Source organism: Stenella coeruleoalba (genome assembly GCF_951394435.1).
Source record: "Stenella coeruleoalba genome assembly, chromosome: 8".
Taxonomy (NCBI): Eukaryota; Metazoa; Chordata; class Mammalia; order Artiodactyla; family Delphinidae; genus Stenella; species Stenella coeruleoalba.
Window position 1 is genome coordinate 14,767,954 of NC_137154.1, and position 60,948 is coordinate 14,828,901.

At 48.2% G+C, this 60,948-nt stretch overlaps 1 protein-coding gene across 1 annotated transcript; it reads left to right on the forward strand.

Annotated features, from left to right (window-relative positions):
• Positions 1–16,497: 16,497 nt before the first annotated feature.
• On the forward strand, positions 16,498–54,715 carry SYT13 (synaptotagmin 13; the record flags this gene model as incomplete). The annotated part of the gene is made up of 6 exons (XM_079929531.1): positions 16,498–16,677; positions 43,315–43,540; positions 46,156–46,290; positions 47,758–48,059; positions 52,258–52,387; positions 54,411–54,715. The coding sequence occupies 6 exons, from the start codon at positions 16,498–16,500 to the stop codon at positions 54,713–54,715; spliced, it is 1,278 nt and encodes a 425-aa protein (XP_079785657.1).
• Positions 54,716–60,948: the final 6,233 nt, after the last annotated feature.

A 60,948-nucleotide genomic window follows, 5' to 3' on the forward strand; every position in this document is an offset into this window, starting at 1 on the left:
CATTATTCTTAACAGTCATAAATCCCAGTAGAAAGAGCTTCTTTTTCCTTTGGTCTCAGTAGAATTCCTGGAGTTGTGTCTCATTGGACCAAGCGCCTACTTCGAAGCAATCACTGTAGCTACGGGGATGGGATATGCTGGCTGCCCAGACCTGTGCTGTGGCCACTCATGAAGTCCGTGGGCTCTGCAACCTGTCATTTCAGAGTCTCCTGGTGGAAAAACTAGCTCCTTGCCCTTTGACAGTGAGATCAGGTTCACCAGTCAATGAGTTAGGTATATAGCTCTCTATCACCTTTTTATTGCTTTATCCTAAAAACAAGTGGGCCCCCAGGGAGAAAAGAGAGAAAAACTTGCAACATGGAAGAGAAAGTGTTGGAGGACAGAGAGAAGGAAAAGTGCTCACCGAACTGAGAAGGCGTACTGAGACCGAACAACGGGACGGGCAGCTCCAGAGAGCAATGGGTCCGTTTATTGTAGGGTAACTTACTCACAGGGTGGGATCTGGATTAGGCAGACAGGGATCCAGGAGCATTCCCAGCTGCACTCCGCACGGCCAAGGGGCCACTGGGACAATTTTCTGGTTAACCTAGGGTATGGGGGTAGGTGCTTGGAAACAGGACATGCATTCCTAAGTCAAGATTTACAAACGGGTAACTAGTCTCGTGGGTGCCGGGAATATGTCAGGGAAGGTTTTCTTCATTGTCTGGGGACTAACAGAGCGTAGAGGCCACCTGGTCCTAATGATTATTAAACAAAATCTATTAACTAGAAAGCTCTTGGTGACAGAGAAGTGATTTACTGCACAGTACAGTCCTGGGTAGGGTCAGTGAAAGGACAGGAGAAACAGTAAGGGCCCAAGATGGCATCAGTTATGCTACCAGCCATTCAGAAAGCATGTGATAAATAAATGGTAAAGTTGACTCTAAAGGAAATGGAACTGGTGCAGGTAATAGACAGTAGTTGTCAAAATTTCTGAAGAAAGCTTTGAGAAGATGTGGCAACCAAGCAAAGCAAAGTTGCTACAATGATCAAACAAAATTAAAAGTTAATTAAAAGGTTGATTTATAAAGTCAAGGGAATCCCTAGAAGGTAGAACAAAAAGACAAAAGGATGGAAAGTATGAGGAAAAATAAGTGACAGGAAAGACTCATTCAGAAAACACAACATCTGACTAATTGGAGTTCCAGAGAAAGACTTTGGAAAACGAAAAGAACAAAAGTATTCCCCAGGGCAACAGACCAAGTATTTAGACTGAAGGGCCCCCAGAATGCCCAGCACAATGAATGGAAAGGGACCCACATACACTGTGGCGAAGCTTCCAAACCCCAAGTGTAAAGAGTAGATCATGTAAAGATTAGAACTTCCAAAGAGAAACAAACAAAAAGGTTGCTATCAAAGGAATTAAACTCAGATTGGCATAAGAAACTGGAGAGTAGAAAAGAAAATGGAGCATACCTTTAAAATTGTGAGAGAGAACAATCTCCAATCTAGAATTCTATGTTCAAGTGGTCAGTAGCACTTATTAGAGTCTTAAGTTCAGAAAAAAGACATTTTCAGATTTACCAGGACCCAGAACATTTGTCTCTCATAGTCACTTTTCTGAGGAAGTTACTTGAGGATGTGCTCCAGCAAATGAAGTCTTCTTCCTTGGACTAAAGAAAGAGAAAAATGTGGCACACAACCTAGGAGGTTGATTGAAGGAAGTTTCAGAATTCCAGCTAAAAGAGTTGGCCTGGAGAGCAATTAATACAGTTGGAAAGAAAGAGTGGGACGATTCTAAGAGGAAGATACCTAGAAAAATAGGGAGTTGAGATTTTATATATTTATAGAATTTGGTACCACATAAAAGGGTATTACAAGCAATTACAAAGAAAAAAAAAGTAAGACAATGAACCAAACAAGAAGTTAAGGAATATAACTCCCTGAAAGGTTTAATACAGAGGGGAAGACAATGAACTCAGAGCCAGACTGCCTGAACTGGCGAAATCCAGCTCTGGAACTTATCAGCTGTGTTATCTTACATAACCTCTCTGTGCCTCAGTTTACTCACCTGTATAATGGGGATGGCATTCATACAAAATAGGACTGTTGAAAAAATTACAGGAATCAATACATGTAAGTAATTAGCACAGTGTCTGTCACATAGTAAGAGCTCAGAACATTTTAGCCATTATTATTATGGGTTTTCCTGAAAGAATCTATTGGTGAATAAAACCAACCAATCAAAATAAAACACTCAGAACTGGAAAAACTGTAGTGATTATTGTGTCCATTTAATTGTAGAACAAGAGTACTGGTTAAGATCATGTAAATTATCTTAACAAACACACCCAAAATATATATGGGCTCAAACATGATAGAAGTTTCTGTCTGGATCACACACATTCCAAAAGAGTTGTTTCCTCCTCGACAGCAGCTCTTCCTTAATTGGTGATTCAGGGCTCCAGGTGTCTGCCCCATGGTAGTCAGCATGGGCATCCAGGTGCCCTGGGTCTGCATACATCCAGCCAATGGGACGAGAAGGAGCATGGAGGATCACCCACTGCCGTTTTCACGGGCCAGGGAGTTGGCACACGGCACTCCTGCTCACAGGCCATCATCTAAAGCGCAAAGGACACTGGGGAGTGTAGTCCAGTTGTGAGGGAAGAAAGAAAGGGTGAATGATTTGGTGAACAACATCTGTCACAAGAGGCTTGTGGTGTCAGACAGAATGTCGATGCTATAAACTTGGACAAAGTGAATAATAATAGTATTCAGAGGTGGGGAAGGAAAGTGTGAACATTATTAAGGGTGTTAATTTCCTCCTCTTTCTTAGCAGGGTATCAATCTCTTCTGCTTCAAAATGAAACATGGAGTTTTAAAAAAACACTATAATGACTGTAATCTCCTAATTTTTCCATGCTCTGTTTTATCACCTTAAAAGAATCTCTTCAATTAATATCTTGTAGAGAAGAGCAATTTATCTGAAGTTCAGCAATTCATTTAGCATAACCTCAATTTCCTTTTCTTCTGTTAAATTCAAGTCAAATTAAATTCAGTTCTTGAAAATTTTTTTGACGCATACACATCTTGATCTCAGAGCTTACTTCACACTTCTCAGAGCCTGAAAGTAAATCAGTTCAGACCTGCACCCCCGGAAAAGCTCAAGGAGGCAAGTGGGATCCCACTACGAGCATGAAGAGCCCTCAATCACTACTTGGCTGAACGATGCTCTGGGTCCACTTCCAAGGCCTGTCTGTCAGCCGATGTCATGTGATCTGGAGAGGAGGCTCCTGAAGGTGCGGTTTCTAAGGACAGCACCCCTAGTCTCCGCCTTGCACCTTCACGGTACGTTGGGTTTCACGGCTCTGCGGGAAGGAGCAGAGGAAGTGGAAGGGAGAGGTTGGGGCTGGGAGGACCCAGGCCTCTGCCTGCTGGTTTCCATGAAAAGGATTCTGGGCCAGAGTTTAGGGGGTTGCTGGAACTCGCTGGTGTGGATTCTCTTCTCAAATTTGCAGAAATGTTGGCAGGTAGCACTTTCCAGGGCAGGAAGTGATCACCAAAGGGAAAAAAAAAAAAAAACAACCAGGGAGATGGCTGGAATCAGCAGATTCTAGAGGATTTGTCCTAAGTGCTTTGCAATCAACCTTAGCACCCCGTCCAGCCCCCATCAAGACCACTCAACATTGCTGATGGAAAAATAACCCAACTGATGTCTCCCAGGGGCCTGCACACCAGAGACGTGGAGGTGACTCTCCGCTCTTGAGGGCTGCTGTGTGAGAGTTTTCTGACTGGTTTCCTGGAATTGTATGGTTGGTGTAGACTGCATGAACCCTCGATCCACCAGCCAGCCCCCTGAGAGGCCTGCATCCCGGGGCTCACCCTAGCCCAGCCCTCTACCCCGACTCAGGCTTGGGACCCTTTGTCCCAGGATTGATGAATCCTCCATCAGGGGAAAAGGTCTGCAGTCAAACCGTGCGCGGCTCACCCCGCCCCACAGAGGTCTCTACCCACTGAGAGCCTTGGCTGTCATTCATTCACGTCAATCATCCATTCAGCAGGGATTTATTGAGGACGAAGCACTTTGCTACCGTCTGGGGATACATCGGTGGGCAGAGAAGCAGCCTCTGTCCTCGTGGAGCTTATATTCTAATCAGAACGGGGATTTTTAACCTCAGCACTATTGACATTTTAGACTGGATAATTTTTTCGTGGAATGTAGGGGCGGTCCTGTGCCTTGTAGGATGTTTGCAGCATCTCCACCCTTTACCCAGTACCTGCTCCCCCTCTCCAACAGTGACCACCAAAAATGTCTCCAGACATTGCCAAATGTGCCCGGAAAGGCAAAATTGCCCCCAACTGGGAGCCACTGGATTGGAGAGACACACACACACTCACGCGTGCATGCGCACACACACGCACCCCTGACAATACATCTAACACAAGGCTCACCATACAGAGGGTCTTAGACAAATGCTGGGTCCCAGGGTTTGCCATCAGGACTCTTACTAACCAGAGCTAACACTATTTTGTTGCCAGGCACTGTGCATAGATTACCTGATTTATTCCTTACAACGTGACAACCCCAATGTTAACCACCTCACCCCATATGGCAGATGAGGAAACTGAGGCTTAAAAGAAGTTAAGCAACTCACCACAGCTGGTAAGTAGAGTAGCTGAGATTTGAACCCAGGCAGTCTGACTCCGGACCTGGCCCTGTAAACAGCAGTGTGTTTGCCTAAACCGCACCCTCAGGATGTCAAGAAGTTGTGGTGAGATTGTGACAGGAAAGCACAGGGCAAACTAGCGAGAGAGGTGAGCAATTTAAAGGTGAGCGTTTCCAGTTCGGGTGCTGGGCTGGCAATGACAGAAGCCATAGAAGAAACCTGGGACCCATTTTTGTTTCTCCTCCTGGTCTAACTTAAAACACGTTATTTCAGGGCCAGTAAAAATCTATGCTGGATGAAAGTGCAAAATCACATTACTTCTTTAGGATAAAACTATTGAGACTTCCAAGAAAGCGTACGTTTACTGCAATCCTTAGAGAAACTCTGATTAATAATAACGACAACAATAACTAACAACTAGTATTCGTGAGCCCCTTCACATGCAATGATTGCTGTTCCAAGCCCTTTGCTTGTGTCAACTCATTTAATCCTTACAAAAGCCCATTAAATATATGCAGTTTTAAAATATCAATTATACCCTAAAATCTATTTTGAAAAAAAAAGAAGAAAATGAGGATTAAGAAATTGGGCAGTGTGTACAGATGCACATTTCTCATTACTGAGTAATCCTAGTTATTTAACTATAAAATAAATATTATTTTTCTTTTTTTAAAAAGCCCTATGAGGTTGATTAAGGCAATCAGGGGCTGGGAGAGGGAAGTGACTTTGCTATCATTTCCTGCAGTGAGACCCACAGAGAGGGTGCAAGCTCAGGCCCGTGCTGGGTATCTCTTAGCCTCTGAGGTCAGCGGATGGAGCTCCCAAGGAGCGGGTGGCTATGGATGGAGGCCACAGTGAGATGCCCAGAACTGAGGCAAAGGCAATAGCAGCAGAAGGCAGCGGAGGGAGGGTGAAGCTTTCTGGACAGAGTGTGAGGTGGGGGCCCCAGGAGAGCAGAGAGGATCTGGTCCTTGATTCTATCCTGAATCCAGGTGACTTTCCTTCGGGGCAGCTAGAAAAAGCCTGGAGACAAGACACAGGCAGGGATACGGGTAGTGTGCAAAGATGGAGCTAGGAAGTTGGTGGAGTGTAGGGAGACAATGACAAGAAAGAAGCCAGGGCTCTGCTCTGCCCCCTTCCCCAGGCACAGACAACGTACTGACGTTTCACAAATCATGGTCCATGGACCGCCCACATCAGCACCACCTGAGCAGTTCACTGGAAAACATATATTTCCCATGTGAATTTAAATGACAAAAGACTTATTTATTAAAATAAGAAATCTTACAGAGTCATGGGCTTGTATATTTGTCCCATTATGTAAGTGGGAGAAGAAAGTCTAGCGGTCCTGTCCTGATCTGACAGAGCATCTTACAAGCGTTTATGCTCTTTACAAATACAGAGATGTCCATTACAGCATTATCGTCAGGGAAATGGTTGGTCCAAATTGCAGGTTTCTCTTTAAAGATTTATTTTCACAGGACATGGCAAAAAAATCTCCGAAGTCTCAGGAGTTTTACAAAATCCTTTTGTTCAAATTATATTTCTGCAGAAAGATTTATATCAACAGGAAACAGAATACATGGGCAATAGGGTCACAAATATTGACGTGCTCTGGTTATCTATTGTGATGTAACGAATAGCCCCAGATCTCAGTGGCTTAAAACAATACTTTGCAATTACGTCTCACGTCTCTGTGTTGATTGGACTCAGGTCTCACTTGGACTCTCTCAGACAGTTGCACGCAGATAGCGGCTGGGGCTGCCGTCATCTGAAGGCTCGACTGAGCTGGACATCCCACGTGGCTCACTCACAAAGCAGCCTCTATGGGCTGTCGGCTGGGAGCTCGGCTGGGCTGTTGACTGGAGCTTCTATACAAGGCTTCTCCATGTACGTGGCTTTCCCAGAATTTAGAAGCTGGGCTCCTGGAGGGAGTATCCCCAGTGAGCATTCCAAGAGGCCCAGGCAGAAGCTGGGAGGTTTCCTATCATTTAGTCTTGGAAGTCTCAGAACATCACTACCATGCATTGTGTTGTCCAGCAAATCACCAAGGCCAGCCCACATCACAGGTGAGGGAAATAGACGCCACCTCTCGATATGGGGCAGCTAGCAATGGTGGGGAGGGAAGGAATTGATGGTCATCTTTGGAGATTATCAGTCACATCCACCAGTCTCCACAAAGCATGGAACCAAGATTGGTATCTTCATAAATGATCTCAGTTTTACACTGTATCAAATGAGATGATTTGCAGAAGAAAGACCTCACTCTTGCTATAATTATAGAAAAGAGGGGACGTCACCTTCATTCATTTCTGAGATACTTTTGTTAATTATGAACACTTCAAACTTTGAAGGTAACACCTAGAATGTAATTAGTGTTACAAGCGATCAATAAATAACTCTCAATTCTCTGACAGAACCAGAGCAAAAGATGGTAAGGAATTTTCCTTATGAGCAGCAAAGTAAGGGAGAGATCTCATTCATCTTTAACACTGGGTGCACCAGTGACCCGAAAGCAGCCTCCAGAGTAGAGATGGGGCCCAGAAATTGGCACTCTGTCATCTTTATTCACGGTTTTTATTCATAGCATTAATTCTCCTAATTAGAATCCCTTCCAGGCCTGTTGATTAATAGAAAGTGTCAAGATGATATTGATGACAATAAACGTCTTGTTATTTATTTAGCACTTAGCTACCTTCAAAGTACTTTTCACCGATTATTCAATTTTGTTTCACAATAATTCCCAAACCTCCTTTGGTGTTTTCGCTCTGTGACGTCAGATTGACCCTGGCTTTGTCTACAGAGGTCCTCGAATTCACCAACTTGACTTTGCCTCTGAGATTTCTTCTCCAACATGGCATTAAGTCTCCTCCGAAACACCTCCCCACTTCCTCCTGCTCTACCTCCACCTGGAAGCTCACGGTGATTTGAATGAGGGGAAAGGACATTATTCTTCATGAGGACCCCTTAGGCCCTTCACTAAACAGCCAAAAAGTAAATTTGTGAAAGGTCTGGGGGGCAGCAGAGAGCCTGGGGGGAACCCTGGGTGTGAAGTCAGAAGGTCTGGAAGCTCGGCCCAGCTCAGCTACAACGTCCTGTGACCCGGACAAGGCCCTTCTCCTCTCTGGACCTTGGTGTCCCCAACTGTGAAATGAGGGTATCAACCACCATCAGTGGCTTCATGGGCGCTTAGGAGCGGCTCTGAAGCTCCTCGGAGGTGCTGCTGTGTAATGTAGGGCCCCACGTGATTCTCCTCCCTGCTCCCCCTTCTACCAGAGCAGCTTGTCTTTGGTTCACAAGTTGAATTTCCACATAAAACTGTGTGTGTGGAAATGTTTTTTAATAACAACAATAAACAATGCTTCTGGACCATATGACCTCTAGTTTTCCTTTCAGCCCTAGCATTTCAATAGAAAGGTAATAATTTCTAACAGTCCAGTGCTAACCATGGGGTCAAGCACTTCCCATCCGTTATATTACTTAATTCTCTCCGTTTACAGATGTCAAAAACTGAGCCTCATTAAGATAAAGTGCTTTGCCAGCTGGTTCCCAAATGGGGCCTGGATTCCCTCTGGGGTAGCTGGTACCACCCTCTGGCTTGACCACTCATGGTACTACTTACCAGCCTGACCACTGGCCCAGACTGCCGCACACCAGGTGTCCAGGGGTTCCAGGCCCTCCCAAGGGTGGGAATAGGGCCTGGGGTGGAGGGAGTGCAGTGGTGAAGGGGACTTGCCTAGGGCTGTGCATGAGGGCGCAGCAAAGCCTCAGGGCTTGGGTCAAGGCCCACAGGCACGGCTGTGGGGAAGATCAGGGTCCTCTTTGCCCACTCGCCATATTTACTGAGGTGCTATTATTTGCCAAGTACTGTTACAGGGCTGGGATACATCGGAGGATAACAGACCCATATCCCTAACTTCCTAAGGCCTATATTCCAAAGTGGAGACTCAGGCCATCAAGACAGATAAGAAAGGTAAGGAAAATTATGTGGACTATTAAATAATGTTAAAAGTAAGGCAGGAAAGGGGAGTAGGGAGTGATGGGGCAAAGGGCAGAGGGCTGGTCATTTTAGAACAGAGAGGCCTCAGAAAGAAAGAGGGTGATGCAGGGAGTGAAGCCCTGGAAGGGAGAGTCCATTCCCCCTGTGTCCTCCAGGTGGCAGCATCCTCCCATCCGTGGACAGCACTGGCGGGTCGTCTTCACAGCCCCAGCTTACCATCGGGGAAGCTTGTTTAAGTCTGACACTTTGGGAACCAGGGCTGCTGGGCCCATCTAAAAATGCTGGTTAAAACGGGGAATCCTAGAAAACAATACACAAAGAGCTCCTGGGGTGTGAGTTTTCTTCTGTGCTTTGTTCTGGGTGCTGGATAGAACGGGTGTGTTCATTTTGTAAAATGAACTAAGTTATACTCATGATCTGAGCTCTTATGGCCCATGGGTCATACTTCAATAAAAAGTTAAAAATGAAACACACAACTCAAGGATTTTATTTTAATGTAAATCATAGTTTTTATTATTTATCCCATCTCTTGTTAATTAGCGCTCCGTGCCATCTTTCTTAAAGTTTGTGAAACGTATTAGTACAGATAAAATGCTCAGAGCCCTGCATGACATGTAGGACGCACTTCATAAACGTTAACACCGTTTCCTTTTGTACACACCATGATGGGTCACCTGTGATGTCCAGTCTCACTTTCTTTACAGTGGAGGAAGAGCTTAGATACTCTTGCCTGACAATTTGACGGCAGAATCCTAGAATTTTACAATTCCCCCCAACCCTTTGCAGATAACTTGCTGGTACTTATTACAATAGAAGTTCTGAAGGCAACTCACCTTTATAGGTCTTTCCAAAGTATTTCTCTTCACGCTTCTATCTCATTAGTTGACATATAAAGTAATTAAAGTATGTAATTCAATAATGAGATCAACTGGCATAAAAAGATTTGGAGATGAACACAACGGGACTGGAGGGCTTGGACTAATCTGGAAAGTTGGTTCTGTGGAGGTTGGATCAGAGAGCTATTACTTACCATTTTAAGTATTAGGGTCCCCAGGATTGATCCTTACACGCTTATTAACGGGTTAGTGCACCCATCAGGCATTGCTGAAAGTGCTTGGCAAGGTTGCCTTTGGGAGCCAGGAATAATGATCAGTCATTCATTACACCCCTTCTGTGCACCAGGCCCTGTGCTAGGTGTCTTCTACACCCTCCCAGTAATTCTGTGAGGGCTAAAATATCATCTACCACTTGAAGTTCTTGATGTGGAACAAACACTCCAAAAGTCAGTGGCTTAAAATGACTCATAATCTTCATTTAGCTCCTAATTCTGTGGATTGGCACGTTGGCTGGGCTCAGCTGAGTGGCTCTTCTAGTGTTGGCTGGGCTCAGTCCTCTGTCTGTGGCAAGTTGCCAGGCAGCTGCACAGCTCTGCTTCTGTGTGGGCTGGGGTCATGCAGACAACTGGGCCACTTGATCGCTCATCCTCCAAAAGGCCAGCCTGGGCTTCTTCACATGCTGGCTGGACAGGATTCCATGACAGAGAGTGGAAGCATCTAAGGTCTCCTTAGCCCTAGACTTAGAATTGGCACAATGTCATTTCCACCAGTCTATCAGCCAAATTAAGTCACAAGGCCAGCCCAGATGAAAGCGTGAAGCAAGAGGCCCTCACTTTTTTGGAAAGTCATAATATTGCAAAGAATTATGGGCATAGGAAGGGGAATAATTGCAGCCACCTCTGCAAATATACCACACTAACTTTATAAATGAAAAAACTAAAGCTCAGGCAGGTTAAGCTGACTAATCTATCCAGGGTCTCCCAGCTCCTAAGAAACCTAGAATAAAACATGCCTGTGGGACTTCAATAACTACTCTTTCCACTAAGCTAAGCTGTTTTATTGAGAAATTAAAGGGTCTGGAGCAAATGGGATCATTTTACTATTCATTGAGTATCCTCTATTATTTACACAGCTTTAGATTATCCTCACAACATCTTCGTGAAGTGAAGATGATTGTCCCCATTTTACAGATAAGGAAATCAAGGCTAAGAAAACTTAAGCTTATCTGCCAATGGATCATATAGTCTAGTGAACACAAAGACAAGGGAATTGAATCTATTTCTTCTAATTTCAAGTCCACTATTCTTTCAGTCATGCCAAAGATTTCTCTGGGGCTCTGGGGTCCATGAACTTCTAGAAGGTGTCACATGGTCCTTGAACAATTTAGAGTTACACAAAAAATTTCATATATATTGCATACAAACACTTTTCTGAAGAAGGAAATAGCTTTTGTTCAACTCTTCCTCCCAACCAGGCAGGAAAAATCCTCCAGAAAAAGCCCCATCATCTTCATATATTCCAGAAATCTAGAGAGAAAGGGAGCCTTTAGGTCAGCTCCATGAGATATTGGATGTAGTTGAGGAACTCTACCCCTGAGAATAGGAATATGTTGCTTCATCGTGTGCTGATATGGAATCGGGGGCTTTGAAAGAACACTGGGTTGTTGAAGGTGACCTGCCAGGGCACGTGGCATCAGCAGTGGTCAATAAGCGAGGCTGTGATTTGCTCAACTCCAGAATGTTTTTCTACCTTTTGCCGACTTGGATTTCTGTATCAGGGGCCCACAGATCCAACCCCTTCCTCCTTTCTGCCTTACGATGTGGCCCCAGAATTGCTCGAAGCTGGCCGCCGTCGTCCTGGGAGTGGGTCTCACTCCTGGACCTCGATGGAGTCCCTCACCTCCTTGCCCCTCTGCCAGCGTCTAGCCCTCCGGGGGCTGCATCACTCAGCTGGGGGCCCAGGATACCCACCCCCTTATCCCAGGCAGCTTCCTGCTGCACATCTTGCCTTTAGCGGGGCCCAGGGCTTGGGGAACCCCCGGTTAGCAGTGGTCCAGCTTGGAGAACCACAAGGTCATCAAATGAGCGAGCTAACAATGCAGCGCTGAAAAGTGGGCTCCGGCAGAGAGGGAAAGTGACGGGCCCCCCATACGTCCCTCTGCTCATGCCACAGACAGTGCCGGCCCGTCGTATGGCTGTACGTGTCGTGGAGGAAGCTTGGCAGCCCTCTCCTGGATGCCCGCTGTGGCCTCCTCTCCAGGGCACCAGCATCCACATGGTCCCTCTTCCATCTGTGTTCAATACTGCAGCCAGAAGAGTCTTTTCAAAACACGAATCTGATCGCATCATGCTCCCCCGCCTGAAAACACGGAGTGCCCCTCCCTCACGGCCCACAGGCCCTGTAGCCCGGCCCGCACCTCTCCCTCCAGGCTCATCTCACGCGGAGCTTCTGCCAGTTGTGTGCTGGAGCCGCTCCTATTGGTGAATACTCAGGAACCTTTTGACAGCTGGAAATTGACCATGATGGAAGTATTTACACCAGAGTAATCAACAAATGCTAAAAATCAATCCCTGCCCCCCAGCTGGTTGGCCAGCACACTGCTGCCCCCTGCCCGCTGTGCAGCTCCATCACAGGGTCCCTGCATGTACTGTTTCTCTGCCTAGAACACTTCCTTCTTAGCTGCATTAACTTAACTCTTTTAGACCGAAGTCCAAGTGCTACTTCCTCCGGGAAGCCTTCATTGGTGTCTCAGAGTCAAATCTCAACCTTGAACCTCTCCTTCTTAGCTTGTATCACAGTTGTCATTTCACACGTATTTGTGTGATGAATGACTATTGTCTGTCTTTCCCATGGGAATGTAAACTCCATGGCAAGAGAGACCATGCTTGGTTTTGTCCCCTAGCTTTGTTCTATCACTGAGCACGGTGCCTGGTACATGGTAGAAACTCAAAAATGTTGTTGAGTGAGTGCATGAGTTAGAGAAATATGCACTGGACAGGAAGTCCTAAGCTCTGGCTTCTGTGGCAAAGACAACTTCTGCTTGTTTCTCCTCTGTATTTCCCAGTCTCCTCTGTTATGTTATGGGATGTCATGTTATCAAATTCTGACTCATCAATGGGGTGAAAGCCATGTACTGTTTCCAGCTATGGCCTCTGAAATGTCACAGGTGGTCTTCCATTCCCTCTCTTTTCTCTGTCTGCATGGCTGGAAGCAAAGGAGTCACAAGACAGAAAAAGCCCAAATTCCTGAGTCACTGATTAGAGATGAACTGCTCACACAGGTCCCCTGACCCTCCTTAAACTGTGATAGGAGCAAGATATACTTTTATTGAATGAATCCCTGAGGTTTGGAGTTATTTTTTATTGTGGCACAACCTAATCTACCCTAACGTAAAACACCTTCCCAGCTCTGCCATTAACTCCTTCTACCCTGCGGCCAGCCACCATCTCTCTGGGCGCCAGGTTTCCTCTTGGTACAATGAAAGGATTCCACACAGTGATCTCTGAAATCCTTCTGACGTTAAAATTCAGTTGTTCTGTTTGTATATTTCCTCCCTCCTGCCTAACGCTATAGGCAGACACCATACATGTTTGCTAAATAAGAGTACCTCTTACATTTGAACTCCTTCCCCACAGATAAAAGCATTTTAATATCTTAGAAATTCAAAGCAGTCGCTTGGAATATTTAAACAACAACATCCAGCATCCAGCAAGTAAACTAGCCATCAAAATCACACGGTGCTGTCCTCATCAAGAAGCTGCGGGGGCTTCCCTGGTGGCGCAGTGGTTGGGAGTCCGCCTGCCGATGCAGGGGACACGGGTTCGTGCCCCGGTCCGGGAGGGTCCCACATGCTGCGGAGCGGCTGGGCCTGTGAGCCGTGGCTGCTGAGCCTGCACGTCCGGAGCCTGTGCTCCGCAGCGGGAGAGGCCACAGCAGTGAGAGCCCTGTGTACCGCAAAAAAAAAAAAAAAAAAAAAAGAGGCTGCGGCACTGCCAGAGATGTACTCCTCAGCCTTCCAGAAGCCCCCCAAGCATCCTGCTCTGTCTCCCCTTGGCGTTCTGGTGGCCCCAGCGTTCCAATTATCTGCAAGCCTCATCCTCGGACTCTGTGTTTAGCCAACCCTCTCAATGGCCTTTCTCGATAGAGACGATCCCATTTTTCAAAGGATCCCACTAATGTCTTTTCTTAGAGAGCTGTCTTTAAGGGCTGCTGCCTGGATATCAGTAACCAAGAAGCAAAAGTCACATCTTTGATGAGATGCAGCCAAGGTGACCCAGAGTCCTAATGACTTAACTGTGTTTCAGATCTCCTGAGGTCCAGCCTAGCTCTGCCATGGGTTCCCTGCGTGTGAAAGAGGCCAAAGCCCAGCTGCTCCCCTTGGGCTGGGGTCCCTCTTCCTGTTAAAATGAAGGTCATTGCAGCTGCTAACATCTCGGTAACCATAGTAACACAGGACCACATGACAGATGTCTGATCTCCATCAGAAAATGTCTGGTATTAAGTGTTCTTCATCCTTTCCTTCACAGCCCCCCCCCCCCCACATCTTGTTAGGTGGCATTGAAGTTCTCCCAGGGGACCAGCTCAGGCATGGGAAATCCGGACTGAGAGCATTAATTAAACCTCTTATTTCCCCAGAACATTTTGCATTGCCAGGCCCGGGAGCCAAGAAAACCTCCCAGGGAAGTTCTTATGAGAGAGGATGCTAACTCTACCTCCAGGGAAAGAGGCACTCCGGCTCCACAACTGGCAGCAAATGAAGCTCAGTAGGAAACTATGCCTGGCATACAGCAAGCACAAAATGAATACTTGCGACAGAGTCAGTTTAATCCAGCGGAGCTCATTTAGCAAACGGGATTCCTCTTGAGCCACTGGAAGTCCTGCATGAGATCATGTGAGCCATTCACCCTTTTCAACAGTTCCTGAGTGCCTGCTGCCTGCACCCATGGGTGACAGTACGGAGGCTCTAAAGGTATTCATTTGCTGAATGAATCCCATGTCCCCGGGACTGTCTGGGGCTCGAGGACAGGTTGGGAAGTATGTAGAGGGCAGGGATCACATCACAAAGGGGCTCTGGATTCAACTGGAGTCTCTCGGGTTTATTGCTGCAGAAACTTTGAAAACTTTTATGCATGTGAGTGACAGGATCAGCTCTGCATTTCAGAAACATCCTTCTTTTTTTTTTTTTTTAATAAATTTATTTATTTATTTTTGGCTGTGTTGGGTCTTCATTTCTGTGCGAGGGCTTTCTCTAGTTGCGGCGAGCAGGGGCCACCCCTCATCGCGGTGCGCGGGCCTCTCACTATGGCGGCCTCTCTTGTTGTGGAGCACAGGCTCCAGATGCGCAGGCTCAGTCGTCGTGGCTCACGGGCCCAGTTGCTGTGCGGCATGTGGGATCCCCCCAGACCAGGGATCGAACCCGTGTCCCCTGCACCGGCAGGCAGACCCCCAACCACTGCACAACCAGGGAAGCCCCAGAAACATCCTTTTTGATGCCCTGTAGGGAAAGGATTAGAGGGAGACTATTGTTTTGACCAAAGAAACAGTGTTCTAGGACTGCTGAACCCAGACCTTAAGGGAACTGGCAGCTTCTGCTTCCTTCCTCTTAGAACCTGGCTGCCATGCTGGGAGAAGCTCCAGCCACGTGGAGGAGAACCCAAGTGCTCAATACACAGCCCAGTTGTGCTCTGGGCAGCAGCCAGCACCTGCTGCTTGCCATGTTGGATGTCCCAGAAGATGTCAAGTTGAGTAGCAAAACCGCCCAGCTGAGCCCAGTCAACATGAGAAGTCACAAAAGAATCGTTCTTGGGTTTATTTGCCACGTCATGGGTTTATTCTGCAGAAGTAGATAAACGCTGGGAGGTACCAGATGGTGGTCATGTCTTGGGCTCAGCAGAAAAGGTTTGGTTGGAATGATCATAGATTTGGGAGTCATCAGCTTCACGGGAAGTTGAGAGCCCTGTTTCAAATGAAATCACCTCCACTGCTCCTCACGCATGTCCGGCATGCTTAGAGCACAGCCGACTCACAGCAAATGCTTGCTGAATTAAATGAAACCCTGCACAATGAAAAACACTGGAAATCCCTGTTTTGTGATTTTAGACAGTCCTCCTCATGCCTGGAATTCTAATTTCCCCTCACTCTAAGCACACTTATGTTCCCCCTCTCTGAATCAACGTGTGTACTCCGAGCTGCTGCATGCGATACTCTTTTATCATTCTAAGAGAAGTCCTTTCCTTGAGGGTGGCATGTGGACTTGGAATCTGCACACCTGAGTTTGGGTTCAGGATGACTGGATTTTTCTAGCTGCCCCACATCCCCTCTGAGCCTCTGGCTTCCTCATCTGTAAATGGAGATGAGAATATCTGCAAATCTGATTAGGTAATAATGGCAGAGTACCGGGTCACGGCTAAAGGAAGTGCAGATGTGAAGAGAATCATTGCAGTCATCTCCACCAGGATGCGGTACAGCCCCTCTCCCTGGTGGTAAACACAGGGCAAGTTCGGGAGAAAGGAAATCTCCAGCTTTGTGTGTTTGAAAAAGCTCCTGTTGATTTTCCAGCCTCCTCGGCCAGAGAGGGTGAACAAAGGGTTAGCAGTCTGGTAAAACGACCCCCTACCCGGACGGAGTCTCAGGCCTGGGTTTGAGCCCCGGTTTCCCTGCTAACCTAACGCACAGTGTGACCTTGGCCAGCTCCTGCCCTTCTGGGACCCAAGTGTCCTTCTACGTAAAGCGTGAAGGATGGCCCGAGACGACCCTCACGTTCCTTCCACCTGAACGGCCCCGGCTCCGCTTGGGGTCGGGGGTCTGGTCACATGCTGGAGGGGAGGGATGCTGGTTGACGCGGAGCTGAGTGCGGGCGCACCAGCTCGCTCCGGGTCCAGCCTCCTGCTCTGACGTCCTCGAGCCGCCCTCTCTCCCCGCCCCCCCGGCGGCTGGAGAGCGGCTGGCGCGCCCGGATCCCAGGCCCGGGAGGTGCGCGGCGGCGGGACCGAGCCCCGCGCGGGGAGCGGGCACCATGGTGCTGTCGGTGCCCGTGATCGCTCTGGGTGCCACGCTGGGCACGGCCACCAGCATCCTCGCGCTGTGCGGGGTCACCTGCCTGTGCCGGCACATGCACCCCAAGAAGGGGGTGCTGCAGCGGGACCTGGACCCCGATCCGGAGAAGGCGAAGCCTGGCGTGCTCCGGTCCCAGCAGGTGAGAGGGGGCGGCGCCTTGGTCTCCCCGGGCCGGGTGGGGTCTCCCCGGCAGCGGCGGGGGAGTGGGTGGCAGGGAATGGTCGGCGTTCTTCTTTGCACGATAGAGCATGGCGGGGTGTGGGGACGGCGGACGTGCTCGGGGACCCTGGGTGGGAGGGGGGCCCGTCCTGAAGGCCTGGGGGTGGAGGAGGGGTCGGGGAGGATAATGAAGGGTATGGGGGGCTCGGGGGGGGACAAGAGAGGAACCGGGACAGCGAGCGCTAAAGGGGCGGGCATGGGAGGGAATAGGGAAGCGGGCTTGGATGGGAATGGGACTGGGAGGGGAGCTGGGGGCTGGGAGGCGAGCGTGGGGATCTGGGAGGAGTGATAAGACCGGGAAGCTGTGAGGGGGCCCGGGGAGCGGGCGGTGAGGGTTAGGGGAGACTGAGAAGGGAATGTGCAGAATGAGAAGCTCGAACTGGGGGGAAGAAGAAGGGGGTCTGTGAGAGAGAAGACAGGGGGCCAGTTGCGGGCTGGCACAGGGAGAGCATTGACAGAGTCGAGAAGGGGGAAATCCACCACAATCCAGAGAGGAGGCGGCCGCTGTCGCTGCAGTGGGAGCTGGGGAGGAGCAGTGGTGCTGGGTGTGCCTGGGGTCTGGAGAGGCAGATGAATATGGAGGGGCCTGGAGGACCCTCGCCCTGTCCTGGCAGCTCTCAGCTCCAGCCAGACTGAGCGAGTAGCTGAGACCTCCCCGAAGGTGTGTCTAGAGGTGCCCCTGGAGACAGGAGGGCTTTTATCCCATGCATCAGCTTGTCCCCAGAGCCTCTCTGGGCAGGAAATGGGTGGTGTCCCCATTGTATAGAGCAGCAGAAGGGGTCTGGGAAAGGTTTGGAAGGACAGCGCTACATGGGCTGTGATCTCCAGGACACATTCCCAAGGTGGTGAGTGCAGAATGTCCTCTGGAGACCCGGAAGGAAGTATGGCTGGAAGGACTGGAGGAAGGCAGGCTCTAGGGCAGGGGGTGACTTAATGACTTCCCAAGGCCCTCTAGATTCCTTCCAGAGCTTAGAGTTCCAGGGGAGGCACTATAAAGCTGTGATTCCACCTTCCCTTTGCCAATTAATTATTCAAAAGCTCAGACCCAGTTGCTCGGGGCCTGTGTCAGTCATTGAGTATAGAAAGAAATGGCTGCTGTCCTTGACACACTTACGATCCGAGAAAAGTGACATTGACACCGGCAAGAACAGGAGACAACTGGGCAGTGGGATGTGGGACCCAGAACCATGTGAAATGGGAGTAGTGGGCTACCCACTCCAGGCGGGCACAGGGCGGAAGAGAGGGCGTTGGATGAGCCCTTCTCCAGACGTTGGGTCCTCAACCTCCTCTCCCATCCGGCACGCTTCAGGGACAGCCACTCGTCTGCCTTTCACAGTGGTGCTCTTCAGGCACTGTCTCCTCCCCTTCCCAGAGAGAACCGCTGCGGACAGTGTTGGTGTGAGTGACCTCCGGGGTCCCTTCCAACTCTTTGTCTTACTGAGGACCAGTAGCCCACGCAATGGCCAATGATCTGTTAAAGACAAACCAGATCACGCGTCTCCCTGGCTTAAAATCCTCCACAAGTTCTCACTGAGCTTGGAGCAAACACAGCAAATTGGAGCCTGGCACGTATTCTGCGCCAGGCTCCGTTCTAAGTGCTTTACACTTAATGCATTTAGCAACTCAATGAGGGACATATATGATGAGCCCGACTTAAAGCTGAAAAAGCTAAAGAGAGGGCGAGTGACTTGCCCAAGGCCACACAGCTCGAGAAGTTTCAGAGCCGGATCCTAGTCAAGCTGGTCTGGCTCTGGAGTCCGCGCTGTTAGCCACTGCACTCCTTCACCTACTCGATGTGGCAGGTGTTTACCTCCCCAGCCAAGCTCAGGCCAGGTGCCCGCTTCACGGGCCGTCTCAGCTTCCCTGGATTTTTTGATCCTTCTTGAAGACATCAACCCTTCCCATTTTCCTCTGGCTTTTCACACAGACGGCTCCTTCTCATCCTTTAGGTCTCTTTCTGTTAGGATCTTACCTCCTCAGGGAGGATTTTGTCCACGGCCACATGTAACAGAGCCCTCCCGCCCCCATTACGTTCTCCATACCATTCCTTCCCAGTTCTTTTGTAGCACCTGGGACAGTTGGATGTGATTTTTCGTATCTGCTCACTTGTCCAATATTTATTCCCAGCACCTGCTCAGTGTCTGGAACCTAGTAGGTGCCAATAAGCAATTGTTGACAAATAAAGGCATCCCAGTGCCCAGCCGTTGGGTTATTTCTTAAAATGTGGATGCATTTTGCAGCCCCTGTGCAACCCAGGGCTAGCTCGTAGGGACACAATAAACATTTGTTGGTACGTGAGACCCATCCATTCACATCCCTCACTTGGTTCCCTCAGTGACAAGGATTTGGGCCCCTGGGGCTGAATGTGTAGGTGTGAATGTGATGAAATTGAGATCTCACAATGTCGTTTTGGCTACCATTGTGCTCAGACTGATTCAGCTGCTGACCCAGATAGAGTACACAGAGAAAAGACACTATGTTGACATTTCAACAAAAGTAAAGGAGGTGGGTATTAGGGGTGGCAGATGGTAGCAGGGCGATGGGCGTGGCACATGTTGACAGAGAGGAGGAGAGTCAGGTAAGGAAGCCTCTCTGAAGATGTTCCTTAAACAGAGAGGGCATGGGGGCTGGGGAAGAGGGTTCTAGATTCCTGTAGCCACTGGGATTTCTCTGGGATATAGAGTGACCGCCCGTGTCTCTATAAGTCGCTGATTGTGGTTGCTGGAAAAATTCCTTGGATTTGTTGGCCATGCCTGGGAGTCCAATTTCTGGTCATGAATTGTAGTGATTTTGAAAAGAACTTTGAAGCTTTCCCTGAGGGTTCTTAACCTGAGGTCCACAGACCCCAACAAGGAGTCTGTAGCTAGACTGTAAGGGGTTCTTGGTCTTGGAGAGGAAAAAATTGTATCTTTCTTTTCATTAACTTCTACATGAAACTTAGCATTTTCTGTAAGTAGGAGTATAAACAGCACACCACAGGAATATTGGCCATATCTGTGACTAGGTCCTCAAGGGAAATCACAGATAGTTCCAGAGCACATCACAGCTGTTGCAGATGCCTTACGATACCATTTACGCTCGCCTCTAATTCTAAATTATGTACTTATTAAATCCCCCGCTAGATCCTATTATCTAATGAAAGAATAAAGAGGCACACAGATAACCATTTCCCCGACTGATTTTATTAGATGTACTGTCGTAGTCCTGTGTCTTTTATTTGCTGCTTTTCAGACATTCTTCTCCAGACAGCTGAAGGGATCCATCCAGCATCTCCACCATGTGGGAGGTGGCAGAGGGTGCAAACCCTCAGTCACCGCTGTTCATGCCTCCAGCTAGCTTCAGTTCATTATTTTTCTTGGTTTTTCTGAAATATACACTGTGAACCCTTTATCCTGCCTTCTTACACAATCCCTCAGCCTCACCTGCGTGCAGCCTTTCCAGGGAGGAGAGGGATTCAGTTTCACTACGCTGTCCTTGTGACCTGGCAGCATCACCTGGGACCTCCCTCCCTGTGGTCAGCCCATCTTTCAAAGCTCGGTTATTATGCAGTGATTATTGGATGCTTGAGCCAGGAGACAGAGCAGAAAGGCAGACACAGGGTGTGTGTGTGTGTGTGTGTGTGTGTAATCATCTTCGCTTCACCGCTGCTGCCGCATCTCTTAGCAAGAGGCAGCCAGACCCATTGGTTCCTTCCCCCAGAATTTCCTTTTCATGCTCGTCTGCACAGGATGTCACTCACAGCATTTCTGGGTCCTTGCAGAGGAAGCCCTCCTTTCGACGAACCTAAATAACTACAGAGCAAGTAAGGGGAACTGCCCTTCCCTACGGCTCAGTGCCCTGACACTTTAGCACGAGTTGCAGTCCTGTTCTCAGAAAGCTTTCGTTTCAGGTCTGATTTTTCTTCCCATCTGGTGCTTACCTTGCTTACATGAATCTTCTCAAATGAGTCTCAGAGTAACCCTGCTGCTGTCCCCTTGAAGTTATGTGGTCAAAAGCTCCTAGCTCCCAATGTTACTTACTACCAAACTATAAAATCCTACCCTCCTTCCAGCAGAGTTGAGAAGGGAAGTGGCTTTTGATGGAACACGATGTTAGTCATTCAGGCTGTTATAAGAAAATACCACAGAGTGGGTAGCTTATAAACAAAAATTTATTTCTCTTAGAGCTAGAAGCTGGGAAGTCCAAGATCAAAGTTCTGGCCAATCCAGTGTCTGATGAGGACCTGCTTCCTAGACTTTTGGATGTAACCTCACCTGATGGAAGGGGCAAGGGAGCTCTCTCCTTCCACTTTTATAAGGGCACTAATTGTACTTATGAAGGCTCCACCCTCATGGCCTACTCACTCCCAAAAGCCCCACCTAATCTATGACAAAGGAGGTAAGGATATACAATGGAGAAAAGACAGTCCCTTCAATAAGTGGTGCTGGGAAAACTGGACAGCTACATGTAAAAGAATGAAATTAGAACACTCCCTTACACCATACACGAAAATAAACTCAAAATGGATTAAAGCCCCACCTCCTAACATTTTCACAATATTGATTCTTCCAATCCAGGAATGTGGTACATCTCTCCATCTGTTTGTGTCATCTTTGATTTAAGGGGGCACAAACATTCAGACTACAGCAAACACTAATAGATTCAAAGTTTTTAAGAAATAATTTAAACATATGCTGTATTTTTATCAAACAACATATGTACAGTGGAGTCCTCCCCCACACCCCCAAGATCAAGGAGTGTATTTCATTTTCCTTGTATCCCTGACTATAGCCGGTGTGATAACGGGCACATGATAACCCTTCAATGTATATTTTGAGTTAAATCATCATATCGTGACATAACACTGAATAAGAGAGTGAAGATGCAAAAGAATGCACGTGGTTAAGCTTCCATTTCCACAAGATTTGAATTCAAGCCCATTTATGTCTGGGGTTTCTGCTGGGGGCAGGTAATGACTGGGGCAGAGTCGGGGAGCTTCCCAGCTTTTGTTTATAAGCTCTGCCTCTTGATGTGGCGCTGGTTACACAGCTGTGTCCACTTTATGAAAGAAAATTTATCCAGCTCTACATTTATGGTTTGTGTACTTTTCTGTATGTAGTTATAACTCAGTAAAGTTTTTATTATTTGTCAAGTTGTGATGGAATGTTTGTGAACGCTGATTTAGTATCAAGCTAGTATTTTTTTTTTAACATCTTTATTGGGGTATAATTGCTTTACAATGCTGTGTTAGTTTCTGCTCTATAACAAAGTGAATCAGCTATATGTATACATACATCCCCATATCCCCTCCCTCTTGAGCCTCCCTCCCACCCTCCCTATCCCACCCCTCTAGGTGGACACAAAGCACCGAGCTGATCTCCCTGTGCTATGTGGCTGCTTCCCACTAGCTATCTATTTTACATTTGGTAGTGTATATATGTCTATGCCACTCTCTCACTTTGTCCCAGCTTACCCTTCCACCTCCCCGTCAAGCCAGTATTTTTAATACCAGGATGATTTGGGGACTATAATCAAGAGACGTGGCCCTCGTTTTTGTGGTCCATTATGCATCACCTCCCTGGCCCTGTCTGCCTTCTTCTGCTACTCCTGTGGCCACCTCCTCCTTCAGACTAGGGACTGGAGAACATCAACGTGGCCTGATTAACTCTCCCACCTGTTTTCCTCTTCCTTGGAACACTGGAGCAACATCCTCTCAGATCACTTGTCTGAATGCAGACTTGTCAGAGTGAGGATGGATCAGAGCCCCAATCTGCATTTCATCAGCTAATAAGCTCATTCACTAAAGGTTAATGAACACATGCTAGGCACTGGGATGCAGCAATAAAAAGACAGGTGCATGCTGTTCCTTGCAAGTGGGGAGGTAGACAGTAAAGCCAGCAGTTGTCGTGAAGCGTGTTACAGTGCTACCATGAAAGGCGAGGTATGGGGGGCCATGGGTCCAAAGTAGAACTTTCTCCAGTTCTCTTTGGCTATTCTGACAAGGTCTCCCCTCTACATCAGTGATCGCAGGAGGCCAACATGAATTGCTAACCCCACTCCTGGAACTGATTTGACTCTGGACTGCCGTAAGGTCTGACCTCCTTGGATTCTCAGTCCTTTTAAATAATTGATTTCTCAGCTGATCTCCTGGCTGGTAAACTTTCCTGTTCATATAAACAAACAAACAAACAAACAAAAAATAGACCCGTTTCCACAGAATAATAAAGAATAGTGATAGCATAGCTAACACTTATTGAGCTCTTTATGTGTGCCAGCCACTGTTCTAAGCTCTTTAACCATATTAATTTTATCCTCACGATAGCCCTATGAAATAGGCACAATTATTACTTACGTTTTACACATGGGAAAAGTAAAACACAGAGTGCTTAAGTAACTTAGCGGCAGAGCTGGGAATCAAATTTAGGAATTCTGCTTCCAGAGCCCACACGTCTGACCACTAGGCTGAAGATTAGCAGAAAAAACTAGTCAAAATTTTACTTGAGCCACTGCGTTTCCCCAGATATGAAATAAAAGTGTCTACAATGTACGAATCTTTGCAGGTCAAAGATCTGCAGAAACCTTTCCCAAAGCTTTGGATGTCTTTGCTGCCTCTTGCTTCCACCATGCTTCCAGCACTGGGTGCAGCCCCGGGCCCTCCAGAGAAATTTACACAGTAAACATGTTTGGGCTGGTCGCTTAGCAACAGGGAAGACAGTATGAATTTTGCGTCAAGAAATTAGCATAGATTACTTCAAGGAGATGAGTGCACACCCATCGGAAACCCTTGGCCCTTTGAAACATACATAATGTGGACTTTTGGTCTGTGTCCATCAATCCCTTCCTGGTGGCAGGTCCAAAACCCGTCACATCTTTTTCCCTGTCTAGTTTCTCCTCTGGTTCAGCATGTAGATAATTCATGTTCATTGCTCTTCTCTTCATGTGATTGACGGTTCACTAGCACCTTTTGTTAATTCCAGCAGAAAGCACTGCTGCTTTTTTTTTTTTTTTTTTTTTTTTTTGCGGTACGCGGGCCTCTCACTGCTGTGGCCTCTCCCGTTGCGGAGCACAGGCTCCGGACGCGCAGGCTCAGCGGCCATGGCTCACGGGCCCAGCCGCTCCACGGCGTGTGGGATCTTCCCGGACCGGGGCACGAACCTGTGTCCCCTGCATCGGCAGGCGGACTCTCAACTACTGCGACACCAGGGAAGCCCCACTGCTGCATCTTTTGACATTTTTAGATTTTCAGGTACTAGCCCAGATTATCTGGGGTACAAGAAGAGGAGCAGAGAGCCCATCAGAACACAGTGGAAGAAACACCTGGATGAGAAATCAGAGGGGCTTAAGTTGAAGGCAGAAGGAAGGGGAGAGACTGGCAGGATGGAGAAGCAGCAGACCCAGAAGACAAAGAAGAAGAGACAAGTTAAAGAGTGACTGACTGTCCCGGAGTCAGACGCCAGAGGGAGGAATCAGAATATGTGTGGATGATCCCTGCCCCGTCCACGCTGTTGACCTACAATTTCCCCCAAATCAGTAACAGCTCATGTCCGACTTGTTCCTCGATATTACTGCATTCACTACGTCCGGAGCTTATTTCTGCTAACACACATCGGGAAACCCCACTTTGAGGATGGAGGAGAAGACCTTCACAGAAACAGGTTTTAAGAACTAAGAGATTCTCGGACTTCCCTGGTGGCACAGTAGTTAAGAATCCGCCTGCCAATGCAGGGGGCACGGGTTCAAGCCCTGGTCCAGGAAGATCCCACATGCCGCGGAGCAACTAAGCCCATGTGCCACAACTACAGAGGCTGCTCTCTAGAGGCCGTGAGCCACAACTACTGAGCCAGCAAACCACAACTACTAAGGCCTGCGTGCCTAGAGCCCATGTTCCGCAACAAGAGAAGCCACAGCTATGAGAAGTCTGCACACGGCAACGAAGAGTAGCCCCCGCTCGCTGCAACTAGAGAAAGCCCGCGCGCAGCAACGAAGACCCAACACAGCCAAAAATAAATAAAATAAAATAAAATAATTTTTTAAAAAAAGCTTTAATTAAAAAAAAGAGAACTGAGGGATTCTGAATGTACGTGTCTGAATCAACACACACGTGCATACAAAGGGCCCCCTATAGCCAATTTGTTAAGAAATCATGAGTTAGGAGATTTCTAAAGGAAAACAGATGAAAAAGCTAGATCTATTCCTTCCTCCCATCTCTCTCAATTATGTTTATTGAGCGCAGACCTGTGCCGGGTACTGTGCTGGGGCTGGGGATGCAGGAACCGCCCCCTCCTCAATGACACAGTGACCTTTCTCAGCCTTCATGAAACTTACATTGTAATGAGGCAAACCAGAGTTAGCAGAAGAAGAGCACAGATCAATGAAAATGTGTGATGGTGGCAAGTGACCTAAAGAGAAAATTCTGGTGCTATGAGAGGGTAAGGTGGAAGTGATACAGGCGTACAGGTCAGGGAAGGCTTTCCTGGAGGGAGTGATGGCCAAGCTGAGAGCTGGCGTAGGAGGGGAAGTTAACCAGGGCAATGGGGAGGGGTGTGAGGGGTTTCAGATAGGAAGGAGGCCGTGCAAAGGTCCTGGGACAGGAGGCAGCCTAGCACTTAGGAGGGCCCAGGGAAAAGTCAGTGTGCCTGGAGGGCAGAGAGAAAGGATGCCCAGTGTATGATGAGGCTGGGAGGTGGACAGGAGCCTGGGCAAGCAGGGTATTGCAGACCATGGGCAGGTTCCTCCATTGCTTTATTCATTTATGTGTCAAACATTTATTAAGGCCTACGTGAGGGACACTGACCTGTGTACTGACAGTGCGAAGGCTACAGTTACTTTCAAAGCTTTTTAAAGTTAAGGTGAAATTCACATAAAGTCAACCATTTTAAAGTGTACGAATCAGTAGCATCTAGTACATTCACAATGTTGTACAGTCACTACCTCCATCTAGTTCTAAGACATTTTTATTCCCCCTGAAGAAAACTCCATCCCCATGAGGCAGACGCTGTTCCTCTCTCTCTCTGCCTTCAGTCTCTGGAAACCACCAGTCTGTGTTCTGTCTTTACGGATTTGCCTCTTCTGGACGTTTCATGTATTTGGAATTTTAAAATCGGTGACGTTTCGAGCCTGGCTTCTTTCACTCAGCGTAGTGTTTTCAAGATTCACCCATGTTGTCGCATGTATGAGGAGCTTATTTCTCGTTATGGCTGAATAATAACCCATTATATGGACAGGCCTCACTTTGCTTATCCGTCCGTTTGTTGATGAACATTTGGGTTGATTCCGCCTTTTTGGTTATGGGAATAGGGCTGCCATGTACATTCCTGTACAAGTATTTGTTTGCGTACCTGTTTGCAACGCTTTCAAGTGTATACTTAGGAGTGGAATTGCTGGGTCCTATGATAATCCTGTGTTTAACTTTTTGAGGCACCTCCGGTTGCTTTCCGCAGCACCTGCAGCTTTTACATTCCCACCAGCAAGGCGTGAGAGTTCCAGTTTCTTCACATCTTTGCCAACACTTATTATTTTGCCATTTTTTGTTGTTATTTTTTGTTATTTATTATAGCCATCCTAGTGGGTGTGAAGTACTTTCTAGGCTTTTAATTTTAAAAAAAAATCCAAACTCTGATTTTTAAAATCTTCATCAGTATCTTGCACGTTTTCAATGAGCATTTCTGCTCTGTATTGAATGCCAGTTACAGAGAATCCACATGGGCACACCCGTGAAATCATGTCATGGCTCCTGAGCCTCACAAGAGGAGTGGAGTGTGCAGCGGTGCTGGCTCCCCTGCTCTCCCAGCAAATTTGCACCTGCTACTCCATTCTTTAAATATGGGACATGTTATCACTGTCACCTTCCTCATTCTTTGCCCCAAGCTTTAGTCCCTCATGGGTCCCGATCTGCTTCACCTAGGTTCCTGGGGGCCCTACAAACCCAGGTCCAATTGGAGTGCTATTTACTACCTTTCAACATCATTTCCTCATGTTGGCATCATCAGGGCAGTGTGATGCCAGGAGGAGGAGCCTTGGTCCCGTACCGTATGCATTCACTCCACACACACAAACTTTCCCACCAAGGAGTTCCCTAAGTGCTAATTAAACAAAGGGTGTTTTAATTGATTCATATTATAGAACATTCCTGGGAGAGTTTTACATGGTGTTTAAGGGCATTGCAGCAATACACAGTGATATTTTGGGAAGCTGATTGAGGTTTTGGGTGGACTTGGAATGCATTGTAATTTTCTCCATTTAAAATAGTGGAATACAAGTGACTGCTCTCTGAAATTCACTAGCCAGCATGTTTCCATGAGCAGATTAGAGTCAAATAATGAGGGGTGGTTGCATGTTTGACTATGTGCATATGCATGTGTAAATGTGAATTTGCACATATGCATATATGAATGAGAGAAAGGGGAGGCGCAGCCCATGGAAAATCTGTGAAACTGAGTCAGTCCATCTGGCAGAGACCCTAGGGTACCTTGACATATTTCATTGACTCCCTCCACCCTCCACTCATTAAATCCAAGACATACTTTTCCTTCATAGAAAAACTGAGCAGGCTTTGCAGAGAGCAAGAGAAGTGAGGAGAAATGTTGAATGACTGCATGAGTCATTGGACGGATGGATAGATGAATGGGGAGGAGATTCATGGGGCCACCGCCTCTGCTTGCAGAATAAAAATCACAAGCACAGAAATGCAGGGGAAGGTGCTGAGCTTGTGGAAGAATCCCTGTGCTCACCTTCAGTGACACCGCATGGGATCAAGACAAGCCTGGAGGGCGTGGTGGCTTCACTTTGTATTGGTTTCCCTCCCTTCAAGCCTCTGTTCCTGCAGCTGACATTGGAGACAGTTTAAAAACTCTCCCGTTGCAAAGACCAATGAGATAATACCCTGGGGGGACCACGTTTTACTTGGAAAATCATTATAAACCACGTAGTTTTGGACTTGCTGTTAAGAGTGGCCTGATGAGAGGGATGTAAGTTACTGAGGCAGGAGAGTGAAGACTTTGCTTTTCAAACAGAATTAAGAATGATGTTTTGGTGAGTTCCCTGATGGTCTAGTGGTTAGGATTCAGCAATGTCACCACCATGCGTGGGTTCAATCCCTGGTCGGGGAACTGAGATCCCATGCAGTGCGGCCAAAAAAAGAAAAAAGAATGATGTTTTGGAGAGGAATGCATTTGAAGATGAAGAGAGGGTTGGGGAAGAGCAGTTTGGTTGGGCAACTAGAAGACTTGCTGGAAACAGCTGCAGAATGAAGCTTAGAATAACTTCAGAGAGCTCTAAGCTCATTCCGTGTTTCAGATCCCGCCTCCCCTCCACCTCCTCTCACAGTGCACTCCCCAAGCATCTTAGAATGTGTTTTTATTTCCAGCACCATCTGTTCACAAAGAAAGAGCAACGATACCGGAGAGACGTACATACAGTGAAGGCAGTGATGGTAGTCAAGAGACGAAACTCCGTGGGAAAATGTCAACGTGGTCTCAGGGCATTTTGACACATTCCCTGCAAATGCATCATCTAATAAGCCCGTCTCTTACCTTGCAAGGGGGACAGATCCTTCAAGTAGCAACAGGACTGTTGCCCTTTGTGTGACAACCTCATTACAAAACTTGCAGAGACAAAGGACGGAAAGGAATGAACAGGAGCATAGGTATCCCATTGGTAACCATTACATGGTAGACTTGTGTTTCTTTTTGGATACCCACCAGTATTAGTTTTAGGTAAGAACAATCTAGTTTTTTGAGACGACTCAAAAGAAGAAATTACCTCTTAGAATGAAAATGTTCATTTCAGGATCAAGCCACTGAGATATAACAGGAAGCAAATTAGACTTAGACCCCAAACCTGAATGTGAATTCAACCTCCAGCTAAATGACCTTGACCATTCCAAATCCCACTTTCCTCATCGACAAAACAGAGGTGATAACAATAAGATTCTCTATGGTAGTATTAAAGACTAATTGAGATAACGCTTTTGAAAGCACCCAACACTGTCAGCACCAGTCAGTACTCAGAGTATATTTTAGGCATCTCTGAATCCTTTTCTCATTTATCTTTTACCAAAGCAATGACTTGTCTGTATGTTCATTGCATAGGAAAGAGAGAGTTCATAAAAAGCATTCCAGATGTGAAAAACGAAAGCCCTCTGTTGGGATGGGAAGGGTGGGCATGAACATTACACTTCTAGGATATTCATTCATTCAAAAAATATTTCTTGATGACCTATTATGTGCAAGACACTGAGTTAGCAATAGGGACACCACAGTGACTGGGCAGACAACATCCCTGACCTCCTGCAGCTCATGTTCTACAGGTAGAGATCTTCATTACACCATCGTACAAATGAATATAAATCTAACTGTATTAGGTGTGGTAAGGGAAGCAAGAGTTCTCTCAAGAAGTGAAAACTCATTAGTGCTCCAATCTTAACATATTTGGAGACTCCCTTCAGTAAAAACATTTTGAGCTTGTGCCCCTTATACATGTATACTTAATTCTTTGTGAAGCATATGTAGGCTTCATATTATGTATACATATTGCTCTACTAATATATTGTGTCCATCATAAAACATGCACAAACATGGCCCTTTTAAAACAATAATGCAAAAATAAATTATAAAATGAGATTCTGTAATTTTCTTCCATACACCAGATGGACTGTCTTACACACCCCTGTAGCATACAGTTAGTGCCATTTACTAGGTAAAGGTATTGGGGATGAGCGTTTGAAGTCTTCTAGGCATAGGGCACGTGCAAAGGCCCTGTGGAAAGAAGAAATATCACTTAGGAGGGACTGAAAGCAGGTCAAAGAGGGTAGAGCACAGAGGGCACAAGAGGGAGTGACTGCAAGCAGGCGAGGTGGGTCAGGCCAGAGAGCACCACACAGGACCTTCTGGGACACCATTAATATTTGGATATTTATCCCAAGAGCAATGGAAGCTACTGAGAGGTCTTAAGTGAGATGCGACGTGGTCAGATTTAGGCCGTGAAAACATCCTTTTGGGTGGGGAAAGAGTAGAAATGCAGATACCAAGGAAACCCTGGAAAGAGACCATGATGGCTTGAGGCACTATGATGGCGGCAGTAGTTTGGAGAGATGCTTGGGTGTGGGCTTCAGGAAGAGAGAGCAGTTAGGGACAACACTAAGTGTTTCACTTAGGATGGTGGTTGCAATCAATGAAACAAGGATGAGGCCATGGATTTTAAGTCATGAGTTCACCTTTGTGCAGGGCAAGTGTGAGGAGCCTTCAAGCTATCTCCATGGAGATGTCAATTGTGCTGGTGGTTCCACAGGTCTGGAGCTCACAGTCTGGCTGTGATATATATTGGGGAATAGCGACCACAGCCATGAGTATGGCTGAGACCGCCTGGGAAGAGTGCAGAATGAGAGAGAAGAGGGCCTAAGAACAAGTACCGAGGACGCCAACATTTCATGAGACAAGGAGGGGTGACCAGAGAGGAAGGAGAAAAACCTGGAGAATGTGATATCAAAATAATAACAGTAACAAGAGAAAAACTTTTGAAGAGGAAGGGAATCACTGAGAACTCATATAAGGTAAGACTGAAAAAACCCATAGGAATGAGACAGTGAAGGTTACCAGTGACCTTGGAGACCAACAGTGACCTTCAGTGGGCTGACGGGGCCTCTGGGAAAGTGTTGTAGAGTGGCTGGAAAGTGAGGAATGAGAAGAGCATTGAGTATAGGCAGTTCTTTTGAGATGCATGACTGCAAAGGGGTGGAGAGGGCTAGGGCTGGGGCTGAGCAGGGGAAAAGAGGTCAAAGGAATATTGAGCACAGTTGAAAGCTGATGGGAAAGAGCCAGTTGAAAGAGAGGATGAACATTCACGAGAGAGGGAGAGAGAGATTAAAAAAAAAGAAACAGCTAGTGTAAGGCCCCCACATGGGCAGATGGGGCGCAAGGCTCTGATGGAAGGACTGGTCCTGGAGGGAGGGAGAGTGGGAGACACCTCCTGCAGCGTCACAGAACAGGGACGCGCATAGCATCTGTCTGGAGAAGAAGGGCAGGTCGCTGTGTCTTAACAGGACGCTAAGGGGCTTCCGTTCTCTTGGTTTCCTTTTTCTCTATGAAGGAAGTCAGAGGAGAGAGAGAAATTCCAGAATGTGGACTTGAGGGAGGAGTTAGGGAAATAGCAGGATTTCCGGAGAGGACTGAGTTTAAGGTTGGAGACCATGAATTTATCCTGGAACCATCCACCCTGTCTAGCCCTGTCTTGCAGCACAGGGCTATTTGATGCAGCATCATGGTTTAGTGGGGCTCATCCACCACTGGAGTTTCACCACGTGACATCAGGGAAAGGATGGGGAGGCAAGGGAGGGTATTGTTGACATCATGGCCCATTTTCTCATTTGATCCAGCATCCAGTATGGTGCTTTGCCCCTCTCGAAGTTTTTAATACGTGCTTGCCAAACAGACACACCTGTGGGTTGGAAGCTCAGGGCTTGAAGCTTGAAATGAGCTGAGGAAAAATATTTGACCTTTATAGTAAATGGGAGCCAAATATTCTGATATTATGGACCTTCCATGATCTAATCGTATTTTGTGACAACATTGTGTAGACTGCTCGAATGTTGGCCCTTGTCACGCAGAAGGGAAATCCAATAGATTTGGATCCCATTTAAGAGAAGGAACAGCTACATCTAGGGATGATACTCACCAGCTTCGAGTCAGCCAAAGTGACAGCTGGGAAGAGAATATTAGAAGAAGCCCCCTAGTGGCTGTCCCTTCCTTGAAATCTCCATGAAATTCCCATGGTAAAGAATTAAAAAAAAAAAAAAGAAAAAAGTATATACATAACTGAATCATGTTGCTTTACAGAGAAATTAACACAACATTGTAAATTAACTCTATTTCAATTAAAAAAAAAAAGAAAGAAAATCACATGGAAGAACCAATCTGTTGCCCAAACATTGCTGTGACTGTAGACATCCAATGACACTCAGGGATTGTTTTTTTTGGAAAAAGAAAGAGACCCGAGAGGTAATAATGGAGGTACTTTTCATTGATGCAGCTCTCTTGGATTCTTCCTTCTCCCTACACGTCGCTCCACCCCTAAGCATTGTCAACTCTACTACCTGGGAGAAGTCTTCAGCACTGGAGGCCCTTCACAGCCTGGCCTCACCATTCCTTTGCAAATCCATCCCTCAGCCCCAACTTTTCTCTTCAGCTGGTTTGCCAGACCCACCACACCCTGAGCATGCTCCCCTCTGTACCCAGGCTGCTGCCTTTCTCTCCATTTGAGATACCTCTGCCTCTCCTCTCCATAGTTATCCTTGAATGTTGGGCTGAAGCTGCTTGTCTGATCAGAGAAGGAAGCCTTCTCTGATCTCACTGACTTTGAGGAACTCCTCTTTAGGTCTTCTGTAGCACAGAGTCCAGACCTTTGGCCTTTTAATTCTACCTTCTTTACTTATTTCCCTTTTGTAAAGTATGCATCAGGAGGAGCAAATAGCTTTCATCTTGCATATCAATTCTTATTAATTGGTAGTGGCTTCCTGGATCCCTGAGCTGAACAAGCTGTGTCTGATCACAGCAGGAAAGAACACTTTGATCGATTAGTCATGTCTGCCATGGGCAGAGGGTAGAAGAGTTGTAGCATCAGAGCCTCATAATTCCATTTATGGACTATCTCACCTCCACCATTGGATGGTAAACTTCCCAAGGGCAGAGAATTATTCCGTGGTACGTACGGTGGTTGACTACATAGTTAGCAGGCAACAAGTGTGTGCTGATTTCTGTTTGGGCAGAAATCTGAACGTTGGTTAATTGGAGGGTTTTGGCTTAAAACCAAAATATAAGGAGAATCTAGTTAAACAATCACTGTCCTGTTTTGAAGGCTCATTTTACAACTTGGCAGTTTTTTATACCACTGGTTAGAAATTGATGTGCTTTCCAAGTGTCTACACATGAGTGGAAGGAAGTCTTCAATTAGTGGTTTTCTGCACGTTTTTTCTGAGCTGAATCACCTTTGATGGGTGCTGTTCACATACTTGACGGGTTCTGCAGAATTCATCTCCTTTCTCTCCCACTCAGAAAAGTGTATTAGAACACAAATGTGTGAAAGAGGTATTGTTATAAGAGAAACCCTGAATGTGCTCTAATCAATTTTTAAATGAGTCAAAAACTATCAAATATCAGTACTTCAGCCATCATATGTAGTACACTGACATAATAACAAGGTTGGAAATTGTTGCTTTTGTCAATGGTTTCATCAATTATCCAAGCATCATAGAATCAAGAAATCCTGTAACTATTCCGAAACAAGATCCTGAATTCAATGTCAAAAGGGTATATAACCATATTTTCCAACCTTTAATACCAAACTGCCTGTCTTACATTAAAAACATGGCTCCCATAAATCAGAAACTGAGAAAAAAATTCTAAAGTATCCAAATGGACACTGTTGCTTAAGACCATGAGACGAATACCAAGTAAGCATGTGTGTTCCCATCTTATCCAAACTGATGATGATACAGGGCTGTATCGTAGCTCAGGTCACAAGTGAAACACATTTTCTGCACAAGGAATGTCAAATCCAGATTCAGAACTGAGAGCAGGAACAGAGCTGATGCCCAAACACCCAGGCAGGTCATTACACCACTACCAGGTGGGGAGGGGCATGGGGTCATCAATCTAATGATGTGAGATGTGACAGCACGTCAAGTGCAATGATCTGGACGTTTCCATTTTTACCAGTTTATGGCTGGTATCCAGAGACATAGTCCGCAGAGAACCATGTCATTTAGCAGCACTGGCTTCGTGGTGGACTCGTGGTCCACGCCTAGAGCTCTCATACATTAGCTGTGGGATCCTGGACAAGTTTCAATGTCTCTGAGTCTCAACTTCCTCCTCTGTACAGAAAGGAATTAAGTTATTTTTATTTATTAACACTAGGGTATAGAAAAGAGAAAACAGTGGGCACTTATCTCTAGGGTTGTGTGAGGATCAAATGCAGTAAAGTCTGTTGCGCTTTGCAGAGCGTCGGGTGCAGAGGAAGTGGTAGAGAGATGGTGGCCATATTGCCCTTTCAGACTTTGTGATGTAACTGATGGAGTCAATGCAGCACCACCTACAAGATTCTCTGGGTGGGATCTTGCCATTGTGTGGTTTCCAGCCCTGTGGAATTATAGTTTTTAAAATCTGTGTTTGAATTCTGTGTCTTCCAGAAGAATGGGGATAATGGCCACACTCATCGCCCCTCCTTCTCTCGTAGGGCTTTAAGCTTTGGTGGTACCCGCTGTTCTCTGAATACACTGCAGACTTTCATGTGGCTGCCTTGACCCAGAAAGCCCTTCCCCCACTTCTGCACCTGTCAAACTGCTGCCCGGGCTTCGGGGCGGGGCTGGGGGGCAGCAACCAAAAGTCAGAGTCTCTGAACCGTTATGAAATTCTCCTCCCATTATACACCCCACCCCACCCTGTCCCTTCCCCGGGCAAAGTTTGGTGTGCTTCTACGCACTCTGTTTCGTGTTTCGCTGGTCTCCATCATATTGATTATTATTACACTAATCGCCCCACCACCCACCCTCCTTCACCAGCCATCCACGCATTGATTCCATCAATCATCATTGAACTGTCTGTGGGGAGCTGAGAGGACGTGACAGAAGGAGGTCGTGCCTGTGAGCAGCTCACCACACAAGAGGACGTTTCTCCATCTACCCTGCCTGGCATTCTAGGACCTCCCCAAAACCAGGGCGTTCCCGCATGAGTCTCAGGGACCACCTGTGTCACAGTCACCCTAGGGAGCTTCTTAGACACACAGATTCTTTAGGATCCACCAAGACCTCTGAGTCAAGGCAGGGGAGGCACTTGGGAAGCTGATTTTTACATTCTCCCAGGTGAAATTTCTATACATCAAAGTGTGGAACCAGCACTTCAACTCTCTTCCTCTGACTAAAGGGCACGCAGGGGCAGAGTAAGGGGTGGCGGGGCCAGGCAGTGGCCCAAGCAACAGTCTAAGGGGCACAAATCATGGGTGAACAGTAAAGGATGACTACAAATATGAGGAGGTGGGAAAGGGCTGGAAACACGACAGAGTGGGTAAACAGAGGACTCTGGAGAGAGCCAGCCCGGGTTTGAACCTTGCCTCTACTACTCACTAGCTGGCTGTGCATCCTGACCTGTAAAATGGGATTGATCATAGCAGTACTTCCTGCTAGGGTTATTATGAGGATCCAGTGAGCTCATATTGGAACAGTACAGGGCACAGGTGGGCAGAACCACAAGATGGAAGAGGCTGGGAGGACTCTGAGTTTGGAGAACAGCCAGCAGACCCTTTAAGACTGAGAGAAATCAGCTTTTATTGTGTTCAGCTACTGAAGTTGGGGGTTGTTTGTTACAAAGCAGGTGGTCTTCCCTGACTAATACAAGGTCATGAACAAGTGTCCTGCTAGCCAAGAAGGTTCAATCAGTTGTAGGTGCGTGCAAGGATGCTCCACAGAGGGAATGGGCAGAGAGGATCAAGGCTTTGGGTTGTTAAGAGCTTCTATAGCTGCACTTCAAATTCTCTTTAGAGGAGTTATCTATACAGTTGGAATGAAAATTTGGACAGATGGTTGTTCACACAGACTCTAGGAGTTGGTCCTTCCCTGGAAGAAAAATGACTGTTTTTCTCAGTTAACTTCTAGCTTGATTTATTGCATATTGTCCAACATAGGAAGAAAGAGTCCTGCTTCTCCACTAGAGCACGCATGTGTGTGTGTGTGTGTGTGTGTGTGTGTGTGTATGTGTGTGTGTGTGTGTGTGTTGGGGAGCAGAGGGAATGTGGTACTAGCCAGTGTCCTGTGAAATATCCCAAGTCACAAAATAAATAAGCGAAAATTTTCTGTCCTGATGGTAATTTAAAACATTTTAATACTAAAACAATAATATGGAGTCAAATACAAAAAGTCACATGAACTTTAAGATAGAACTGGAGATTTCAAGAAAGAATCCCAATTACGCCAGAAGACTTCCAATTCTCTGGAGTACGTGTTACCTTCGTCTGCCTCTGGTGTTGCTTTGGAAGGAAAGTTTGAGAAACACTGACCCAGAGACGAGTGGATCCTAACTACAGGTCCACAGACAGGTTCTGGGCTGGCCATGTGTAAGAATCACTTGGGACACTCACTCAACATTCAGATTCTTATGCCCACCCCAGAAAGCCTAATTCAGCAGGTGGGCAAGAGGCATGTGTGTGTGTGTGTGTGTGTGTGTGTGTGTGTGTCTCTATCTAAATTTTATTGAGGTACTGTTGTCATATAGTGAAATGCACACATCCCAAGCCACTAGTTTGATCAGTTTTGACAAATCTGTCCTCTAGGCTCTAACCCACACTTCTACCATGCCTCTTACCACTCAGTTCTCCCCAGTAGCCATCAGAACCACGGTTCTGATTTCTATCACCATTCATTAGTTTCACCTGTCCTAGAACTTCATCTCCATCAGTGTTTCTCAATCCTGGCGCTATTTACATTGGGGTGAGATGATTCTTTGTTGTGGGGGGCGGTCCTGTGCATTGTAGGATGATGGCTAGCAGCATTCTGGCCTCTACCCGATAGCAGCCTCCACCTCTAGCCGTGACAACCAAGAATGTCTCCAGACATCGCAAATGTCCCCTGAGTTGAGAAACTCTGATATAAATGGAATCACACAGTATAGATGCTTATGTATTATGCCTTCTTTTTTTGACCATGTTTTTGCAACCTACCCTGTTGTTGAGTATATTCACAATTCCTTCCTTTACTGTTAAGGAGTCTATACCATTGTAAGAATACGCCACGACGTACCTGCCCGTTCTCCTGCTGATGGGCACTTGGGCTGCTTTCTGTTTGGGGCTAGTATGACTAAAGTTACTGTCAGTATTCACGTATAAGTCTTTCTGTCAACATATATTTTCATCTTCTTTGGAAAAATACCTAGGAGTGGAATTGTTGGGTCATAGGGTAGATATATGTTTAACTTTTAAGAAACTACCGGTTGTTATTTACCATGGCTAAGACATGGAAGCAACCTAAATGTCCGTCAACAGATGAACGGATAAAGAAGATGTGGTGCATATATACAATGGGATACTACTCAGCCATAAAAAAGAATGAAGTAATGCCATTTGCAGCAACATGGATGGACCTAGAGATTATCATACTAAGTGAAGTCAGACAGAGAAAGACAAGTACCATATGATATCACGTATATGTGGAATCTAAAATATGATACAAATGAACTTTTTACAAAACAGAAACAGACTCACAGACATAGAAAACAAATTTATGGTTACCAAAGGGGAAAGGGGGTTGGGGGAGAGATAAATTGGGAGTTGGGAATTAGCAGATGCAAACTACTATATATAAAATAGATAAACAACACGTTTCTACTGTATAGCACAGGGAACTATATTCAATATCCTATAATAAACCATAATGGGAAGAATATGAAAACAAATATATATATTCTTTTGTGCTAAACAATATGAAAAAGAATATAGATACTGGTCCCAATGCATAAATCAAAAACTTTACATAGACTCCAGGGTCAAATAAGTATTTCCAACATTGGCCAAGGGCTTGCCATGCCAGCCTCTGTGCTAAGAGCTTACACCCAGTTGTCTTTTCTACTCCTCAATCCAACCTCAGGAGATAGGTACTATTATGAACACTCCCTTTTATAGATGAAGAAACCGGGGGCACAGAGAGGTTAATTAATCAGACCCAAGATCACACAGCGAGTAGCTGGCAGAGCCTGGACTCCAACCAAGCTGTCTTGTTTTAGAGCATGAACTCTGACCACAAGGCTGTATTTCAAACTCTTGTACACATGTTAGTATGCATAATTGCCAGTATCAGAGCCCAGAGTCACAGAGACTGTCAGGTCCCTGTCCTCTGACCCAGCTCCCCTCTGAAGGGGACTTTGCTGTGCTGAGCCTCAGACCCCAGCCACAATGGCCCATGTTTGGTGTCATCTGAAAACTCTATATTCATCTCTCTCTTACTCTGCCATCTCTTTCTTTAAAGTTCAAGTATAAAGGGCAAAGCCATCCGTTTCCATTTCCAGTTGGGACTGTTTCCCCCACCCGTAACTTCTGGTTGCTGTGATGCTTTAATGTGGATGCCCCAGAGTGAAAACTCGAATTAATAAACAGCCTTTAGGTGAAAAAATTAATCATGTCACAAAAGGGGTCACCTAACATCTCTAGTAAGGTTAAACATTTGTTTACAGATCATTAACTACATAATTAATTTCCTTTTTATCAACATAAGCCCCATAAAAAAAGGACAGCATCTGTCTCATTCACTTCGATGTTCCTAACACTTAGCGTAGGATCTGGCCTGTCGTAGGGCATCAATAAATACTTGTTCATTAAATGAAGGTTTGTCCCTCCCCACCCATGCCATCTGTCTTAGCCTGGATGACAGGAAAGCTGAGCCTGCCAGAGGCCTCCGGGCTTTTCTTCAACAGCAAGTGACATCCAGGGATGCAGGAGGGAGGAGAGGAGGCAGGGGGGCGCACACAGGGAGCGTTACTGAGCCGGCCACCAGCTGGTGTCCAGGGCGACTGCTGGATCTCGAGGTGTCATCTTCTGAAATGTCACTGAACTGTTTGGGAGGAATAGCGAGGAAGAGGGAGGAGCCCCCAGTGGTCGAATTTCCCCCACGGAGTTTTAACTCCTGACACATCCGGGTTGCCCTTGAGTGGACCCAGAGTGCCCCTGGGTGTCTCACACCTCAGCAGCCACTAAGAAGTCCAGGGCAGGTGCAAGAGGAGTGTGGCACGGGTGTGACGTAAGACACTTTGGGGCTGTGCCTATGTGAAGCTGGTCGGTGTCCACGCAGAGCTGGCCACGTGGGGAGAAGCAAGTGGCTCATGGCCCCGGAGACAGGTGAGGAGGGAGGAGCCAAGGATACGAATCAGAAGGGGCTGATGCTCCAGTGAGGGTGTCTCTCGCATCTCTGTACCTGCCATGCCAAGCACAGCTGGGCATTCCCTAATCGTTGAACACTCGCCTCCACTGGAAACCTTCCCTGATTCATCCTGCATCTCTATTTCCAGACCATCTTTTCTGGGTTCAAAGGGCATTTAGAAAGAGAATCCCACTTTGAAATCTTGCCGCTCCTACACTGGCGGTGTAAGGCTTGAACTCAGGTCCTCCCGTGGGCTTTGCCCTGCTGAGCACCTCCTTCCTCCCAGGCACTCATCCGCTCCAACCATAATCCCTTCCCAGGCTCCCTCCCTCAAGTCCCAAACCTCTTTTCTGCTTCTCGGGCTTTGAAGTTTAAGCTATTTAAGTGGAAACATAGATGCATTTGAAAGATGGGGTGGAACCAGGGTTTTGAAACATAACAAAGAAGATTGTACAAGGGAACAAGATAGGTAATCAGCTGCTGCTTTCACTACTTGGAGAGGTTCATGTAGTGGTCAGCAGACTCTGCTTCTCGCCTGGTCAAGGGCTATAAATCATTCTCCACTAAAGGCAGCCATTGCCATACAGGATCTTACCAAGGCAGGACGAGGATAAACAGTAAAAGAGGATGCGTTTGGCTGGATGCAGAGGGTCTCAGGGAGATGTTTGAGCCTAGGTAGAGTTTCTCTACACCAAGGTCATGATCTCCTGTGATGCTCAATAAAAAATGCATTGCATCAGTTCAGGATGCTTTGGGCTGCAATTCACAAAGACCCCAGTCCAAACGGGCTTCAACAATAAGAACAACATTATTCATGTATCCAGAAGTACAAAGGTAGGACAGCTTTCAGGCTCAGTTGAGTCGGTGGTTTAATGACACTGTCATCAAAGACATAGCTTCCTTCTGTCTCTCTACTCTGTGGTCCACCTTGTCGGCTCTGTTCTAAGACCAGCTCACCTTGCTGTCGCGAGGCAGGGCCACATACCTCGTATTCAGCAGGGGAGAGAATCTCTTCTGGTGCCGTGCAAAGCAAGTCCTTTCATTCTGTCTGGGGTGGCTTCCCCAGGGCAGAAACAGTTCCCAAGATGATGCCAAGAACGATTGGAATCAGACCAAAGAGAACCCCTCTCCCCACCCTTGCCCCGGAGCTGGGGTGGGACCCAGAAAACCTGGTGACCTGGAGGGAAGGTAGAGGGAGCAGGGAATGGATACTGACGGACACCCAAGAAAAGCCTAGTCCGTTACAGGCTCCTGAGGTTCTCAGGGGCACACAAAGTGAGACCCACTGTGTAGGGAGGAATTCGAACTCAGGCTCTGCAGAGACTTGAGGTGACACAGACTGGACCTCACTCAAAACTGAGCCCAGTGATTATTTCCCCATTAAAAATGCAAAGTCAGCCAAATTTGATCTAACTGGGAATTAATCAACATAGTCCTTTTCTAAAATGATTGAACTGAGATGAAACCGAGTGTAAATGTAAAAGTGTTCCCTAGACCAGCCCAAGAGCCTCCGTTCTGGCCGCAGAAGTGACAGAACAGGGTGACTCTGAGAAGACGATGTGGTCCAGTGGCCTGCGGGAAGCCGTGGGAAGCTGCCGCACAGGAGGGAGTCTTGGCAGCCCGAACCCCGTGATACTGCAGTTGCCACTTAGAATCCAGCATCCAAAACAAATAAGGACTTATTTTTTTGAAAAACAGCTGCAAGGCAGTGGAAATGACACAAATTGGAAGTGAGAACTGTCTGGAGGCTTGGTTATGGACTGCGCATCAGTGGTATGACCTTGAACTTCCTCCATTCTCCGTTTTATTGTGAAATAGTATAATTAGCATAACTCGGATGAAATGTTAGAGGCAGGTAACACTTTGTGGAGGACAAAAAGACATGGGGACATCGGCCATTGCTCTGTGTGTCTCCTCCCGGGGTCCAGCCTTCCTCCCCAGCCCTCCCTCTGCCTTCCAGACCCCCTGTCCTTCAAGGTCTAGCTCACGCCCTGGCTCCTCCCTGACCTCCAGGACTCCTCTGCCTGCCCCCTGCAGGTGTCCTCTGCTCTCTCCCACCTGTTATTTACACAGGCTGTCTGCCACCTGCTTCTGTACGGCAGTCCCAAACTGTCAAATATACTGTTTTTTTTTTTTTTTTTTTTTGCGGTACGCGGGCCTCTCACTGTTGTGGCCTCTGCCGTTGCGGAGCACAGGCTCCGGACGCGCAGGCTCAGCGGCCATGGCTCACGGGCCCAGCCGCTCCACGGCATGTGGGATCTTCCCGGACCGGGGCACGAACCCGCGTCCCCTGCATCGGCAGGCGGACTCTCAACCACTGCGCCACCAGGGAAGCCCCGAATATACTCTTATTTACTCTCCTGTTTGTGATTGTCTCCCCAACTCACCTGTACCGGCAAATAAAGAACAGAGTCTCCCACCTCTTTGTAGCTTGGCTTGTGGGAGTGAAACAAGCCTTGAAATCACGTTGCCTCTTGAGCGATAACTCAGAGGTGAAACGGCCGCCAAAAGTTCCTCAAGCTCAGACGGTTGGGTCAGTACTAGAAGCCAGGCCCCTGGATGCCCAGTGACACTCTCAATGTGGTGGAGGTGCAAAGGGGGGCCTGACTTTACAAATCATACAGCTCCTCCCAGGGTGCCTAGTCGAAATGTGTAACAATGACAAGCGTCTCTGAAGGGTGGGTGCTGCCCGGCAAAGGCTTGAAGGCAGAAGAAAGGTTGGGGGCCCCTGGGGCAGTGGGCTTTGGGGCCAGGCTGGTCTAGGCTTGATCTTGTCACTGCCCACACTGTCTGGTCCAGGGCAACCTTGGTCCATTGAAGTCGGAAGTGCTTTTCGAGCTCATGCGTGCCAGATGCGCTCAGCAGAGATCAGGATAGAGGTGTCCTAGCTTGGGCTGCATTATAGCCTACTGGGCAGTGTTTCCAAGCGGGGAATGAAGGGTTTTGTCCTCCCTAAGCCCCTTAGGGAGTTCTGAAGGATACATGAGGCAATGCAGGGGCTGCAGCCCTCAGGGTGCCCGCAGGAAGTGGGTGCTCAGGAGAGGCTGGCTCGTGCTTCTCACCCCTTTCGCACCTTCTCATGGACTCTCCGTCCATTGTCCAGTCAATGAGGATAGTTAGGAATGCTCCCGTCATCAAGTTCCAGCCTCCTTCAGGAACGGTTGGGGACAGAGTCTCAACCAGGGAAGAATGTCCAGGAGTTGTCCTGGGGCAGTGAAATGTACAGAGCGCAAACACACTAAACCTGAACTTTGAAACAGTGTAACCACCGCCCCCCTCCAGGACTGCACACTCCTCCCAGCCTCTCAGTCACTCCTGCCACTGGGTAGAGCAGCCTTGACGCCAGGCCAGCCCCTCCAACAGCGGCAGAGCCGGCGGGGGGCGGGGGCAGGAGGACAGCATGGAGGGCAGGCAGCTCCTTGGGGGCTCTGCTGTGGGTTGTTACCCGCCTCAAGCTGAGGGCCGTTTTGTGGGCTGCCCACCCAGTGCGTCAGCAACTCAAGCTCTAGATCTGCTCGTCCACCCTCAATTTCCTGGGGACTGGACGGGTCCTCGGTATTGCTGCCTGTTAAATAACTTTGAATCCCTCAAGCAGGAGACATCTCAGTCCCCAGTGGAGGCAAAGATAGGAGATTCCACTCCTGTATGAGGCAGCCTTGCTCACCTAAGACTTGACAAGCAGGTGGGTCTTTGTGTAAAGAAAAGATGGACTTTCCCCCAGGTGGACTCAGCCCTACCCCAGGGCACATAGCTGGGCGAGGGGTGCACAAATTGCATTTCAGCCCCCACTTGCTCCGCATCCAGACATCTTTGTGCAGTGCACAGAGCGCACAACTGAACATGGCAGCCCTAGCCACAAGTATGTATTGTGTGCTCCCCGTGAGCCGACACTGCAGGAACAAGACAAGACATAATCCCTGTGCTTGTGGAGCTCACATACCAGTGGGAGAGACTGACCACAAACAGGTCAGGCTATGGTGAAAACAATACAGGGTGAGAGAGATGCTGTAAAGCAAAGCTGGATGTGGTGATAAGGAGGGACAGGCTTGGAGGAGGGACTTAATTTAAAGCTGGTGGAGGTGGGGGTGAGTGGTTTGCGGGGAGGAGTTGGGGGCCAGAAGCCAAACTCAGAAAGAGTTCAGCCTGTTTGAGAAGCAGGTTGCTCAGTGGCTGGAAAGGGGTTTGGGGGCAATGTCAGAAAGATGAGCAGGGCCAGGCTGGGCAAGCACTTATCGGTCACTGCAAGGAGTTTGGATGTCTTGCAAATGTCTGTGGGGCCACAGACATTTCTGAGCCATTGGGTGGAGAAGCGGAGGGGGAGGAGGAATAAGAGAAAAAAACTAGGAGGAGGGAAGACAAAGAGGCAGGTGGCACAGATGAGAGCAGTGGAGGGAAGGCCACCGTGATAGGCCTGGGGCACAGCTGTAGGGTGCATGGGGGATGGATGCAGGGGGGATGGACGAACAGGGCTGACATCTCAGCAGGCCCCGGCGTGATTCATGATGTTGGAGGTTCTGCTGCACTTGGAGGTGACATTTTGCCTTCCCAAGTCATGGTCCTCAGAGCAGAAAGGAGCCACAGCCCTCCCTCTGCCTCCCCTGAAAGCTCAGGTCATCTACTGTCATTTTTGGGGGTGGGAACAGGCAGGAGATCCTCTCGTGGACTAATCAGAGTGATTTGTGTGTGCAGTTCAACGTCAAAAAGTCCACAGAGCCCGTTCAGCCCAGAGCCCTCCTCAAGTTCCCAGATATCTACGGCCCCAGGCCGGCTGTGACGGCCCCCGAGGTCATCAACTACGCTGACTACACGCTGAAGACCACAGCGGAGCCCGCTGCACCTGCCAGCCCCCAGGCCCCGAATGACAGCCGCCTCAAGAGGCAGGTCACAGAGGAGCTGTTCGTCCTTCCTCAGAATGGTAGGGATCTCTGCCCCTCACTCTTCCATGGGCAGTACTCAGCGAGGGGTGAAAGCATCTCTGTAGATGGTGGGCATGGCCAGCCCCAGTGTCCGTGGCATTGGACACTGGGCAAGCAGTGGGCACAGCACCTTGGAGTTACAGTCCTTTAGCCCTTTATTCCCTGCATGTTCCCACATTGCGTCTCCCCAAGGCCTCCAACTTTCCACTGGGAAATGGAGAGTCCCTTTCTAGACATGGGCACCACTATAGAGAGGGGATAAAGAGCTGCGGTCAAACTACAGGCTTCAGAGTCATGGGTTTAATCTCTCCCCTTTTATATACCCATTGTGTGACCCTGGTCACGTTGCTAATCTTTTGGGGGCCTCAATTTCCTCGTATATAAAATGGGATCATACTATCACCTGCCCAGTAGGGTTGTTGTAAAGTATTAAACATAATAATGCATAGAAAGTGTTTAACTCAGAGCCTGGCCCAAGGATGTAATCAAAACATCATCATTAGTATTGTTTCTATTCTCCTTCTCATCACCATCAACATCAAGAATGTCACACCTTTCTGTGTACAGCGCTATGCTGGACACTGGGGCAGATATGAAGGCAGAGACAGCGCCTAACCCAAGGGAGCATGCAGACTTTCATAAGGAGACAAAAAATCCAGCCAGGAGAATGGATCGTTACATGGTTTGTGTGGCTGGAGAGGGAGATGGTGCAAACAGGAGCAGCGTAACTGGCTAAGGCATCTTCTGGCCTGGGGCGAGCACCACGCTGGCCAGTGAACAGGTGCCCCCCCACCAACCCAGCCCAGAACTACAGTGATTACGCTGGCATTTCTTCAAGAACAAATACAGGTAGTGCTGGTGGCAGGAGCGAATCCTGGTTGGCTTTTAGCCTCCAGGTTTGCCAGCTCACATTTTAAATGAAAATAAACCCATTGAGGCCTTGAGAGCTTAAGCTTGGAGGGTGGGGAACAATTTGCATGAGGACCCTTGGGAGTGGTAATCAGAATCAGAAGCAGAATCACAGGAGGGCTCCTTGGGAGCCCCAGACTTCTCGAGGCTGGGATGAAGCCAGGCTTGGCCGCTCTCCACCAAGGACAGCAGCAGAGTACTTCAGAGTCTGAAACTTTGAAGAATTCACAACACATCCATTTGTTTTCTCTTTCTGGTTCCTCATTCCTTTCCCCACCACAGAAGGCAACAACCAAGTTCTGATTCCACTGAAATCTAAGAGCTGTTTGGTTCAGCAAATACTGACCAGAGGCCAGGGTGTGCAGAGGGAGAGGACGCCCGATTAGACACTGTCCCCATGATGTGCGCAACTCAGTCTACTCCCACCATCAATGATTCTCATCAGCCCCTTTTAGAGCTCAGGGTCCGATTCTTTTTTTTTTTAATTTTTACTGAAGTATAGTTGATTTACAATGTTGTGTTACTTCCTGCTGTACAGCACAGTGACTCGGTTATACATATACGGGGCCCTGGTTTTTGAAGCTGAAGCTGTTCTGCATTTCCCAGGGGTGCTGGGTTTGGTTTGGTCTCGGTTTGGTTTTGATTTTGAAGGCTGAAGCAGTCTGAGACCCGAGAGCTCTGGGTGCCAGGCAAGCCCCCTCTGACACTGTCCATGTGCTGCCCTTGGAAGCCACCCGGGGCCTGGGTGGGTGTTCGTTTGGCTTTACACATTGTGCTCACATCCTGGTCAGCCCATTCCTTGCTTAGACACACCAGGGAGAGTCTTCACTACTTGCAGGAACCCAATAATGAACCATTTTGGAAATTAAATACTCTTTTATATTTCTGCCCTTTAAATTAGTCCTGAAAAGCAAAAAAAAAATTAAATTCCAATTTGCTACAAGTGGAGTCTCCTCAGCTGCTGGATCATTTCATTCTCATTATGCTTGACTAATGAGAATCTTAGATGTTTGGCTCCTGTCCAAGTGAGGGGCAGAGTGAGCAATATTTGTAGTTTTCAGAACTTCTGAATTAAATTCATTCAGCAAGTATTTACTGAGCATGCTCTAAAGTCAAATCCACTATCTCCAGCCTTGCCCTCCAGTATCTACTCCTGCCTGACTAATTCTCTGACATTTATTTCCAGCCATGAACTCCTGGGGAGCAGGGATTAGACTCTGTGAGAGAGATGGAGCTGGAGATGGGCTGGGGAATGATTTGCTTGAAACAGGATGATCAGGACCACACAGTCTGTGACAGTTTCCCCTGCTGAAAGCTCACCAGGGGCCAGGCCCTGGGCTAAGTACTTTTCTCACTTTATTTCATTTAATGCTCACAGGAACTCCAGGAAGAGGGAACCGCTATCATTCCCATTGTAAAGATGAGGAAACTGAGGTTCAAAGAAGTCAAGTAACTTGTCCAGGGTCACATAACTATTATGTAACAGCTCATGTCTGACGCCAAAGCCCATGTCTTGCCCACTGGGCTGTGATGGTCCCTTGAATGGTAATGCCCGGGACCACAGGTGGTCCCCTGGTGCAGCCACCATGGTTTTGCACCTGGTTAGGAAGCTTTGGGTTTGGATTTGTGGCAGAGATGGAAAAGGTATGATCTGGAAAACAGGACCCCAGCGTGGGTGGGAGTAATGGCTTTACCTTCTTAACAGGTGTGGTGGAGGATGTCTGTGTCATGGAGACTTGGAACCCAGAGAAGGCTGCCAGATGGAACCAAGCTCCCAAACTTCACTACTGTCTGGACTACGACAGGCAAAAGGCGGAACTATTTGTGACTCACCTGGAAGGTATGTTCTTAGCTGACTTTCACGGCCTTCTGTGTGCTTGTCTCCCCAGAGCATCTGTGGCTGGAGGTAGCACTGGGTACTAGATTTTCACTCTGTAACAAACAAGACCCTGATGTGTGTGATGCTCAGACACACAGGGGTTTTTCCTCTCTCTCATATACCAGTCCAAAGTGGAGATTCCTGGTTGGTGGACATCTTTCCTCCAAATAGTGATTCAGGGACTGGGCTCCTTCCACTGAGGCCTCCTTGTCATCTGTATCTAGCAGGTGGAAGGATGGGGAGAACAGGGAGAGCGCACAACTGTTCCTTAAAAGCTGTATCCTACGTAAGGTATGCATCACGCCTGCTCACTTCCCATTGGCTGGAACTTGGTCACATGACCACTGACTGCAAAGGATGTTGGGAAATGTGGCCTAGCACGTGCCCAGTTAAAAGAAGGGAATGGGTTTTGGTGAACAGCTAGTCGTCTCTGCCATAGATGCCTTTGACATTGGACAGGGCCTGTGCTAGACACAGAGGGTATTCTGAATGGTCAGCAAAGCTTTTGTAGTCCTAGAACCAGGTAGTCTTTCCTACAGGGTCAGGATGTCCCTGGTCTCCCTACCCTGACAATTCACTTTACCATCAGCAAACAAAGCTAAGACTTTGCAAAGGAATCGGGGCTAAAAATGCACTACTCTGGGGCCCCTGGAAGCTGGAAGCTGGGGACAGGATGAGTTGGACTTTTGTACTTAATTTTATTTTTTTGAGGGTGTGTTTTTCGTTTTTACTTCTTTTAAGATTTTTTTTAGTGTTTCATATACTTTCTTACATTTGGGCTGCACAGTAGTCCCATTTTACAGTTCGGAAACTGAAGTCTAGCAACGTCAGGTGACTTGTCTAAGGTCACTCCAGCTAACTGGTGCCAGGGCCAGGACTGAGCCCAGTTCCCCTGAAGCTCAGTGCAGGGCTCTTTCTATTAGGACACATGGCCTCAGTTCTTCATCTTCTCCGCCTGGGTAACGCCGGCTACCACTTCTCAAATGATCACTGAGGAACCAGTCATAAAAGCTCCACAGGTGCAAATTTCCACACGGGGAAGCCTTAAAAACCCCAAAGTTCAGATGCAAGACAGCAGTCATGAGGTAGCGGCCAAGCGATTTATATCACAGGTAGTTGTGTGGTAAGTATTTAATGTAGAGAGCAAACGAATTATGGAATCAGCAGCAAGACGAATGAAAATCATCAGCAGTTTGTGGGCCCTGGCGCCTTGGGGAAATCTCAGAGTCATGAGGAAGATCTCCCATTTCTAAATGTCTTACTGAAAGGCGATTCCACGAAGCCAGTGTCGTCAGCCCCGGCGGGGTCTTTCAGACGCCCGAGGTCATGACGACTAAGGCGGATTCTGCAGCTCACAGCAGGGCCCTGCTTCTCCCTTCCCCTGGTCCTCATAAGCCCTACATCTGGCTGCTTTCTCCCCGGCTGCAGCTGTGACCAGTGACCATGACGGAGGCTGTGACTGCTATATCCAGGGCAGCGTGGCCAACACGATGGGCTCCGTGGAGGCCCAGACGGCCCTGAAGAAGCGGCAGCTGCACACCACGTGGGAGGAAGGCCTCGTGCTCCCCCTGGCAGAGGGAGAGCTCCCCACAGCGACCCTGACACTGACCCTGAGGACCTGCGACCGCTTCTCTCGCCACAGTGTGGCCGGGGAGCTGCGCCTGGGCCTGGATGGGGTGTCGGTGCCTCTGGGGTCCGCCCAGTGGGGCGAGCTGAAGACTTCAGTTAAGGTAGGGTTGCCTCTCCCCGGGAAAGGTAAAACCTGTTAGTGGCACATGGGATGCAGGACTGGGCCGGTGCTCATGGAACAAACTTCGGAGAACTTCCCAGGCTAGGGGCGGGGGTCTGGAGAGGGAGGCGGGTTATCAAAGTGAGGTGGAGTCTTGAATAGGGTGGGGGACTGGAGCAGACTGATAGCTCAGGACTGGGGATTCCTGGTGTCTAGTTTTGCTTCTAGCTTGCCACGCACACACCCACCCCTGGCCTCGCCATCATGGAAAACATCGCACTGTGAGTGAGTTGGCTCTGGTGCTAACAATATTATCCCCATTTACAACCACTCATACTCCCCACGCACCTAGTGTGAGCCAGGCAGTGCAGGGGAGAGGAGCGCCGGGCAGAGCCCCTCTACTCGTAGAAAGTACAGGCCTGAGGGAGAAGTTGGAACAGATGACGATGACGGTGATGATGGCTATGATGCTGATGACATCTGACATAAGGCATCTAAGAGGGGCCTAACTGAAGCGCTCAGACGGGGAGTTCTAAAAGGCCTGGTGTGCAGTGGTGCTTGTGCTGGGCTTTGAAGGACTGACCAGGCCTAGGGGGTGTTGGTTGTAGCCTGGGACGGTTCTCCCCACCCCTCTGCTGCTGCAGAAACCATGAGTGGGAAACAAGCGTCTGCTGAGATGCCTTGCTGTTCAGAGAGAGGCTCCTTGGAGAGCAAACCATCATTCCCCACAGGCCAGGACAGTGGGGGGGGGGGGGGGTGTCGAGGAAGGTCAGGGCTGCAGGACAGTGTGTGGCTATTTAGGGCCCCAGGTCCAAGGCTCTGCCGTGATGGTGCCTAGAGGGAACCTTCTGGATGACCAGTCTCTCAACCAGCTGGTCAGTGCCTTATCTGGAGACTGTATAGCCTGCAAAGCCTACGATAGTTACTATCTGGTCAGCAAAAGTTTGCTGACTCCCACGCTGGAGTAATAAAAATACTAACAACGACACTAATTTTTGAGCTTTTGCCATCTATCCGTTGCTATGCTTCGAACTTTGCCAAAGTTCTGTCCCTAATCAACCAGGCGGAAGTGACACCAGGACTGTGGCATTTACAGGCAAGAGAACTGAGGCTTAGAGTAGCTCAGTGACCCGCGTGGGGTCACCCACCTGGGACCTGGCAAGCTCGGCCTTGAGGCCAGGTCAGTCTGGTTGGAAATCCCGGGTCGTCCTCCTGCCGCTGTGGGATGTAAGTGCCCGACAATGCCCGAGACAGCAGTCAGCGGCGCCTTTCCTGATGAGCCCCGAGGGAGGGGAGAGTACGCTTTCACGCCCCACCTGCTTCACTTCTGGCTATGATATCTTCTTCGCCTTATCTTCCTCTATTTCCCAGCCTCAGCAAATTGATAAACACTGACAGCCACTGTCAGCTGGACCCCGGCTGTTCCCGAGCACACGCTCTAATTAGTGTGTGATTTGGGACTTGTGTGGAAGCACAGCCTGGGCCCCCCGGGGAAGAGGAACCCGACACTTTGGTTTGTTCAGCTGGTAAACCAGCTTCCTCAGGAGATGGAGGGGCTCCACCCCAGGGCTTTGGAGAGTCTGGTGCTGCTTCCCAATCGTAGAAATGCAGCCTATCTGGGCAGAAATCCCAGGCACCTAACCTGTTTCCATCCTTTCCCCTAGAAGAACAAAAGTGATTCATTCATTCCACAAATACTTTGCCCGGTTCCCACCATGTGCCAGGTACAGTGCTGGGAGCTGGGGACACAGCAGTGATGAAGACAAAAGACCTGCCCTCACGGCTCATCCATCCTAATGATCGTTACACTCATCGTAGCCGTCACTGTTCCGCAAATATACTCGCACATCCACTTGGACCGCTGGCCTGCTTGCCGCAAGTGTGAACAATCTCAGAGGGCGGCGTGGAGTCAGAAGTCTGAGATGGGGCTCTCGGTGTATGAGAGCCCCAAGGCCAGGCTAGGGAGCCCCTTGCCCCCACTAGCTGGAGGGTGCGGGCCGATTTGAACAAAGTGGGCGGAGCCATCAGTTGCTGGAGCCCACGTGGTTTTCTTCTCTCGGTCAGAATGGGTTAAAGGAGGTGCCAGTGGTGCCCCAGTTCTCACCGGAAGACACTCAGCCAAAAGTGGCATGTGCGTCACCAGGGACCACAGAGTGACCCACTCCAAGGGCGGCTGGAATGATTCATTGAGAACCCAAGAGAAAGACGCAGGGGTGGTGGGTGCGGGAAAAAACAGAGAAAAGATGGAGAAAGAAAGCGGGTTATTTTTGTCAGCAGGTACTTTAAACAGCAGAGCCGAGGGGGCAGATGCTGTTCAAATTCTCCAGCTGCGGCACAGCCAGCTGGGCTCATCTGGGGCTCGCGGCTCCCTACACAGAGGTGATGAGCCCTTCACGGGCTGATGGGCCCAGGCTGCTCTCACTTGGTCACCCTGTGGCCACAGCCCAGGCCAACAACTGTGGACCTCCAATAAGTGATCTTGAATCAGGAGGCTGGTGCCCATCCCAGCTCAGCTGCCACCCCTCAGTACACATGCCTGAACTCAGTTCCTTTACTGTGAAATGAGAGGTCTGTCCGCCGAGGATGCTGGAGGACCACGGGTTTAGGACTGGGGCTTTGCTATTAAACCAGACCCCCATTCAAGGCTCAGTTTTGCTACTTACTGGCTACATGACCTCAGGCAGTGAAGGGCCCTCTCTGAGCATCAGGGTCTTATGCTTAAAATGGGAACGAGGTCAGTATCCCTCTTACTCTTGTTGTCAAGATTAAATGGGATGTCTCACCCTTCCTTCTCACAAATACGTATTGTGCGTCAGCTGTGTGCTGGGTGCTGGGGATGGCTTTGCGGAGATGAAGGCTTGGGGGATAGATACTGTAATTGCACCCAGCACAGAGTGTGTCATGTTAGCTGCTACCCTTAATGCCATTACCAAATTCCTGGCATCTCCCAGAATCATTCCATCACATAACTAGCCACTTAGGGCTAGTTGAATCATTCCGGTCCTATTGAAGACATGTTTCCTGGATGAAAGGTGTGACCCCGGCAGAGGGCTGGCCAGCTACTCCATCCAGCTTCACTCCCTGAGCACAGACTGGCTCCCATTCACCCAGAAACAATGTTCCCACTTAATCAACTCAAGAAGTAGTCATTGTCCTTTCTTGATAACTAATGGTAATCGTCAAAGCACGGGGACAGATGCTGTCGTGTGTGCCAGGCACTGTTCTAAGCCGTTAAATAATTACTCATTTAATTTTCACAACCCCATTGGGTGGAGATATTATTGTTCCCATTTTACAGATGAGGAAATGGAAGTTTTGGAAAGAGAAATAACTTGCCTAAGGTCACACAGCTAGTAAATGGTATGATTGGAACTGAGACCAGACAAGCAATTCTAGCGTCTATACTCTTAGCACTCCCCTTGGGCTGTGACCTGCCTCCTGTGGTGTCTCTTTCACTCGTTTTTGTCCCTCAATGGATTTGCTCTTGTAGGAATTTCAGTGGAGACACTCTGTAAAGCTGCCGGTGGGGGATGGACATGCTGGACGCTTGCCGGAGGCATCAACACCTCCTGCAAATCAGTTACTGCCAGTGTCTCTGGTGTGGTACCTCCCCTCACAGGCCCGGCCTTTTGTTGACACGGTTGGCCATGCTGTTGACCAAGCCAGGCCCTATTCAGCATTAGTACATCGCATTATTGACTCTCTCAGGCCTGCAGGGCCTGGAAGGGATTATTTTTTCAAGCAGAGTAATGTCTTACAGCAGCCCGCTGCCCCAGGGACCTGATCAGTCAATGCAGTGGTTCTCAAACTCTGTTCCCTAGAACGCTAGGGCTCTATACAGACGCCCCAGGAGCCGGGGGCGGGGGTGCTGGAGGTGAGAGGGGGTCCAGGCCCTCTGGCCCTGCCACATCCTGAATGGCATCTCTTTGATCTGTTTTATATGTTGGATTTGAATATAAACTGTTTGGAAAATCACGTTTTGTGGCAAATGAAAAAAACTTGTATTGAAACACACGCTACACAGAACTCTGTACCTTCCTCCCTTCTGCGAGGGTGGAGAAAGCAGTGCTGATGGGTAAATTCTTTCCAGGATGCCCGTTGGATACAAGGCTAGTGTGATCCCAGCCTCAGCGATGGTGAGGGAGTCAGAAGGCATCCCTAAATGAGACTCACCTCCTGCATCCCCTCTTCTGTTTCAGGAGCCATCTGCAGGAACGGGAGAGGTCCTTCTCTCCATCAGCTACCTCCCGGCTGCCAACCGCCTCCTACTGGTGCTGATTAAGGCCAAGAACCTCCATGCTAATCAGTCCAAGGAGCTCCTGGGGAAGGGTGAGTGAGGTGTGAGAGGGGAGCTAGGGCCCCTCCCACTGCGAGGGGGGGTGGCACCTGGGAGGCAGTGGGCACAGGTGAGCAGGGATGTGGAACATGAGTGCGTTTGTGGAGTCAGCCTCAGCTGTGTCCTCCACCCCAAACATACAAACCAATTTGGAAGGACACACTCACTTCTCTAAAGTCACATGCATTCACTCCTGCGCCAATCCCACCCACTGGGGCCCAGGAATGAGCTACCTGGGGCTCCCTATGTTGCGGATCCATCACAAGAAGAATCAGCCTTACCCATGGGTCATAGGAAGCCAAGAATCAGACTGCAGCCAGGGAGCGGAGTGTCTGGGCTGTAGGGAAAACTTAGGCCAGCGCTCCTCAACCGGACCTGGCTGGACCCACCTTCCGGGCCGGTGTCGGGAAGCCAGGGTTCTCCCTCCCCAGTTTCAGCTAGCCATCACTCTACTCCCCACACCCACCCTAGGCTCCCCTCTCTCCCCAGCCTTTGCCAGCCTGCCATCCCCACACCAGCTGAGTGTGGGTGACAGCAGACGGCGTGTGGGTGCACAGGCTAAGGTGGCGTCTGTGTGTGTACCCCAATAAACATCTCTTCAGCACTCTGGGAGCCTTGGCTTCTCCCTCTGGACACCCCAGCACAGGCCCCAAGTCTTAAGGACCAAACAGCCTCTCTTGTCAGAGCAGAAAAGCAACGTTGGTCAGCCCTAGGATACCTGGACCCGGAGCCAAGTGCTCAGAGCAGGATATAAATAAATAGATATTTATAGCAGCAAACAAATAAAGAATTGCCTCTGCATTCAGAACCTTTGAGCAAGAGATTTTTGGCGAATGCAGTCAGAAGAGTTGGTCTGGCTGACAGATTCCTGTGCCAAAGGTCAGAATTCATTGCAATTTCCTCATCCCTTCCAGACAATACTTTGCCTCCTCCTCCGTTTTTTTTTTTTAAATTTTTATAGCTCCTGTCAGGACAATTACAGCTCAACACTTTATCTCTCAAATATCTCTGCTGAAATAACAAACTAACCACCTGGGGGTGATAATTATAGCAATAAATACAGGGTAACAATTACGCTCACATTGGCTTCGGAAACCCTGACTCATGAAAACACAGTCTGTCCTAAGCCTCGTGATGTTACGAGAAAGCTTGTCTAGTGGTCTGTCGGCCAGTCTCCTGGGGGTCAAGGCAGGCTGCCCTCACCCTCCGCATGAGGTCGGGATCCTCAAGTAAAACTTGCAGAAGCACAGACGAGAAGAACTCAACCAACCAGCAGGAGACCTGCTATCCTAGGAACAGATATCCTGGACGGAGAACCGAGGGGATGAAGACATACGGATGGCTTAGTGTTTCTGGTCTGAGTTTAAAATCAAGCTGCAGGGGCTTCCCTGGTGGCACAGTGGTTGAGAGTCCGCCTGCCGATGCAGGGGACGCGGGTTCATGTCCCGGTCCGGGAAGATCCCACAGGCCGCGGAGCGGCTGGACCCGTGAGCCATGGCCGCTGAGCCTGCGCGTCCGGAGCCTGTGCTCCGCAACGGGAGAGGCCACAACAGTGAGAGGCCCGCGTACCGCAAAAAAAAAAAAAAAAAAAAAAAATGAAGCTGCAGGACGTCTGAGCCGTCATCCTGGGCCTGGTTTGATGTGGGACGTGAAGGCGCTCGGAAGGGCTCATGACGAACCTTCCTGGCTGTACCTTAGCGTGACCCAGTCATGGGCCGCCTGATGACCAGCCATATATATTTTGCTATGGTCTGTTCTCCACACTTGAGGCAGGAGCTTCTGCCGTATCCCCATGTCTAGATCAGTGTCTGCCGTATGGTGGGCATTTAATAGCTGTTGAGTGAATACATGGCCCATGAGGTGGGGGAGGGGTGGTAGAGAGGGTGCCTCAGTGCAGATCTTGAGCCAGAGAGCCTGTCTCTCCATCCCCGAGAGGGAATATCGTCCCAGGCCCCACCATGCCCCAGAAGCTCACTCTCGGCCCTTCTCTGTCTCTGTCCCCCTGTCTCTCCCCAGATGTCTCTGTCAAGGTGACCTTGAAGCACCAGGCTCGGAAGCTGAAGAAGAAGCAGACGAAACGCGCCAAGCACAAGATCAACCCCGTGTGGAACGAGATGATCATGTTTGAGCTGCCGGATGACCTGCTGCGGGCCTCCAGTGTGGAGCTGGACGTGCTGGGCCAGGGCGCCGAGGGGCAGAGCTGCCCGCTTGGGCGCTGCAGCCTGGGCCTGCACGCCTCGGGCTCCGAGCGCAGCCACTGGGAGGAGATGCTGAAGAACCCGCGCCGGCAGATCGCCATGTGGCACCAGCTGCGCCCGTAGCCAGCCGCCCAGGCCGCCACCCTCCTCGGGCGCAGCCCGCTCCCAGCCCCACTGTCCTCCACGACCTCCTCTTGTGCCCCCTTCGCATTCTGACACCAGAAGACAGATGTGTGTGTGAAGACCAGGACCCTCTTCCTCTCCCATCACACTCCTGTTTCTTAAAAACAAGCAAGGCCGGGCAGGGCGGAGACGGGACATTTGGGTCAGGAGGAATGCGTTTTGCTTACCTGTGTGATTGAAGAGACGCTTATCGTATACGGTCTGTGTGCAGGTTTTGCAGCGGGGGTCAGGCCAGATGCAGGGAATGCTTAATCTGGGGAATAATGGATGCAAGGAATGTGGCTTTTTAAAAATAAGCGTGTCAAAAAGGGTGACAGAAATGATGTATCCTGGATCATCTCATAAGAATCAGAGATTGTCAGGGCAGGTGGAATCTTAGCCAGCATGAAATCGTGCTACCGACCCCAGGCACTAACTAACCCAGCAGTTCTCAAACCTTAGTGCGTGGAGAATCACCAGCAGATTCCCAGGCCCTGTTCTAGACATTCGGAATCCGTAATCCTGGCTGCACCCCAGGAGGCTGCATTTTTAACAAACACAGAGTAGTTTGCATGCCAAGGTTGGAGCACCGCACTTGGAGAGATCCCTTTTACAACATCCCAGGCAGGATTTCACAGTCCTCGTCAGGCCCCCAACACCCTGGGGCTGCCAGTGTCGATGCTGGACATCCTAACTGTTGGTGTAAAATATAGGAGCCTCCGTTTTTAATGTCATCATTTGAATTCTTAATGTTTTCATCTGTGCTTTTCAGATCCTGCTCTTGGACCGAATTTTGTGCTTTCTATTGAATAATTGTATTGTTTCATCTCAAAATCAATTTATATTATACTTGGGGAGACCTTCCCTGACCAGGAATAGGTGGGATCCCCCGTTAGTTATTGGGTGCTGGTTGTCATGTCCACCAGCATCACCGAAGTGACCCTCTGAGTCAAACGCATCCCTTCTCAGTATACCAGCCACTTGAGAAGAAATTCAGTTTGGGGCACATAATTTAGTCTGGCTCTGTGGAGGTAGAGAAGGAAAGGAGGTCTTTTGCAAATGTGCCCCTGTCCCTCTGTTTTTAGAACCTATCACTTTCATTAGTAAGTAATGAGCAGCTAGGTTTCAAATCACTACCTGATTATTCCAAATAGCCTTGCACATCATTAATCATATTATGAGCCTTGCTGAGTGGTTATAATCTTTGCCTGGGAACCAGGATTCCTGGGTTCTGTTGTTGACCATCCATAAAATAGGACTAGTGACGTGGCAGCTCTGTCTCTGTGAATGATGTGATAGATGAAATTGTGCTTGAGAGCTATAGGCATCCCTGGCTAGAAACAAACTCCGAGGCTGCCAGCAGATCATCTTTAAGCTTCATGTTGGCAACTGACCATGCCCGGAAAGCGCCAGAATCATCCCAGGCATTTCCAGAACCATGGATTCTACATTTGGACTCTTTAATACTGACATCTAAACTCCTTCAGATGTCACCCAGGCCCCTGACCTAAAAATGAATTCCTTTCCTTCAGTCCTTTAACAAGTCAAATCATTCTTGGTCTCTCCCTAAGAATCTGAGTAGAGACATATCAACGTTTTGTCGTTATTTTTCCTTTCTGGACAAAAGTAGAAAAGCATTTAGAAATAATTTCCACCTATCCCCTGAAGAAACAGAAAAATATCTAATCCCTCTCAAATGGGAAATTCTTTCACGTAACTGGAAATCTCTCCCATTAAGGCTGACCACCGTCTGCCAAGTATTTTTAGGCAAGGCATTTGTTAGTGGTTTCCTACGACATGTTTTTGAGAACCCCCTCACCATTCTGGTCTCCCTTTTTTGGTTGGCATGCTGAAACAGAACAAAACATTCCCTATGTAAGCTGACCAGTACTCTCTTCTTGGTAATATCTTCTACTCCGATCTAAAAAAGTCTGGATTCTAGACTTAAATTCAGGAGACACGGGTTCTACTTCCTTATAAGTCCATTCACCTGCCTTACAGTCACACCAAAGGATGTTTGAGGTGAGTTAATGGGGCCCCTAATCCCAGAATACCAACTCCACCCACAGTCATCCTATCATGAGGCATTCATTTCTTTGGATCTCAAAGGTTTAGTGATGGGAGTCAAATGTCACTGCTTAACATGTTAGGTGTCAGCCATCACCTCACTTAACAAGGTTGTATAGAAATGAGGGAGATTTTGCAGGGGTTTTTGCCTGTTGTGTTCACTGGTATATTCCAAATGCCTAGAATAGAACTGGCTCATGCACCCTCAATAAATATTTGTTGAATGAATTGATGAATGAAGACTGGATAGGGGAGTAGGCAGAAAAGACACATTTTTATGTAAACGGCATAAAAATCAGAGTCCTAGCTGAGTTCTCAATGGTAAAGTCATCAGACACCTCAGCAGTTGGCCTAGAAATTCGTGACATTGAGTATTACCGTTCACCTAATGACAATTTATAGCTCACTATGTAAATGTAATTAACGATAGACGAGATTATAAAAGCTGTGCTTTTCCACCAAAACTCCAGCTCAGTGAATTTTAAATTACCCAGAGATATCAGACTGCCAGATGAAAAAACTTCACTAATCTTTGCATCAGCTTACCTTGTACCAGAGACACTTGCAATTTACTACCACGTTAGAGTAATCGAGTCTGTGTGAATGCATCTGGTGGTTTTTTTTTTTTGAAAGGAACACCTTGTCCTTTGCCAGGAAGCATTTTCTAAGAAGTGCATGAATCAGAGGTGAATTGGGAGTCGAATCTCATTAACCTGCAACTCACTCCTTGCCTCAAATCAGTATATATTTGTTGAGTGCCTATTGATCAAGACCTTGCACACATCTGTCCAATCTGAGATGTGACTCTTGGTGTGGATTCAATGGCAAATCACCCCAAACAAAGCTACGTAGAGAGAACAGTTTGGGAGAGCAGTTCTTCAGGGGCAATTCCTTTGGGATGTAAAGGACTCCTGGGCAGCTTAAGTCAAATGGAGGTGAGGACCACCAAAAGAGAGACCTAGTCCTTGGGATTTGTTTTTGCTGCCCGTGTTCCCGTTGTCGATTCTAAGCGTGTGTCTGTTTTGTAACCATGAACCGAAGCACAAAAAGGCGCATGAGACATTGTAGTCACATGTCTGGTGTCACACTTTGGAGCAAAAATCTTGCAGTGGTAAATAAATAATTTCCAACAGGGTCGCTGCCTGGTGGTTTTTGTTCCCTTTTACTTAATATTTTAGACATATAAAATGTAGAAAAAATCATTTGATAAACACTCGTGAGCCCCTGCCACGTTTTATAAAACTTGACAAATACAGTTGAAATCCGCTCAGCCTTTCACTCAGAAGACCACCGTCCTGAATTTTGGGTTTCTCACCTCAAACCTTTCTTTATCTTTTTACTACCTGTACCTGTAAACCGTGAGCACTCCAGAATATTTCGTGTTTTTTAGTTTAAATCGCATCACATTATTTTTGCTCTACATTAAAATGTTGAGCTTTACCCATGCATATTTATTTAGCTCTAGTTCCTTTCTTTTTTTTGCTGCTGTGTTATTTTCCATTGCGTGAATATATCACAGTCCCATTCTCCTGTTGACGTATGTTTAGATATTTCTTTTCTTTTTTTTTCCGTTACAGGAAATGCTGCTGTGAACATTCTTGGGCAAGGCCTCTTGGGAATTTAGCTTTATTCTTGAGAAGAAAAATCAGGTGGAAACTAGAGACCTTCTCTAACATCCCCCGAAGTGGTACTCCCATCACTGGAAGAGTCAGGGCAGTGGCTTGGGGTTCACCTGTGCTCCAGGTGGTGGGCAGGGACAAGGGAACTTCCAGAATCCTGTCATCTTAGGCCCTCCTGGTGGCTGCTGCAGCCCTGGCTTCCGGAAGGGGCTCAGGCACTAAGCCAGGGGAAGGGCCTGAATTTTCAAGTCAGTAGGCAATCAGCCAGGTCACATGGAATTAAAACCAAAGGCTCTTAAAGAGGATAAATGAGCCGTAAAGAAAGGCTTTGCTTTTCAAGTCTGTGCATGTAATTCCTTATTTTATATCATATACATATTTGTTACCTTTTAATTACAGCCAGGATTTAAATTTCCATAATTAAATAGAAGTGGGTTTTATCCCACGTAGCCGAATACTGTGTAGACTATGTTTCACAGGCAACTACGAATATGGCTCCTGGAGCCCAAAACTAATATTTGAGAGTCTGGGTTTATATAAAAGAGAAACGGAAGAGGCAAGAAGTGTTCAGGAATCGTTTTATACGGGGCTTCCCCCTGAACCGCCTGCTCCTGTCTATGAAATAACTCAAATCTAGAGCACTGCATTTAGGAGCTGAGAACCTGCAACCCAGCCGGGCTTTGTCACTGCCATCTTCATGGCCCTGGTCACGTCACTTGCCTCTGGGCTTGTGCCCGCATCTGTAAAATAAATGTGGACAGAATGATCACTCTTCAAGTTTGAACATTTTGTGATTTGGGAATTGAGACTTTTCACATGTATCTCTGGCCTCCAATCTCATGCATAAAATGGACTACACCCACGTACACGTGTACCTGCCTTCCCTGCCCCGGGCCTGGTGTCCTGACAGCCACCCGCTCCTCCAGACAGTATGTGATGTTACCTGAGGCTCTGAGTCAGCCTCTTCTCATTTGCTTAATTGCTAATGGAGCCGGTGGTAATTTTCCACCCAAGAGTTTCTATTTTTTCAGAGCCGGTTAGAAGCCCAACATTTCAAGAGCTTGGAACCCTGGCATCTGTTCTGTCTCCCTCCCTGGGCAGATGCCTGGCAAGGACAGAGCCGTGCGATGTGGCTGTGGATGGATTTAGGGGGTGGGGTGTTTTCTTGGTACCAGCCTTGGAGAAGGCCCCCTGTGCCCCTCCCTCATCTCCTGCAGGTGAGCCAGCACAGATGGTCCCTGGCGGGGACCCTGGCAGCTTCCCAAAGCCAGAGATGGGGGCAGGTGCCTACCTGGGAGGAGGTGGGAGGAAGCCTGTCTTAGGACCGGAAGCCAGATGTTACCATAGAAACCAGTCTACTGGTGGCTTGTCCTCGGCCAGGTGAGGTCTCTTCTCAAGGCAGACTCTGCTGGAGCCCGGTTTCCCATCCCAATTTCCCAGCACTCCTTCTTGGTGGCTCAGGGCAAGTGGGTGATGGCAGAAATCCTGTTTCAGAAACTCAGGATTCAAACCAGGGACAGATGAGGAGAGATCTGTTCTTCCAGCCAAAAACAAACAAACCAACCCTCTTTGCAGTCCCCTTTCCCTCGAGAGCCAGGGAGTTGAGCTGTTGACCAGAAGAAGGTGCCCTGAGGCTCTCTCTCCAGGCTGAGAAGGAAAAGGTGAGTCAGGCAGAGGTCTCCAAGTCAGCTGTGGCATAGGTATTGGTAGCTCTGTATTAAAAGTCACAGGCAACCCCTCATCCAGGGTAGACCCTGGGATTCAGGGTGAAAGAAGGGAACCCTAAACTTCCTAGCATCTACTTCAACCTGATGTTAGAGGTAACAGTAACGATGATAATGACCCTGGTCACCATGTTGTTAAGCCTCTGCTCTGTACTGAGCCCTGCAGATGCAGACTCAGATAAATGACTTGTCCAAGGTCTCACAACTTGTAAGAGGCAGAGGGGGGACTTGAATCTGGTACCACTCTAACCCTAAAGTTCAGGCTCTGACTTAGAGCCAGTGGCCAAGGGTTTTTATCGGAAACATAACAGATGCGTAGGCAGTAGTTTCCCAGTGCTACCTGGAACCGTGGACTCAGAATTGCCACTCTGGAAGGAGCTGGAAAAGTTCTCTTCCCTGGGGGAACTCGGAATACCTGCCTGGGTGGGGTGGAACATTCTCCAAAGGACAAGAGCAGGTTGGGGTGGAGGAGAACTCAAGTAAGCACCTCAGGGGCCGCCTCCACTTTGTAGAGAAGGGGCTGGGTCAAGGCCAGGTGTAGCCGGGTGTAAGTGCTGGGGCATCCTAGTCAAATGAGGAAACTGAGACAGAGAGAGGCAACGTGGAAGCATCTGGGATTTCTACTATGACCAACACAACATTGCTGAGATTGCACTTTTATCAGGCAAATGAAATTTACATTCTTTCATTCATCCCTTCGATAAACACTGATTAGGTGCCTACTATGTGGCAGGAACTGCACACAGTGGTATTAAAAAGTCTCTACTTTTCCCTTATGGGCATT